Source organism: Panicum virgatum, chromosome 4K, assembly GCF_016808335.1.
Source record: "Panicum virgatum strain AP13 chromosome 4K, P.virgatum_v5, whole genome shotgun sequence".
In the NCBI taxonomy this organism is placed as follows: Eukaryota; Viridiplantae; Streptophyta; class Magnoliopsida; order Poales; family Poaceae; genus Panicum; species Panicum virgatum.
The window spans coordinates 12,042,499-12,109,237 of NC_053139.1; the positions used below are offsets into that span (position 1 = coordinate 12,042,499).

Genomic DNA, 66,739 nt, shown 5'->3' on the forward strand with positions numbered 1-66,739 from the left:
ATGCGAGTTATATTTATTTTGGATCATTGGATCGGCTCAAAACTTTGATAAAATAAACTAAGATGGTATTGTGAGTAATTAATTTAGGAGAAGAAATGAATCAGAATGACATGCTACCGTAATTATTTCGTTGATTCATAAAACATCAGTGGATACTCACTTGCATCTTAGTTGCAGAGCATCGTTGTCGGGCTAGCGCGCTGTGCGGTGAGCTGGCTCCTCCGGCTGGCCGGCCGGCCGGGGCGACGCGTCGCCGTCTCGCCGGCGTCAGCAGCAACCAACGACGATGAAGCCGCGAAATTTCTGTTTCCTTTCCCAGAAACAAAGCGAAGTAACAAGTCGACAGCTAGCTAATAATAAGGTCGCAAAGCCAAACTAATAGTACTGCGGACGGACGAGCCCATGCATGCTGGGCCGACCGACCGGGCAAAAAAAAAATTTCTTTCAAAAAAACATGAAACAGCTTGCATTGGTCGTACCTGTGCCACATCAGCAACGTATGCAAGTAAGATGGTCCCACCCGTGCGATCAGACAACGAACGGTCCAAATCACAGGGTCCAACCAACAATTTAGTCGGTTTCAGAGATGTCGGAGCGCATAACAAAATCTATATATCTAAAATAAACTAAAATAACTAGTAATTTGAGACAGGGAGAGTAGCGATAACCAATTTTCGGTACAAATTTATTAGAAAAAACTTCTTTTATTTCTATATGTCCATGAGCACCCTGTTTTTTTTCTCTTGAAGGATGAAGCAGGCACCTTTTGCTTCATGCCGAGGCTAGTGAGCGTGCATTATTGATGCCATGGCACGATCGGACGGCTGCGAAGCATGCCACCTCAGCCGCGGCGCCCCTACAGCAACCGCCGCCGGGATGCCGGTCGCTCTATAAGTACCGACACGTCGCGGCTCCCTTGGCTCGCATCGCACCCAAGAAAACCGCTGGCTCCCCCTCGAAACAACCCGCACTAGTAGTAGTGGCTGTCAAGTCCTGGTGCGGTGCGTGTCCGCGAGCGGGCGCGCCAGCTGCGGCGGCGGCGGCCATGTCGAACCAGGACGTGGTGCTCCCGGACATGGGCATTGCGGCGGCGGCGCCGGCGGCGGCCTTGCCGGGCCCCGGGCGCGCCCTCTTCGCGTGCCGCGGCGCCGCGGGCGCCCTCTCGTCGCTGCGCCGGGGCGCGTACGGCGGCCTCGGCCTCCCCGGCGGCGCCGGCGGCGAGCCGTTCCTCGGCGCCCGAACCTGCTGCACCAGCCGGGTCGTCGAGACCATCCGGGCGTCGTCCCCGACCCGCTCCCCCGCCGTCGACGAGTGCGACGCGTGGACGGTGAGTCGCCGCGCCGCGTGCGCGCGCCGCCGCGTTCCAGCGTGTCGTGATGAGTGGCTCGGGTTTGATTGGTCTTGCGCGCGTGCAGAGGAAGCATCCGTCGGCGCTGGGGAGCTTCGACGAGGTCGCGGCGGCGGCGGAGGGGAAGAGGATCGTGATGTTCATGGACTACGACGGCACGCTCTCCCCGATCGTCACCGACCCCGACATGGCGTTCATGACCGCCGAGGTGAGTAAGATCGATTCGATCGATCGACACCGAGTCATCATCAGCTAGGCGTCAGTGGCGCTCGTCCCGGCCGATCCTCTCGTGCTGACAACGTCTTGTCATCGTCGCCGGCGCGCGCGCGCAGATGAGGGAGGCGGTGCGCGGCGTCGCCGAGCACTTCCCCACGGCGATCGTGACCGGTCGGCGCGTCGAGAAGGTAACGCACGCGCATTCCAGCGTCTCAGCAGAACCTCATTGCACTCGCATCGTCCATCAGCGCACATATTCTTTCTTTGCCGTGCAGGTCTGCAGCTTTGTCGGCCTCTCGGAGCTCTACTACGCCGGCAGCCACGGCATGGACATCAAAGGCCCAAGCTCCAAGAAGGTAGCCTAGCCGGCCGGCCATCTCATCTCCCTATCTTTTTATCTCTTCCTCTCCACCGTCACGCACCCAACTAGCCATAGCCCATGCCGCCGTAGCATCTTTCTTCAATTCGCCTCACCCCATTGCTACTTCTCCTGAATTTCCAGGATGACCACCAGATGGTCCTGCTGCAACCAGCTCGCGAGTTCCTGCCGGTGATCGACAAGGTGTGTGTGTGCCTCTAGTTCACCCCGGCCTCTTTCTGTTATCACCAATCAATTACAACCACACCGTCAAGTTGCTCCTCCTCCAGTAATTAGTTGAGCCATGAGGAACTCACCGTCTGACGCGACGCGCATGGGCAGGCGTTCAGGGCGCTGGAGGAGAGCACCAGGGCCACGCCGGGGGCCAGGGTGGAGCACAACAAGTTCTGCCTGTCCGTGCACTTCAGATGCGTCGCCGAAAAGGTGAGTCCGCCGCCGCCGGGGTCTCGCCGGCCGGCACGCCGTACCTCTCGCTCGCCGGCGCTGCCCTTGTAGCGGCAGTCGTCTTACAATATCCCTACGCCTTGGATGCCGACCCGTGTTCTAGTTTAGGCGCGAGTCAAACGATGCATCCAGCAAGGTTAAAACGCCGTGCAGTGCATGTGCCTTGGGCTTGATGCTACTAAGTACTAACTAGTACTAGCTTGCATCGGTCGTCGTCTTCAACAAACTAACCGCTAGCTGCTCCGTTCCCCGGCCTTGTTGTTGCCTGCAGAGCTGGAGCCCATTGGCGGAGCAGATCAAGGCCGTGCTCCGGGACTTCCCCGAGCTGAAGCTCACCGAGGGCAGGAAGGTCCTGGAGATCCGGCCGGCCATCCTGTGGGACAAGGGCAGGGCCGTCGAGTTCTTGCTCAAGTCGCTCGGTAAGTGCCGCGCCCATGGCGGCGTGCCATCCTTGTCGCCGGCGCCGTCTCCTTCGTCGATCTCGCTGTCACCGCGGCGAGGGTAAAAATCTTTCTGGTCGCTGACGGTTTTGTCCGCTGGCTGTGTTCTCCCCTCCTCGTAGGGTTCGACGACCGGAGCGACGTACTGCCGGTGTACATCGGGGACGACCGGACCGACGAGGATGCTTTCAAGGTGGGTACACACGATCAGTTAATTAGTTACATGCAGCAGCAGCACACGGACAAAGTTTACAAGTTTTTTTCCATTGCCTACACGTCGTCGTGCTGTCGCTTTAGATGTTGCGACACTGCTGATTCAGTTCCAACTGTCCCGTTTGTTCCAACCATGGTAAAAAAATGAATTCAAAAGGTATCTTTTAACCTTTGATTTAGGTGTTGAAGAAGAGAGGTCAAGGTCTAGGGATCCTCGTCTCCAAGTGCCCCAAGGAGACAGACGCCTCATACTCTCTCCAGGACCCCACCGAGGTAAATTACAACATGACACAGTCACTGTAAACTACTCATTCCATCACTCTCTAAGCAAGTTGTCGATCCACTGATAGCTCCTCCAAATCCTTGGTTTTCCAGGTCATGGAGTTCTTGGTCCGTCTGGTCGAGTGGAAGCGGCTGCGATCGCCGTTACCGGCGGTGCGCCCAAGGGCGCAGCAGCAGAAGAAGTAGCACTCACGGCGGCGGATCACCACACGCCGCTCGTCGTCGATCGCTGCGTGTGATGCTAGCGCTGATCGCGAAGAAGCCGATCTGCGCATGTTTAATTAGTATAGCTAGTTAATTGTTAATTGTGCACTAATAACCCTCCCCTAGATATATTCATGCCATGCCATCGTGGCTGTCAATCCCCCGGCCGGCCCCAGAGGTGAACCGGCGGCATGGGTTTTGGGAGGCAGGCATCCATGTGCCAAGCTGCTGCCTGCCGCCCTTAGCTTATCCCAGGAAGGTTCATCTCCCCTGCTGTATGAATTGTGATGACTACTAGCCATGACTCTAGCCTGCACTACCCTCATGTAAAATGTAACATAAGAATTTTATTCTAATGGCAGCTATGCACTACTTCCTTTGATGAAGACTGTAACTCACTGCATGTGCTGAGTTGAATTCCTGATCGATGGCTTTGTTTATTGTCCAATTTATGCACCTATATTTGCCTGCTTGGCACAAGAGGCTAGCAAAGTGTATCTGACACAAGGACTTGCCACATTCACACCCGGCAAACACATGCTAATTAGTAATTAGTAGGCCATGGTGACAAGGCTAATATTTTTCTTGGTTGAACAGAAGGGTTAGTTAGTATGTGCCTCCGAAGAAAGAATTTCAGTACCTCTACAGGCATAATTTAATGGTGCTTCAAGGCTAAAAAATATGGATTCTTCTATGAGATGCTTGACTTGATGATTGAAGTGTCCTTGTATATTTATTCAGAGAAAAATGAGTCACGCGGCTACGGTGCTAAATTGAAAACTCAGAAGTGTGTTTGAATAATAATGGATGAATATAATGAGAGAACTTGTTTGACTCTTCGGGGGGTGGGGGTAGAGAAAACTTATCTGGGATAGGCCTTACATAAGCGCCCACTAAAAAAAAGCAATCTGATTGACTAGTTTAAACTTCCCTCTTGGGTTCAAGCATGTCTTTTACAACTCAAAACTTGAATTATATGAAGGGAACATATCAGGTGCAAACCAACATCTCCGTGCAAACTATGAAAATTTCAATCTGAGTCATTGGATCAACATCCAAGGGGTATGAGAGATTGGTTAATTTTACAATCTGGACCCGCCCTTCGATTGGTAAATCACACTTTTGCAAATCCCCCTCCCACCTCTCTGCGCCTCTCCCCTTGCATGTTGATCTGATGGCCTAGATTGAAGTTTCCATAATTTGCACGGAGAGGTTGGTTTGCACCTTATATGAAATCACGCCGCCCCACCTATGCACACAGCAAAGCAGAAAAAGGCGTTCCCTTGAGTAGCACAACTGCTTGTGTACATGCTTGTTTCTTTCAGGTAGAAGTACAAGGGGTGGCAAAGGGTCTTGAATTTTAGCCTAGATAATCTAAGGGCCAGGCTTTTATCCTATCCAATTTTGAGCTAAAAATATATAAGGGTCAAGTTGGATTACGAAGAGAACACTATGATCATGATCCGCTAGTAGTGAGCTAAGTACAACACAAATATACACTCAAATGCTCTTGACGGAGCTCTAGCTAGTCAATGAGTACTTATATTTCTGTCTATAGGATGCTTAAGCCTGAATTATGATGGGAGTTTGGGCAGAAAGCATGTGCAGACTTTTTTTCAGGTTGTGTTGAACCTCGGGAGACAGATTATTGAGATTCCAAAGTTTGTCTGCATCAGAGCAGCGCACATGGAGTACACTATAATCCGTCTCACCGATTCCATTGGATAATATGCTTGCAACTGCAAGGCCTCCCCTGATCGATCAACACATCACCTGTGACTTTTTCTCACTTTGCAGCCGTGGTCCCATCTCCCAAACACTATTATTTTGACTCAGTTAAGCTGTGTGCCATCATGTGAATGGTGATGAAGTGATGATAGTTCTTGGTTCTCTTAGTATAGTGCAGCTTTGGAACAAATTAAAGCGCGCGTTGATACGATCAGATCTTTGAAGCGAAAGCAGCATTAACCAACTGCCATGGATGCGTGGTGGGTACTTCAACACATCACACAGCTAGAATTTTATCCCTCATTTGCGTGCGCGGTAGAGTTTCCAGAAGACACGTTCACATCAGCGAAATGGTAATGAATCGGTGCACGCGTGATGGCGCCATGTAAACAATGTTGCTGCTGTTGCATAAGCGTCTTTAGCGGCCTTTAACGGTCGTCCAAACTTCTTTAGTTAGGTCGATGACGCTGCATTACAACCATTGTATATATTGTCCTCTCTCTCTCTCTCTCTCATGGGGAGAACTTTGGCCATTATTTTTGTTAAAAAAAACGGTTGTTCTTCTCAAGCGTGTATAGACTATAGAGGAGAATGAATCAACCGGCCAGTCTATGAAATTCGTGGTTTGATTGGCGACGCCCCCATGATCGTTACTGCTGAGGAAAGTCAAGAGCCAGCTTGTCATAACGGAGTAGTATTCCCCATCCTATTTTTCAACAGTCATGGTTGGTCAGGCCATGGGTTTGCCACGAGGGGACAGCTTAAACAGTTGGTTTGCAACGCAAACCTGACGGCACTGGATTAACAAAGGCATGTCTCCCCTGGGGCATGAGAAGATTCTTCAGCTCGAAATAAACCAGCGATTCCATTCAGCCTCATGTGAGTGCTTGCCCATTTGCAGGGCACCTCTCCGTGTTTAGCACTGACAAGCAGCAGTGCAGTCCTAGCCTTAAAATGTTTTGCTTGTCTTCACCCGGTGATCATGTGCCGACGGTCGACGGTTGAGGACGGCCGGTATATTCTATGAATCAGCATGCTGTTCCTGCACTTACAAAAAGAAAGATTCCTCTGACTGTGAGGTATCTTATCCTCCGAGAGGCATCAGCACCAATCATACAAAGGAAACTCTCATCTGAGCCATTTCCTCTGCAGGGGGAGATAGAGCAGGAGAAAAGATGCTGCACAATTACAGCACTGGTTTTGTTTTGCTGTGTGATGGTGATGCCAAGAACAGGGTCCGGTGCGTTTGATATCTTTTACTTTCTTGCCTGAGAGATTGGTTCAGATGTTTATAGTCAGTCAGGGTCAGGCATGCCCAAAGCAAAAGGTCCAGGCCCTGGTGTGTGAACCCTGTTTCTGATGTTTCCAGTTTCCACACAAGAGCCCAACGGGCCAGCAGAAACCAACCATACATTATTGGTCGGGGGTCGTCAGTGGCCATGCATCGAGATCCCGACGAAAGAATATGGGCCATGTTTGGTTACAATTGCATAAAAAGACAAACGTCCGCATGGAGTACTAAATGAAGTCTATTTGCAAAACTTTTTTAGAAATGGGTGTAAATTTTCGAGACGAATCTAATGAGCCAAGTTTCATCATGATTGGCTACAGCGATGCTACAGTGACCACGCTCAATCATCCTCTAATCATGCGGTCAAAGACCTCATTAGGTAGAGCAACTGCTACAGTACCACAATTGTGGAAGTAATTTTGTAATTAGACTTTATTTAATACCCCTAATTAATGGTCAAAGCATCATTTCTCTCTCATCAAAATATTTTCACACTTCAACCAAACATGGCCATGAGCTGCGGCCATTTTTGGGTGCAGAGGCTAGTGCCGACGCCGAGTTGGCAGGCCGCTTCATCATCATTCGCTCGCTAGCTTCCTATCTGACACTGACAGTGCTAATCCACAATCCAGCCCCCAACTCGGAGCTAATCGATCGATGCTAGTCAGTTTGGCGTGTAGGAGACTAGGAGTAGAGGAGGCACTGAAGCACGCGAACGCGAGCTCCCGGCCTGCAGTGCTCGGCGGGCCAAGTGCCCAAGTGATGTGAGTTTGGGATTTGACAAGTGTTGTCCCCCATCATCAGAGTTGTCTTTCTGTCGTGTCAAAGGTGAGGGAGCCAAACCACTGTACCTGCTGATTCTACCGCCGCCTGGTGCTTGATGCCTTGATCCAGCCCATGGCCTGGATTGCTCCATTATGAACTGTGTAGTGCAGCACTGCAGCTAGCCTAGCTCATAGGAGTACACGGCCGGAGACGCCCAGAGGATCAGGCGATCGGCAAGGTCGTCGATCGTTATGGCCTTGTCTGGTGACCAAGGCCTTCACATGGCCATGCACGTACGCGCCACCATGGCCTGACAGCCTGCCTACATTATCTTGATACACCCATTTTTACTTGATACCTCGATATTGGTCTAGTTCAGGCCGGTCTAAAAGGTAAAAGTTTATCCGGAGGAATAAGGGGAAGGGTGAACCTTTTAAATTCAATTATCCGATACTAGCTAGCTAGGACACTCCCAGCCCAAGTGCAAAAGGCCAGTAAATCCCATTCCTTCCCGCAACCGTTAAAAAACATAGCAATAAAGGTATGTCCTAGCTACGAGTTACTGAATTATTTGAAGCGTGTCCCCTAGGGCACGATCGAGAAAATTAAGTATGGTCGATCCCAGGCACACTTACGGGACGTATTTAGTTTGTCCATTTCTAGCAAATTTCCATGTTTAGCACTGAGATGGCGCATAAAAGTATTCATAAAAAAAATTCATGTGCCGCTGTTCGATTGTGCCGGGATCAACAAGGGCGCAGAGGGTGTTATATTATTGTATGAACCATCACGTATGCTGCTCCAGCGGAAAAAGAAAAAGAAATTAATAAGGATTCCCTCTGAGTGAATGTATGGGAGTTTGAGAACATATGACGACTTAGTAGTTACTCCCTCCTTCCCCGTTTATAAGGCATACACGTATATCAAGATTCAAACTTTCTCATCTTTGACCAATAATTTGACTATTAAATTTTTGTTTTTATAATGTAAATTTCATATGATTGGATTCATAATCAAATATAGTTTACAATGATTATAAATTTATAATAAAAAATGATATAATATATGATAAATAAATGGTCAAAGTGTTGTTTAGAAGACCGTGTCATGTTCCACCATGCCTTATAAATGGGGAAGGAGGGAGTAGACCTTATACACTGAAAGGTGCCGGCACCAATAATTAAACACGCAGAAAATGAGCGTCTGGTCCATTTCTCCATGCAGTTCATGATTGAAAGCCATGGGCCTTGTTTGATTTCCTAGAATTCTAGGAACAGTATCACTTTGACTGTTAATCACGGTGTCAAACAAATTCAGTTTACAAAACCAACTTCAGAACCCCCGCGCTAGGAACCCTGAAGAATCTAACGAGCTCTTTAACCGGGTGATTAGAGGATGGTTAATGTAGGATTACTGTAGCTAATTATCGTCATTAGATTCGTCATGAAAAGTTACACTCATCACTGAAGAGGTTTTGCAAATAGACTTCATTTAGCAGTCCATGCACACAAGATTCTTTTCTAGAAGAGATTAGATTAGAAGGAACCAAACAAGGCCGTGCTTGTTCATAAATCATGCATGCATGATCGAGGGTGCATACTGCATTATTGTTCATTTTCACGTTGCATCGGTCCAAAAGTCTATGCTGAACACACCGATAACTATAAACAATTTGCATTCTAACAAAACATCATTTAAGAGACCTACCAATACTACAACAAGAATCCAATCACAGATCCTGATAGTAGCGACTTGACTTGATATACTGTAAACCTCTAGTTTACTCTTTTACCAAGGGTTGAAACTGAAGATCGTACCTCTGGCTTCTGGTCAAGCTAAAACTTGACTTCTAATAGTTTTACTAGCTGTTGGTAAAAAATAGTGTTACTAGCTGCACCCCTCAAAAAAAAATCAGGGAGGATCTTCAGAGGACAAGTGTAGACCCTATAGGGACTTTATCATAATTGTGTCAATTTGTAAATGTATTCTCGCGGGCAGCAACCGCAAAGGAGTACGCTGATGGTTCAGGGATGTAGGTGTAGGCATGTACACTGACCAGAAGCAGTACGCGAGCACGATGCATGCCTCCGGCAGGCATGATGCTCATCTATCTATAGGTTTGCATCCGTGCATGGCTGATAGGCCGCAGTGTGATATGAGTTGAGGATGTGACAAGTGTTGTCACCTCATCAGCTCGATCCCTGGTCACCAGGTGCCTTCATTTTTTTTACCACCGTGTAAAAGGTGAGGGATCCAATAATTAACGTGTGTTTTCTAGCCGATGCGATCGATTTGGTCCTTCCCCCATGGCATGCATGTCTCGCTAGCTCCATGTGAAATGTGCAGCCATAGATATCAGCCATAGATATCGCTGGCTGATATCTAGAGACCCAGATCTATGGTGCCGACCATGGCCACGTCAGCGCCAACTCGGCACGGCTCGACATGTGGGCGTGGCATCTTGGTGCTGCATACAACGGCGCCGAGACGTGTTAGACTACGACGCCGACACCAGGGTCCATTTCTGTAATTCGTTACAAAAAGAGTCTATATGTGAAAAACTTTTGCAAAAAGGGTTAGAAAGCAAAAAAATTGCGGTCTCTAAGTGGATCACTAATTAAATATAGGAAATCAAAACGAACTGAATTATTTTATTCTGTTTACTTCACCGGTTGAACCAATATTAATATATAACACATATTACAAAGTGATTTTTTACAAGAACACTTCTATAAAACTTGTACACATATAATTTTTGTTTGTAAGTCTTGCTAAAACCTTTTAAAAAATTGAAATCAAAATTTTCAGATTGAAAGACTTCACGAAAATAACTGTGAGTTTCTTTTATTCTTAGATTGAGATTCTAAATTTCGATTAAATACAAATACAAATTAGTTTTTGAAGCTAATTTCAAGCTAATAGGAGTAATCCTTAAATCCTATTCTACCTGGATTGAAGCGCATCTAGGCCGATAGATGCTAATGGTAAGTTTCGGTGATTAATGACAACCGTATGCGACTAACGTATGTTTTGAAGGAAATATTAATGATTAGTTAAGTCTCATATGGAATGTGAAAAGAGACCCCTCAATTCGAAACAACCATGCGTGCCAAGGACTCATTTTCAAAGATTAAGGACATTTCTAGTCTCAAGTGTCACAAGGAGATGAAGGACACTTGATTTAGATAGGGTTTATAGTTTTTAGTTCTTGACCGTACTTTTAAGAGGGGTTCATGAGTTAGTAGCTTGATCAAAATTGAGTTGGCCTTAGAAATCATGCACACTCGCTCAAAAACAGCCCAAGATGGTCAATAGAAGTCAACACAACGCTGGGAAGAAGAAACAATCGAAGTTACATTCGAATCCAAGTCAATTCAGCTGAAAACAAAGAAAAACAGCAGCACCGGTTGAACCGGTGCCCTAGCGTCGGAGCATCCGATGCTTGGCGGAAGGACCGATGCCCTGTCGGTCTATCTTCTCTGGATGCAGGCAGGAATCAAGTCAAAAACTCTATAGCACCGGTTGAACCGACGGTCAAAAGATAAGCACCGGTGCATTGGATGTACCATGTTCCAGAGAGCATGTTTTGGTGGACTTCAACTTCTCTTCAGCACCGGTTGAACCGACGCTTCAGAATCAAAGCACCGGTGCATTAGACGTCCTATGTTCCAGAGAGCTTGTTTGTGTTGATCAGTGAACCTCTTCAGCACCGGTTGAACCGATGCCTCTACGGAGCATGCACCGGTGCAATGACGCAAGCCTGGATACTGTGTCAGAACCCCAACGGCTACAATTTGGACACAGAGAGACCGGTTGAACCGACGCCTCAAATCTGACACCCATCGGTTTTTCCGGTGCCCATGGTTTTTCTGCAGTGGACTTCCAACGGCTATGTAACTCTTTCCACTCTATATAAGGGCACCCTATGGCTCATTTCAGTTGCTTTTGACACCCTGAATACTTGAGGCCACCCTTGAGAAGAAGAGAAAGTGCTTTGAGCAAACAAGAGAAGATCTAGCATTTTGTTTGTGCTTCAACCTTGAAGAATCCATCCTTTGCAAGTGTAGCAAGTGTGCTTGAGCTAGGACCAACTGAGTATAGGTCAAGTGAAGGCTTAGGAGCTTGTTACTCTTGGTGTTTGACGGCACCTAGCCGGTCTTGGTGATCGGGAGGTTCTTGGTGAGCTCTTGGAGTTTGTAGGAGCCCCAAGACAAGAAGATTGTACACGGTGTGAAGCTCGCCGTTCCGGAGATGGAGAAGGAGCATTCTTAGTGATCACTTGCTTCTTGGTGGAGCAAGGGAGCTATACCCTTGTGTGGGTGCTCCAACGTGGATTAGGGGGGAGCGTCAACTCCTCGATACCACGGGAAAAAATCCGGTTGTCTCGTGTCCTTTACTTTTACTTCAAGCAATTAATTCTTTTTGTTGCTATTCTTGCTTTTATTTGCTTGTAGTTTGACTAGGACAACTTGCATGGTAGCGTGAGCTCTTGCTTAGGTTTTGTTCTTGCTAGTGTGCATCCTTCTAGGCAAAATGATCATGATAGTGTGTTTACTTACCTAAGGACCCTTTGCTAGCGTGCTCTAGTGACTAGGTTTCGAATTTGTAGATTGGGCAATACTAGTTTAGGTTAAGGACTAGATAGAAATTCGAAAAAGTCCCAATTCAACCCCCCCCCTTCTTGGGCCACGATCCTTTCAATTGGTATCAAAGCAAGGGCTCTCTTTTTAGGCTTAAAATCCTAGAGTATGGCCGGGGGAAGTAGTGGTCCACCCAAGCTCGATGGGAGAAACTATGCTTATTGGAAAGCTCGCATGGCGGGTTACCTTGAGGCTATTAATCCCATCGCTTGGGCGGTCACGGAGAAACCTATAGTCGGTCCTTGGAATGGAGACCAAGTCAAATATGGTGCTAGAGCAAAGAATGTTTTATTTGATGCTCTTAGTGAGGAGATCTTTGCTCGTGTTCATAGCAAAAAGACCTCTCATGAAATTTGGGAAGCACTTGAAGCTATCTATGTTGGTTCTAAAAAGCTTCGTGAAGAAAATATCAAGTGCTTAAGGAAAAACTTAATGAATTCAAAATGCTTCCAAATGAGTTGGTTGAACAAATATTTGCTCGATTGAATGTGCTTATTGAGGACATTAACGCTCTTGAAATTTCTCCTTTGTCTAATAGTGACATCATCCGGAAAATCCTACATTGTCTACACAAGCCCAAGTACAACATCGTCACCTCATTGCTCTATGAGAAGGATCTTGAAATGCTTGAAGTAAGTGATGTTGTTGGGAAGATTCGGTCTCATGAGATGTTCCTCTTGGGAGAAGTTGATCCACCGCAAGACAAGAAAGATCTTGCACTCAAAGCTAAGAGTGATCATAAGTCCAAGAAAAAGAACAAGTGCAAAGCTCTATACCAATCTCAAGCGAAGATGAAGCTAACGAAGATTCAAGTGATGAAGATGGTGATGTTGAGCTAGCACTTCTCATGAGGAAGACCTCCAAGATGATGTCAAGGTTGAACAAGAGAGGGTACAACTATGACCCCAAGAAAAACAAGTTTCGTACCCGGAAGAGCAAGGACAATGTCAAGAAAGTTTGTTACAATTGTGGCAAATATGGTCACCTCTCATATGATTGTCCGGAGCCTTCAAAGCTCAACAAGAAACAAGAAGATAATGACAGTCAACACAAGTCATCAAAGAAAAGTCATGATAAGAAGGACCACAAGAAGAAAGGGTCTTTTACAAGAAAAGAGAAGGTCAATGCTTTCCTTGGAGAATGGATCACGGATGGTGAATCCTCAAATGATGACTCAAGTGATGAAGAATCAAATAAAAAGATTGTGGGGATTGCCATGCATGATGATGAAGATGATGGTGATGAGGCACCTCTACCTCCACCACCCATGTGCTTCATGGCAAGAGGTAACTCCAAGGTGAGTGATGATGAAGACTCCTCTAGTGATGAAAGTGAACATTGCTTCTCCTAATGAAGTGCAAAACATCCTAGATGAGTACCAACAAGTGATCAAGAAGTACAAATCAAAATGTAAAGTTCTTGAAATTGAATATGCCAAGCTTAAGGCCTCAAATAATGAGTTGATTGTTAGGCATAATGAGGTAGTAGAAACTCATGATACAAGCATTGTTCCTAGCAAGCAACTTAAAGAGGAGCATGACAAGCTACTTGTTAAGAATGATGAATTGAATGTTAAATATGAGGAAGTAATTGTGCTTAACAAGTCTCTTACTTCATGCAACAAGAAGCTTAAGCTTGATTATGCTAATTTAAATATGAAGTATCAAGAACTTGACCTTGGTTTTGATGCTTTGGATGAAGAACTAAAAGAAACACAAAAAAAGTCATCAAAGTCAATATAGCTACTTCTTGTGATGATCTTGTGGAGTTACCTCACCCTACTACTTGTCATCATGCTTCTCCTTCTTGTTCAAAGACTAACCAGGATAGGGAGAAACAACTTGAGGAGAAACTTGAAATCATGACCAAATGCGTGTTCAATGTGACAAGAGGAGAATACTTGCTTAAGGAAATTCTCTTCCATAATGCAAGGCACTATGGGACAAATGGACTTGGATCATTTCCCAATCCTCCGGAAAATTGTCCCAAGTCGCCGGAGCTCAAGGCATGCTTCACCAAGGAAGTTGGCTCATATTGTCAACATTGTCAAATCACCGGGCATCACACAAGGGAGTGTCCAATTCCTACTCGTCCACCTCCTACCTTGCCTCCTAATTACAAGTCTCAATTCAATGAAAATCATTTCTTGTTAAGCAAGCTTAAAAGTGGCAAGGTTAAGGCAAAGTTTATTGGCACTCACATTAAAGGAAAGCTACCACGCCAACTACGGGTTCCTAAAGCTTTAGTAACTCATGTCAAAGTACCCAAACTTGCATGGGTTCCCAAACATCAAAAGTGATTCATTTGTGTGTAGGTGAACTACAAAGCCGGTGGCAAGCATTGGGTGTTTAATAGCGGATGTACACAACACATGACCGGCTATGTAAAGATGTTCACCTCACTAGATGAAGATGTGGGCGATTATGAACAAGTCACCTTTGGTGACAACTCAAAAGGAAAAGTGGTAGGTTTGGATAAGGTAGCCATTACCAAGGATCTTTCTATCTCTAATGTGTTGCTTGTTGAGTCGGTTAGCTTCAATTTGTTATCTATTGCTCAACTTTGTGATTTAGGACTAATATGCACCTTTAGTGATAGTGTGGTTGTAGTGACAAGCAAGGAGGACAAGAGCTTAATATTCAAAGGATTTCGACATGGTAACATTTATCTTGTTGACTTCTCATCTAATGATGCAAGTTTGGCGACATGTCTCTTCTCCAAGAACTCCATGGGTTGGCTTTGGCATCGCCGCATTGCTCATATTGGCATGAGCCAACTCAAGAAGGCCTTCAAACGAGATATGGTGGTTGGTGTTAAAGATGTTACATTTGACAAAAACAAGTTGTGTAGTGCTTGTCAAGCCGGGAAGCAATTTGCATCATCACATCCCATGAAAGCTTATTTGTCAACATCAAGAAGCTTGGAGCTACTACACATGGATTTCTTTGAGCCAACCACCTACAAAAGTCTTGGCGGTAATCTCTATTGTCTTGTAATTATTGATGATTATTCTAGATATACTTGGACTTTCTTTTTAGAGGACAAGAGCAAGACTATGGGGATCTTCAAGATTTTTGTCAAGCAAGCTTAAAATGAATTTGAGTCAAGTGTTGTGAAGGTCCGGAGTGACAATGGCACGGAGTTTAGGAACACTCAAGTAGAAGAGCTTTGCAACGACTTGGGGATCAAGCATGAGTTTTCATCAACATACACACCCCAACAAAATGGAGTGGTGGAGAGGAAGAACAAGACATTGATCACTCTTGCAAGAGCAATGTTGGATGACTATGGCATCTCACAAAGATTTTGGGCGGAAGCCATCAACACCGCATGCCATGCATCCAACCGAGTTTATCTTCACCGCTTCTTGGGAAAGATACCCTATGAGCTTCTTATTGGGAGGAAGTCCAACATCTCTTACTTCCGGGTGTTTGGTTGCAAATGCTACATCTTCAAGAAAAGGAAACACCTAGGCAAGTTTGAAAGTAGATGTGATGTTGGTTTTCTTGTTGGTTATTCATCAAACTCCAAAGCATATCGAGTATTCAATAGTGCTACAAGCAAGATTGAAGAAACTTAGTTTGATGAGACTAATGGCTCCCAAGGGGAAGTTTTCTCTTGTGATGATGTAGGTGATGAACCACTTCGAGAAGTCATGAAGAACATCACTATTGGGCAAGTCAAGCCAAAGGAGGAAGTAGAAGAGCTACAAGCCTCATCCACTCAAGTTGAAGTCACTTCCAAGGATGACTGAAAGGATGAAGACAAGTCTACACCATCACATCACCATGATGAGTCATCCGATGAAGAAGATGATGCCTCACCTCCTTTCCATGATGCCTAAGATGAATAAGTGGTTGAAGAACAACTTCCATTTGATGACACGCACATCACAAGTGAACAAGCTCAAGCTCAAGATCAAGATGACGAATCACTAGAAGAATCAACGTCTCAAGCACAAGAGAGGCTTACAAGAACTTCAAGAAATCATCCCATTGACTTGGTCATGGGTAACCCCTCCGGTGGAGTAAGAACTCGTAGACGTCAATATGCCTCTTTTTGTGAACATTACTCGTTTGTTTCTTGCTTGGAACCCACAAATATAGATGAAGCTCTTGAGGACCCGGATTGGGTGATAGCCATGCAAGAAGAGCTCAATAACTTCACCCGCAATAAAGTTTGGGTTCTTGAAGAATGTCCTCAAGATAAGAATATCATTGGTACCAAGTGAGTCTTCCGCAACAAACAAGATGAGCATGGTGTAGTGATTCGCAACAAGGCAAGACTTGTGGCTAAGGGCTTCGCACAAGTTGAAGGGTTGGATTTTGGTGAAACATTTGCTCTCATTGCAAGACTTGAAGCCATCCGTATCCTTTTAGCGTACGCTTCACATCATAACATGAAACTCTTTCAAATGGATGTGAAGAGTGCGTTCTTAAATGGCTTTATTAATGAGTTAGTGTTTGTTGAACAACCTCCCGGGTTTGAGGACCCTAGATATCCTAATCATGTTTATAGGTTGCACAAGGCGCTCTACGGGCTCAAGCAAGCGCCAAGGGCTTGGTATGAACGCCTTCGTGACTTCCTTCTCAACAAGGGCTTCAAGATCGGGAGGGTGGATACAACTCTATTCACAAGAATCATCAATAAAGAGCTATTCGTTTGTCAAATTTATATTGATGATATCATTTTTGGTTCAACTAACCCCACTCTTTGCAAAGAATTTGGAGAAATAATGGCTAGGGAATTCGAGATGTCCATGATCGGTGAGCTCAATTTCTTCCTTGGGTTTCAAATCAAGCAATTGAAGGAAGGGACTTTCATCCATCAAGAAAAGTATACAAAGGATATTCTCAAGAAATTCAAGATGGATGATTGCAAGCCGATCAAGACTCCAATGCCAACTAATGGACATCTTGACTTGGATGAGGGAGGTAAATCGGTTGACCAAACTCTCTTTTCGTTCCATGATTGGGTCACTTCTTTACCTAACCGCATTTAGGCCCGATATCATGTTTAGCGTATGCATGTGTGCCCGCTTTCAAGCTAATCCTAAGGAATCACACATTAGTGCCGTTAAGAGGATCCTTAGATATCTCAAGCATACGCCTAGCATAGGCTTGTGATACCCCAAAGGCGCTAGTTTTACACTTTTGGGATACTCGGATTCGGACTTTGCCGGATGCCGTGTGGATCGCAAGAGTACATCGGGTGGGTGCCACTTGCTGGGGCGTTCCTTAGTCTCTTGGTCATCAAAGAAACAAAATTCCGTGGCCTTGTCAACCGCGGAGGCGGAATATATTGCTGCCGGAGCTTGTTGTGCTCAAATCCTCTACATGAAGCAAAGCCTCTTGGACTATGGTGTAGTATCAGATAGGATCCCACTCCTTTGTGATAACGAGAGTGCCGTTAAAATTGCTAATAACCCGGTTCAACACTCTCGCACCAAGCACATAGATATTCGCCATCACTTTCTAAGAGATCCTGTGGCAAGGAATGATATACTATTTTGTGGTGTTCGTTCCGAAGATCAATTGGCGGATATCTTCACCAAACCTTTAGATGAGAGCACCTTTTGTAGGTTGCGAAGTGAGCTTAACGTTCTAGATGCTTCTAACGTCATATAAATGCCTTGTCATATAGATGCATTTCATATGTACAAATGCTAGGGGCTTGTCTAACCTTGTCAAGATAGTGATGAACATGGGTCTTGCATGAGCCGGTGATCTACGTTTCGCTCATGGCATAAAGAATGGTTCATTATGAAGAAGCTTGCCAAGGGTTCAAACTTGACAAGATAGATTTAAATTCTTGCAATGCATATGCTTGTCATATAGAATGCATCCATATTTAATTTCTAGCTTTGCATTGGCATTGCATCATGTTAGTAGCATCACAAGGGAGCAAATCACACTTCGAGAAAGATATTCATGTTAAATATGATATATCATCTCCACAAGAGTGATAAGATCAATATTGTGCTTTCATGCCTATTGAGTCACGTTCTATCGAACTTAAAGTTTCAATCTCTAAGTTCATAGGCAAAGTGGCTCATACATTTGTTTTTTTTTGTTTAAACCTCGCTTGGATCTTAATTTGCCTATGTTTATATAAAAGCTTGTGAGCACTTAGTATGAGTGTTTGAGGGGTGAGGTTGTCTCTCGAAAATTGTCCAAATTGAGTGTTTATGGCCTTGGCTTTTGTGAATTTGGATCAGAAGTAGAGTTTGTAGTTCAGCAGAATTTTTTTTTAACCACCGGTTAAACCGACGCCTGGTTTTTCACTGCATCGGTTCAACCGGTGCTTAAGTCTTCGTGGCTCGGTTTTCTGCATCGTCTCTGGAACAAACTCCGACCGTTACACCGACGCCTATGCATCGGTTCAACCGGTGCTACTGCGTGGAGTAATGGCCCTTGCAGAGTCTCTGGACTTTACTCCTGCCAATGCACCGACGACCGTCGGATGTTCCGATGCCTCGGTAGCGGTTCTTCCGGTGCCCCTGTTGACCACGTTTTCATCTCAACCAGATCTGGTCAAACTCAAACCGGTGAATACACCGATGCTCTTTTCTCTGAACCATCGGAACTTCCGATGCCTTAGGGTTTGCGCGCCCGCTTGACCTATTTCACTTATCTCGCCTGTGGGCCCCATGCATCAGTCACACCGCCTCCTCTCTCTTTCCAAATCCAAACCGCCGTTGCCGCCCGAACTCCACGCCGCCGCCCTCTCGCCGCGCCGCCACCCGAGCGCCGCTGCTGCTCCACTGCGCCGCCGCCTGCACGCGCCTCCATAGCACCGCGCCCGCGCCTCGCTAGCTTCGCGCCTGCGCCGCCCGTAAGCCGCGCGCCGCCCTGCACCCGCGTATCCTTCGCCGCGCCACCGCTCCCCACTGCCTGCGCCGCCGCTCGGTCTCCTCCACGCGCCCCTGACCTACTCCGCGCGTGAATCTTCACCTACCAGTCCTACACGCACAAGAGTTTGAGCTCTATCCCATCTTCTCCACCTTTTGCTTCAGCGCCGACCAAGTGTTCGAGGAATTGCCCCTTAGGCATTCTCTTCGTTCCTCGCTGAATCGTTAGGGTATGATCTCACGTTTCTCGGCATGTGTCATATCTTTGCTTTCATATCCTCTTTTCACATGACCACATATGTCATTTGTTTTTGCACATGCTCACATAGATATCTTTTAAACCTTTTAGCGTGTCATCGATATCAAGGCTGCTATCCACTAGACTTCTTGTTTTAGACTGATATCATTCCATGTTATGCTTCTATGTCAGATGGCTGGTGACAAGAAGGGCAAGGGTAAGATGGTTGTGCAGAAAAAGAAGAAGCGCACCCATGAGGACCGCGAGCGAGAGCAAGCAGAGGCAGTTGCAGATGCTGCAGACAGGCAGGGTTCTCTCAGGATCAGGGATCCTCATACTCAGGGGGAGCCACAACAACAGTTACATCGCTCAGGACGTACTCAGACAGCTCAGACCACACCTGAGTCCCTCTCTCGCCACGGACTCGAGGTGGTGGTACTCAGAGGGGAGCAGGTCAGGCACAACAGCAGCACACCGGCAGTGGCACTGAGATAGGAGGTCAGGACAGTGGTGAGGAGCTGCCCGAGGTTGAGTTATTTGATCTCAGGGGTATTCCAGGACCTAGGGTCAAGAGACTGAGATATGTCACCCCGGAGCAGTGGTTTCCCGAGCAGAGAGACGTTGGAGTTGATCGTCGCTTTCACACTCTGCTTCAGGAGTCTTTTTACCACACCTACTGCCAGTTGGATATCAAGATCAGTGAGCACAAGATGCTCCACTGGGTGGCTATGCGTGTGGCAGCAGGAGGGATTCCGGTGCTTCCTCTTTTCGAGAGTTATGATGGATTGCCTGCTCTACTCAATGAGAGGTCCCGGTACATTCGAGAGTGGGTTCGAGTCTTCTACGCCACTCTGTTTATTGAGGAGGATCGGCAGTTCATTGACTTCATGTTCTAGGAGAGGCACTATCATTTGACCCGAGCTCGACTGGCTACCCTGCTTGGAGTTCAGATTGCCGAGGAGCCACACTTCGTGCACTATCAGGCTTATGGCAGCACGGTGCCTCCTCGTCGTCCTCATGAGTCTCACGCCCCGTCTGACGAGGAGATCAGTGTTCTTTTTCAGCAGCCCTTCCTGCCTGGCACACCGAGGACCCCGGACAGACTGACTCCCGTAGCTCACACCGTTCACCTAGCTTTGAGAAAGAGTCTGTTGTTCCGGATTGGATACAACGAGGGGATCACAGCTCTGTAGCAGTGGCTTCTACTGTATATCATGACAAGACGATACTTTGACCTCATCGACTTCTTTATCTGCGAGCTAGAGGACGTGATTCTGGATGGGATGACAGTTCACCGTCGCCATCCTTTTGCTCATTGGATCTGCTGGATTCTGGCTCAGCTAAGTCAGAATGAGCATATGGATGAGGTGGAGCAGTCGAGGACACACTTCAGTTTTTACTCACCTGCTACTCCTCGAGACGGTCGTCGTGGCTCGAGAGGCCAGCGCCGAGCACAGCGGGTTCTGGATGAGCGTATCTTGGCTGAGGGCAGAGTTGCAGACGATCCGACAGCAGTCGAGGACGCTTCACTAGCAGCAGAGGCCCATCTCCCACACTACCTGATCACAGACTCAGAGGACTCGGAGGATGACGAGGATTTCATTCCCACTGTTACTGTTCCTCGAGGTGCTCATGACGATGAGGCAGGATCCTCCGGTGCAGCACGAGCCCCTGCTCCTCCAGTTACCACTGCACAGGTCACACAGCCAGACTCTCTTGCAGCTATACTTACTCGGCTCTCTGACCAGCAGGACCGGTTTGCTGCAGCTCAGCTGAGTATGCAAGCCGAGCAGGCTCGCCAGCAGGAGGCCCAGACATTAGTGCTTGAGGGGATTCGACAGCAGCAGGAGGCCATGAGGCTACAGCTACAGCAGCAGTCCCAGATTCAGCAGCAGATGTTCACATTCTTCTCGGGATGCTTCGGTCAGCTATACCGTCACACTGGACTGCCTGAGCCTCAGCTCCGCACACCCCAGCAGCTCCAGTTCGACCCCACAGCTCCTGCTCCACCTGTTGGCGGTTTTGTGCAGACACCCTTGGCGTCATTCCCGATGTCACCCTTTCTTCAGACCGGGTTGTTTGCCAGTCCTGCTCATACTTCCACCGCTGCTCCGGCTCATGCTCCACAGCCTAGTATCTGGACCGCCGAGCAGCGTGTAGAGTTCCTCAGAAAGCAGCAAGTTCTGCATCAGCTACAGCACCCCTCAGCTTAGTCACTCACGTTCGACTCACCTTCTCAGCCTAAGGTGCTCCGTCCGTCCGTCGTGCGCCCTACACAGCTAGACCTGACTCCCGTCACGTCTGCCCCTCCGACGGATTCCACGATCGTCGCCGAGCCAGTTACTACCGCTACTCCAGCTACTTCTGCTGCTCCGACGACTCCGGTCGAGCAGAAGTCCTCTTCGGTCGACGACGACTGGATGGACGACGACGCCGACAACTCCGCCGCTCAGTTTTCCACCGAACCCAGCCTGAAGACCCCACCTTCTCCAGCTCAGGATTAGATCGCCTTTCTTTTTGGTGCTTTGTTGCCAAAGGGGGAGATAGATAGGGGGAGTAGAGATAGGGGGAGCTTGGTGGTTTGTGGCGTGATTGGACTTCATGGATTTTGTGTATGGACATGTTTTTTGGATATTGTGTTTGCTCTGTGTTGACATGTCCCTACATGTGCTTTATTTCGAGTATTGCATGCTTGTTTATCGCTTTCATTTTCATATAGTATATATCTCTACTTTGTGTTGTCATCAATCACCAAAAAGGGAGAGATTGAAGCGCATCTAGGCCGATAGATGCTAATGGTAAGTTTCGGTGATTAATGACAACCGTATGCGACTAACGTATGTTTTGAAGGAAATATTAATGATTAGTTAAGTCTCATATGGAATGTGAAAAGAGATCCCTCAATTCGAAACAACCATGCGTGCCAAGGACTCATTTTCAAAGATTAAGGACCTTTCTAGTCTCAAGTGTCACAAGAAGATGAAGGACACTTGATTTAGATAGGGTTTATAGTTTTTAGTTCTTGACCGTACTTTTAAGAGGGGTTCGTGAGTTAGTAGCTTGATCAAAATTGAGTTGGCCTTAGAAATCATGCACACTCGCTCAAAAACAGGCCAAGATGGTCAATAGAAGTCAACACAACGCTTGGAAGAAGAAACAAACGAAGTTAAATTCGAATCCAAGTCAATTCAGCTGAAAACAAAGAAAAACAGCAGCACCAGTTGAACCGGTGCCCTAGCGACGGAGCATCCGATGCTTGGCGGAAGGACCGATGCCCTGTCGGTCTATCTTCTCTGGATGCAGGCAGGAATCAAGTCAAAAACTCTATAGCACCGGTTGAACCGACGGTCAAAAGATAAGCACCGGTGCATTGGATGTACCATGTTCCAGAGAGCATGTTTTGGTGGACTTCAACTTCTCTTCAGCACCGGTTGAACCGACGCTTCAGAATCAAAGCACCGGTGCATTAGACGTCCTATGTTCCAGAGAGCTTGTTTGTGTTGATCAGTGAACCTCTTCAGCACCGGTTGAACCGATGCCTCTACGGAGCATGCACCGGTGCAATGACGCAAGCCTGGATACTGTGTCAGAACCCCAACGGCTACAATTTGGATACAGAGAGACCGGTTGAACCGACGCCTCAAATCTGACACCCATCGGTTCTTCCGGTGCCCACGGTTTTTCTGCAGTGGACTTCCAACGGCTATGTAACTCTTTCCACTCTATATAAGGGCACCCCATGGCTCATTTCAGTTGCCTTTGACACCCTGAATACTTGAGGCCACCCTTGAGAAGAAGAGAAAGTGCTTTGAGCAAACAAGAGAAGATCTAGCATTTTGTTTGTGCTTCAACCTTGAAGAATCCATCCTTTGCAAGTGTAGCAAGTGTGCTTGAGCTAGGGCCAACTGAGTGTAGGTCAAGTGAAGGCTTAGGAGCTTGTTACTCTTGGTGTTTGACGGCACCTAACCGGTCTTGGTGATCGGGAGGTTCTTGGTGAGCTCTTGGAGTTTGTAGGAGCCCCAAGACAAGAAGATTGTACACGGTGTCCCCAAGACAAGAAGATTGTACACGGTGTAAAGCTCGCCGTTTTGGAGATGGAGAAGGAGCATTCTTAGTGATCACTTGCTTCTTGGTGGAGCAAGGGAGCTATACCCTTGTGTGGGTGCTCCAACGTGGATTGGGGGGAGCGTCAACTCCTCGATACCACGGGAAAAAATCCGGTTGTCTCGTGTCCTTTACTTTTACTTTAAGCAATTAATTCTTTTTGTTGCTATTCTTGCTTTTATTTGCTTGTAGTTTGACTAGAACAACTTGCATGGTAGCGTGAGCTCTTGCTTAGGTTTTGTTCTTCCTAGTGTGCATCCTTCTAGGCAAAATGATCATGATAGTGTGTTTACCTACCTAAGAACCCTTTGCTAGCGTGCTCTAGTGACTAGGTTTTGAATTTGTAGATTGGACAATACTAGTCTAAGTTAAGGACTAGATAGAAATTCGAAAAAGTCCCAATTCAACCCCCTTCTTGAGCCACGATCTTTTCATGGACCAAATCCTCTAGACAGCCCAGCCCAAGTTACCAACATCGGGCCTAAACTATCCAACCAAAGCCCAGACCAAGTCGCCGAGCTTCTCTTCTCTGTCACGCCAATGATGTCATCTCGCCGTCGAGGCGGCGACCGCCTCCCCTCCCCCGCCACCTATTGGTCTTCGGATTCCTACACGGAGCGCACGGCCGCGCAGGTCTGGGTAGAGGCTTCCAGTGAAGTCGAGTGACTATGGGGTCGGGATCCGGGCCCCTGGCTGGAACGCGCTGGGCGGCAAGCCGGCAACCTCCGTCGCTGGCTCGCTGCGTCGTCCTCGTCTTGAATCGTCGTTGCCGCGTTGTAGGTGAACTCCTCATCCCGTAGGCGTCTCTGTGATTACTACTCTCTACACGGGAAGTGGTTGATTTGTCTAGTTGTAGTTGTAGACTTGTAGCAGATGGAATTCGTTATGGGAAAATGAAAAAAAAAGAAACTAGAAAAGAGGATGAAAACCAGCGAGTTCTGGATTCAGGTTTTGCAACTATACATTCCCTTTTACTCGACAGAACTACAGCTTTGTGAGGGACAAGTTGGGGCCTTCTGAATGGCGAGGAGCTGCAGAAATTTTCACCCGGTAAATGCCTTGTGGGCCTGGCTGATTGTAATGTTTCAATGCTCTTGAGCCCTGCTATGCCTTGGCAATCCTTCTTGGAGGAAATCCTTCCGAAGCTTGTCTCTGATTGACTCCAACTCCTTGAGGGCATCTCCGATCCATGGACGGTCTGTTGGCATCTCTGCAGAACAGGAAGTTCCAATGCGCAGAATCGATATGATGCAAGAAATTTTGATGTCCTCATTGCTGCAAGAGGTTGTGCTTCTTGCCTCACAGTCCTCTACCTCTTGTAGTAAGTTTTGGTCTATGATGTTAGCCACCCTTTCTGGCAGTGCCATTTCAACATACTTGCGAAGTCCAAGGGCTTGTACGAATTCACTGTCCGTTGGTCTTTTTCCTGTGAACGTCTCCAACAATAGGATTCCGTAGCTATAAACATCACCTTGGATTGAGACTTCATTACCCAGTCCATACTCTGAAATTAACAAACAAAAGAGTTGCAAATAAACGATAGGCACAACCATAGGTATGTGCAATTGGTGATTGCTTTGAAACAGTCCATTTTCAGAACGTCCATGGTGTTTAGCTGGAGAATGTGATATAGTTCTTCTATATTGCAGATATAATAAATTTCATGAAAATGTGTTGTCCTAAGTAATGAAATCATTAGAATGCGACTTTAGTTGATTGAAACCATTGTGGTGGAATATGTAAAGAATAGAATAAAGATTCATAACAAAAGCCCACCTGGAGCAGCGTAACCAATTGTTCCTCTCATTGATGCCCAACTACCTGACTGCTGCAAGTCTTGATGTAGAAACCTTGCTAGGCTAAAATCACTGACATGAGCGACCATGTCAGTATCAAGGAGAACATTGCTTGGCTTAAGGTCGCAGTGAACGATTGGCAAAGGCTTGTGTTGGTGGAGATATTCAAGTGAGGATGCTACATCAATTGCAATCTGTAGTCTCGAAATGAGATCTAACACCTTGGGTTCTTCATCTTCATGGAAATTCTGGTGTAACCATTGGTCTAAATTTCCGTTTGGTAGGAACTTGTATACAAGGGCCTTGAATTCGTGACCCTGATGACCAATGCTTGAACATACTGTCAATAACTTCACTAGATTCCGATGTCGAACACTTTTCAACGTCTCACATTCTGCAATGAAACTTTGAGATGTACCATGTTGTGTGAGATTGAGGACCTTAACAGCGACTTCTTGTTGGTCAGTGCTTATCATTATACCCTTATAGACTGAGCCAAAGCTTCCTGCACCGATAATATTCTCAGAAGCAAAACCATTTGTTGCCCTTACTAATTCACCATAAGAAACCCTCATATATTGTTGGAGTGATGCTTGTAGGTTTGCTTCTGCAATCTTTTTCCTATAGTACAATGTGAACAGTGCAGACACTAGTGTTATGAATGCAAACACTGCATATGGAAGCTATTGTGATGAGCTTAGAAGATGACTTCTTGAAGATGTTTCTGGTGCAGGCTGGCAATTTCAGTTGAGGGATACCACCACACAGGCCATCATCCCCAATGATCGAGATCGCAGTTGCATTGAGAAATATCCCATCTTGTGGAACTTGTCCTTCAAATTTGTTGAATGAGAGATTCAGAGAAGAAAGACCTCTCAAAGTCCCGAGAAATTCTGGGATGGCCCCAGATAAATTATTCTGGGAAAGGTCAAGGACCAAGAGGCCCTTCAGTTTTTCGAGTGATGATGGAATTTTTCCTTGAAGAATGTTTCCAGATACATTGATATACTCTAAACTTTGACACTCACCAATGGATGATGGAATTGTTGGCACTCCCTCATACACACACAACACCCTCTTGCTTGCAGATGGAGGAAGAAGATGAGAGGAAGAAGGACTCAGGAAGAGCACACGAAGTGGAGCTGCCTAAGACTCTGAGCTGCAGCTGCTCTCCTCTTTATAGACACACCGGTCAAAGTGAGAATTTACAAGGCATGACTCTACAGTACAATGCAGCCATGACTATTATATGTACAGCCATCTACTGCTACTATGCTGCAACTTGCAGCGGCTACTATGCACAACAGTCCTTTGCCGCCCAAGAGTAAATGACAGGCTTGACTGAGTACAAGCTAGTGCTGCTACTACTACTAGGCATGGAAAAAGTAAGCATGAGCATGGGTAATTATCTATCAATTCTTCCCCTAATTGCATTGCTCTTGCTTGATATTCTCAACTCCAATCTTGGTCCTCAACTCTATGAGTCGAATGCGCCCAAGTGGTTTGGTGAGGATGTCCCCGAGCTGTCGAGCTATCTTGACATACTCGAGCCTGATCTGTCCACCATCGACGCAATCACGGATGAAGTGATACTTGGTGTCGATGTGCTTGCTCCGGTCGTGGTGGACGGGGTTCTTTGCTAAGGCGATGGCGGACTGGTTGTCCACCATCAGGATGGGTGCCCGAGCTTCTTCTCCGGTGAGCTCTGCCAGCAGCCGCCCCAGCCAAACTCCCTGGCAACATGCCATCGCCGCCGCAATGTACTCTGCCTCGCAAGTGCTCAGCGCAACGACCTTCTATTTCATCGATTGCCAGGAGATCGGGCACGCTCCAAGGAAGAAGAGCACACCAGTCGTGCTCCTTCGTCCATCAACGTCGCCCGCCATGTCGCTGTCGCTGAACCCAATCAGTTCCAGCTCTCCTCTGCTCCTCCTTGGGTAGACGAGCCCGTAGTCGCGCGTCCCTGCCACATAGCGGAGCAGATGCTTGACCGCGGTGAGGTGATCCTCCCGCGGCTCTGCCATGAACCGGCTCACGTACCCCACGGCGAACCCAATGTCCGGCCGCATGTGCGTGAGGTAACGTAATGCGCCGACGATGCTCCGGTAGCTCGTGGCGTCCACCAAGGGGGCCGTGCTGTCCTTTGACAGCTTCACCTTCTCCTCCATGGGCGTCTAGCACACCCTGCACTCGCCCAATCCGCTTCTCGCGTAGGCGCTATGGCGGAGCGTGATGGTATTCTCGGTCTGCTCCACCTCAATGCCGAGGTAGTAGGTGAGTAGACCGAGGTCTGACATGTGGAACATCGACTTCATCCTCTCCTTGAACGCGTCGATGTCCCGCTGTTCAGCTCCGGTGACGATGAGGTCGTCGACGTACACGCCGACGATCACCAGGCCTCCATTCGACCGCCGTGTGTAGAGGGCGTGCTCGGTGGCGCACTTGGTGAAGTCGAGCGATGCGAGGCTGGCGTCGAGCTTGATGTTCCACGCGCGCGGTGCCTGACGCAGCCCATACAGGGCCTTGCGCAGGCGGAGCACCCTGTGCTCCTCGCCGGCGATGACAAATCCCGGCGGCTGCTGCACGTACACCTCCTCGGCAAGCTCTCCGTTAAGAAATGCCGATTTAACGTCCAGGTGATGGACCTTCCAGCACCTCACCGCCGCCAGCGCCAACAGCAAGCGCACGGACTCCATGCGCGCCACCGGCGCAAAGACTTCCTCGAAGTCGATGCCCTCGCGCTGCACGAATCCCTTGGCGACGTGCCGTGCCTTGTGCCGCACCACCTCGCCGCGCTCGTTCCGCTTCACCTTGAACACCCACTTGAGCCCAATTGGCCGGCAACCGGCCGACGGATCCACCAGCTCCCACGTGCGGTTCTTCTCCACCGCCGCCATTTCCTCCAGCATCGCCGCCCGCCAGCGTGCCTCCTGTTCTGCTGCGGCGAAGTTTGGTGGCTCCTCTGCACTGCCCAGATGCAGCTCGAGGTCGTCCAGCACATGGGCCGCCTGCCCGGACGGACTCCCCATGCCAACGATGTCATCCACTAGACGGAATCGGAGTGGCTCGCCGGAGTAATCGGCGTCGATGTTCGGGGAGGCGCTCGGCGGAGGCGTGACGAAGTGAATCGACGAAACGGTGCTCGTTGCGGCAGAGATCGGAGTCCCTTGCCCCGCTCACGAGGATGTCACCTGCGCCTCGCTCGAGGGTGTCACCTGTGCCGCTGTCGAGGGTACCCCCTGCGCCTCGCTCGAGGGTGCCCCCTGTGTCGCACTCGAGGGTGTCCCCTGTGTCTCGCTCGAGGGTGCCCCCTGTGCCGCTCTCGAGGGTGTCCCCTGCGACTCGCTCGAGGGTGCCCCCTGTGTCGCACTCGAGGGTGTCCCCTGCGACTCGCTCGAGGGTGCCCCCTGTGTCGCACTCGAGGGTGTCCCCTAAGACTCGCTCGAGGGTGTTGCTTCCCCTTTGTCGTGAGCCAGCTCCCCCGCACCGGAGTACACCATGTACTCGACGGTGAAAGAGTTGCTCAGGCCGCCTGGCGTCGTTTCCCCATCGCCGGACTCCCGGCCCCAGCACGCCGCCTCGTCGAAGACGACGTCGTGGGACACGACCACCTTGCTGCTGGCCGGGTCGTAGAGCCGATAAGCCTTGCTCCCGCGCTCGTACCCTAGGAACACCATGGGAGTGCTCCTGTCTTCCAGCTTGGCGAGGTTGGGCTTCGTCTTCTTCACGTGCCCGACACAGACGAATGTCCTGAGGAAGGACACGTCCGGCTTCCTCCCGTGCCAAGCCTCGAATGGCATCGTGCCCTTCAGGCTCTTGGTGGGCGCGCGGTTCAGGATGAACACCGCCATGCTCCCCGCCTCGCCCCAGAACGCCGCCAGCATCTTCTTGGCCTTCAGCATGCTCCTAGCCATGCCGACCACCGTTTGATTCCTCCTCTCCACGACACCATTCTGCTGCGGCGAGTACGGCGCCGTGAGGTGGCGTTCAACGCCCTGTCCCGCGCAGTAGAGGCCGAACTTAACCGAGGTGAACTCGCCACCGCGATCTGTCCACAGCACGCGTAGCTTCTTCCCCGTCTCCGTCTCCACCTGCACCTGGAACTCCTTGATCACCGTTGGCGCCTCGTCCTTGCTCGACAGCAGGTGCAGCCACATGTAGCGGCTGCAGTCGTCCACCAAGAGCAGGAAATAGCGCCGTCCGCCGTGCGTTGCCGGCGTGATAGGCCCGCAGAGGTCGCCGTGGACGAGCTCGAGGGTGTCGCCAGTGCAGTAGCTCACCTTCTTGGGGAACAGCAGCCTCCTCTGCTTCCCCAGCAAGGCAGTTGTCGCACAGCTCGCTGGCATGCTCGATCAGTGGCAGCCCTCGCACCATGCCTTGCCGCGCCATCCTGGCCAGAGCATCGAAGCTCAAATGGCCAGAGCATCCACGCCGCATCGTCGCACCTTGGCGCCAAGCACACCGAGCGCGCAATGCGCAGCACCAAGGTGTAGAGGCGATTCCTGTCGCGCTCGACCTTGGCGAGCAGCTTCCGCTCGCGGTCCTTGTTCCGGAGCACGCCACCGTCGATCAGCACCAGGCAGCCTCGCTCGTCGAGCTGGCCAATGCTGACGATGTTGCTCCGGAGCTTGGGGATGTAGTACACATCCGTCAACGCCTTGTGCTCGCCATTCTTGCACTGGAACACGACCGTGCCGCGCCCTTGGATGTCGACGCCGGAGTTGTCCCCGAACTTCACGGTGCCGACGACTCCGGTGTCGAGCTCGGAGAAGGCCGCACGGTTCCCGGTCATGTGGTTGCTCGTGCCGGCGTCGAGGTACCACAGCTCCTCTGCCTCCTCTGCTCGCCCGAGGTTGACCCACGCGCGCGGCTCGTCGAGCTTGACGCGCCCGCCGCGGTCCTCTGCCTCGGTGTTGATGGCACAGACTGCGCCATGAGCAGCGCAGGCTCTTCCTCGTCATCCTGGGCGAGGTGCGCCCGCTCCTGGCGTCGCGGCTCCTTGCCGGCGCCCTCCGCCTTTCACCGTGGCTTGCCGCGCCGCCTGCCGCGCGCCGCCTCCGCCGCCGCTGCACGAAACAGAGGAGCCCTCCCCCTGCTTCCTCTCGCGCAGGCGCGCTGCCCACTGCTCCTCTGTGAGCAGTAGCTGGCCGCCGGCAGTCGTGCGGGCGGGGGCCTCCGCGCGGTCCTCGACCGCCTTGAGCCGCCCGGCGACGTCCTCGATCGAGAGCGTGCTCATGTCGAGCAGCGTCTCGATTGAGAGCGCAATCTGCGTGAACCGGGGCGGCACGACCCGCAGGTACTTGGCCACCGCTTCCTCCTCTCCGATGTCGACGCCAACCTGCGCTAGCTGGCTTACCAGTGAGGTGAGCCGCAGCGCGAAGTCCTCGATGGCCTCTCCATCGCGGAACGCGATCGCCTCGTACTCCCGCCTGAGCTGCTGCGCCTTCGCCTTGCGCACGCGGTCGCCGCCCAGCCACATCGTCTCCAGGCTTTCCCACGCCTCCTTGGCGGAGTCCTTGGCGCCGAGCGGGACGACGTACTCTGCCGGCACGGACTTGAGGATGGCCTCCTTGGCCGACTGGTCGTCTTCTTCGTCAGCGGTGCCCACGGTCACCGCCGCCCATAGGCGCCTCGCCTTAAGTATCACCTTCATCAGTACCACCCACTCGGCATAGTTCGTGGGAGTGAGCATGGGGTACTGCGCGCCACCGACGTCCCGCACCGTCTTCTTCACGACCCCTGTTCCGCTAGGCGCTCGCCTAGGCGCGATTCCGCGCGACTAGTCGGTAGTCGACGCCCGTCGCCTGGCCTAGGGGGCTAGTTGGGGTCCTAGGCGGGCGCAGCGCCTAGGAAGCGCTCGGCGGCGAGTCGGCGCCGATTCGGCGGGGCGCAGACGCTGTAGGCGGCGTGTAGGCGGGCGGCCCAGCTGTGCGGGCGTTTTTTCGGCCGCTGCGGAAGCGCGCGCATGGCGTCGAGCGCGGGAAGCCGGGAACAATTGAGGCTGCGCGCTGGAAGGATAAGAGCCGCCCAGACGTTTCCTGCTCCCAGACGCCGCTCCTGCCTGAAGGTCCACCCGCCGGCTCTGCTCCTCCCTGCCTGAAGGTCCACTCGCCGGCTCTGCTCCTCCCCGCTTGAAGGTCCACCCGCCGGCTCTGCTCCTCCCCGCCTGAAGGTCCACCCGCCGGCGCTACTCCTCCTCGCCTGGGAAGTTCCACCCGCCGGCGCTGCTCCTCCAAGCCTGGGAAGCTCCGCCGGCCGCACTGCTCCTCGAACCTCCTCCCCGCTGCACTGCTCCAGCCTCCAAGTCTGCAAGGTCCTCACCGCCGACGACCTCATCTTGCTCCAAGGTCAGTCCCCTCCCCTGCTCCTAGGCTGACCAGTATTATGTTGTTGGTGGCATGTGTTGCTCCTAGGCTGAGAGCATTATGTTGTTTGTACAGAAATGCATGTTTATGTCCTTTTTTAGCACTGCTTATTTACAGCAAACAGAGAGCACTCATGTTTATGTCAGATCTGAGAGCACTCATGTTCATGTTTATGTCATGTTTATGTCCTTGTTCTGAGAGCACTCATGTGTACAGAGGCTTAATTGTGGTGTTTTTGTGATTTGAAACTGCTCTGAATGATGAATGAATCACTTATTTGAGTTATTTCAATGCATGCCCATTGCCTAACTGTAGGATGCCGACATCAGAGAATGCACAAGTTGATGGAGCCAGCACTGAGGCAGTGAATCTCCTGAAAAGGAACTCAGATGATGTTGGATGGGAGTATGGTGTTCTTGTTGATGCTAACAACAAGGACAAGGTCAGGTGCAACCTTTGTAATAAGGAGATGAGGGGAGGGATTTATAGGCTGAAGCAGCATTTGGCTCATGAAGGAAAGAATGTGACTAAATGTCCAGTTAGAACACAACAGTCTTCAGAGGCTAAAGCAAAGTGCAAGAAAGCACTAGAAGATGCAAAAAGGAAGAGGGAGGAGAAGACTGTCCGTGAGCTAGAACTTAGAGCGGAAGTGGATGTGTCTAGGGTTGGAGAGTCAGAGGAAGTCACTTGTGTTGTTAGTTCACAGCCTCACAAATTAGGAGCTATTGACAAATGGACACGTGCTATTGATCCTACAGCTACCAAGACTGAGTCTTTAAAGCAACAGCAGCTGAACAAAGAACTTTGGAAAGAAAGATCAAATGAGGTGTACAAGTATATTGCAAGATGGGTCTATAATCATGGTAAATTACTACTATACTAATCTGTATTTGCATTTTAAAATTCATTAACTGTTGTTATTCCTGTACTGAACACAAATTTGGCTTCTTTTTTTATACATTTGCAGCAATACCTTTCAATGCATGTGACAATGATGACTTCAAGCAAATGTGTGAAGCAATTGAACAGTTTAGACCTGGATTTCAGCCTCCAAGTGATGATTTACTACGAGAGAAATTGCTGGAACAAGAATATGCAAGAACCAAGAGTTTGATGCAGGAACGTCAAGCTGAGAAGTTGAAAAATGGGTGCTCTGTTATGCCCGATGTTTGGTCAGATAGGAAGAGGAGAAGCATAATGAATCTATGCACTAATTGTGCTGAAGGAACTGAATTCATCAGCTCAAAAGAGATGTCAGATGTGTCACACACAAGTGAAGTCATCTTTGAACTAGTGGACAAAGCAATTGAAGACTTGGGTCTAGAAAATGTGGTGCAAGTAGTGACCGACAATGCCTCCAACAACATGGTAGCAAAGAAGCTATTGCTTGAGAAGAGACCACAGATATTTTGGACATCTTGTGCAGCTCACACAATAAACTTGATGCTCCAAGGAATTGGCAACTTGCCTCGGTTCAAGAAAGTGATTGACCAAGCAAAGGCATTTACCATATTTGTCTATGGCCACACAAGAACATTGGACTGCTTGAGATACTTCATGGAGGGGAAAGAGGTAGTGAGGGCAGGAGTGACTAGGTTTGCTTCAAACTTTCTCACTTTGAACAGCATGCTAGAGAAGAAGGACCAGCTAAGAAAAATGGTGGTTCATACTAGGTGGGACTTATTGAAGGATGTGAAATCAAAGAAAGGAAAATATGCCACAGCAACTATATTGAGTCCAACCTTTTGGAAGGAAGTGAAGCTAATATTGGCTGTTTTTGAGCCATTGTTCAAAGTCCTCCGTTTGGCTGATGGGGATGTGAAGGCATCCATGGGTTTCATTTATGGAGAACTACTAAAGGCAAAGAGAGAGATCAAAGAGGTCTTTGGCAATAATGAGACTCGATTCAAGGATGTACTAGTTGTTATTGAGAAGAAGATGAATGAAAGATTTAATTCTCCATTGCATTTGACAGCTTATTTCCCTGTTATTAAAACGACGTTTTCACGAGAAAACGTCCTTGTGAAACGTCCGTTTAAACGTTAAAACATTCGTTTAAACATTAAAACGTCCATCGTTTCGTTAAAATCTACCCTCTATTCGTTTCGTCGTTTTATCATTTTAATAAGCTTGGCTTATTTGCTCAATCCACACTATAGCTTTACTAACCCATCAATCTTTGATGAGCCCAAAATGAATGAAGCATTTATAGCTTGTGTTGAGCAATTTTATTATCATGACGAGGACAAGTACGATCAAGCTGCCAACATTGAATTGAAAAGTTTCAAAATAGAGAAGGAGCATTTAGCAAGAAGCTAGCAAGGACTTTTGAAAACTTTGATTACAATCCAGGTAGAGGTGTTAAGTAACAAATACATGGCTGTTTGCTATTTTCTAACATGGATGTTTGCTGTTTTCTAACTAATAGGGGTATTTTATTTCAGCCTCATGGTGGAGGTTGTATGGAAGCCACACACCAGCTTTACAGAAGATGGCTACAAGGATCTTATCTTTGACATCAAGTGCTTCTGGTTGTGAAAGAAATTGGAGTGGATTTGAAGGGGTTAGTACCTATCTATTATGAACATTTCAGCAGCATTATAATTAAATTGCACAACTAAAAATGCTTTTATTTTTAATTTATAGATACACACTAAGAAGAGGAATAGACTTATTACAGCCCGCCTCGAAAAGTTGGTCTATATTCAATTCAACAACAGGCTGCTAGTAAGAGAGAAAAGATCAAGACAAAGATCACTGATGTTCTCTTGTCTAGTGATACAACTGAAGTTCAAGGTTTTCTCCAAGAGGGTGGAGATGATTGCGCATTAGTTGTCTTTAGAGATGAGGAAGATGAGGATGAGATGGAAGGTACAGGGATACCTTGGGCTGTTATTGGAGAGGCAGTGGGAGCAGAAGAGCAGCTTGAGCGGTGTAGAAGTGGTAGAGTGAGGGAGGCAAGGGAGCTCTATGAAGGAGAAGAGTTTTCGTCCGAAGAAGAAGAGTATGAATCTGATGAGGATGAGGATGAGTGAGGGAGGCAAGGGAGCTCTTATGAACTGCTGTTGTGTGCTATGTGACTGTGTGAACCCTTGAGGGGTATGAACTATTTGCTTGTGTTTGTGTTGTATGAACTGCTGCTGTAGTGCTGTGATGTCCTTTATTTATAAATTGTGTTGTGCACTTGTACTGCTGGCTGCTGCTATGTGCTTGTGTTTATGCTTTAAAATTTCTAATTATTAACTGCTGATATAGTATGCTCATGTATTGGAGGTGGCTGAAATGATTGAGATAAGTGACAACTTGTTTTCTATTTTTTTCATGAACTGCTGTCTATTGACTATTTAGTATTTACAAGATGTCAAAATGTGATGTAGGAGGAAGGAACATGCAAGATTAAGCCACCAAGGTATCAGGTATGTCTACTGACCCTATCTTTTATTTACTGTAGCCTATATATATTCAGCATTTTTTTGCTATATATACATAATATTATATATATACCAGCACAAGGGGAACGGGGCGGAACTAGCAAAAAAATTCGAAAATTTAAATTTCAAATTCAAAATCACGAGTTACTATTCACGACACTATTCAAATTCAGCAGTTACTATTCAAATTCGTGGCACTATTCAAAATATCAGGTACTATTCAAATTCGGAATATGAATAGCGCACGAGCACTTCAACTGAGTGGCTCAGGCACCCAAATTCACTTACTATTCTTTGCACTATGCAGAGCACTTCTTGTGATTATGCAAAATATGTGGCACTTGATTACAATGAGTGGATGCAGTATGGGTGTGTGATGCTATTCAACGATAGCGACCTTCGTGGGTGGTGGACGAATGCGTAATTATTATGCGGGTGATTAGCAGGGTAGTATTTCACAGCTAAAATTCAAGTAGCAACTATTGGATGATAGCGACCTCTTGTGAGTGCGTGATTATTTGAGCGTGATTAATGAATATGCAGGGTATGGGTAATGCGTGATTCTCAGGATCTTGGCAGGTTGGCGAAACCAAAATTTCAGCCGGTGGAGTGTCTAATGCTTGTGTAAGTCCTACTCGGTACTCACCGCATGCATCGCTAGCTTGCTTCAGAACCAGGCCTACCCGGTCTTCTCCCGAACTAACCCCGGCCACGCGTACACAAGACTCAGGCTCTACCGTCTCCCCAGGCAGTTCCACCCGAAGGGAACACTTCTCTGCGGACACAGGCTCTCTCAGACGCCTCTCCATGGGCTAAACGAGAGCAACTCAACGCAGAGGTTTCTCCTCTAGGGTCCCTAGCGTAAAGACATCACCCCGTGTGCACGAGCTCAAAGGAAAGCAGGGAAATTCACAGGAAAGCTTAATCCATTTCCACAAAGCAAACTTACATACGGCTTTCCCTTTCGGGAAACCCCAAGCACTTACACAACCTTGGATTACCTTACAGGCGGAGGGCGATTACAGCTTCTCCCTTATTTCTATATTACAATGGGAGTGAGATGGCTACTAATTAGGTGGAGTGGTGTGGCGGATGCGCTCTGAGTATTAGGCTCGGTGTCTTCTCTCCTCTTCTTCGTCCGGCGATGAATGCGTGCGTCTGGCTTCTCCTTTTATAGACGGGAGGAGCCTTCAGGCTTAAGGAAGCGCTGGACACCCGGCGTCTTCAATTATCCTTCTTTACTGTTGCCTGGACAGCTGGACGATAACGCTGCCTTCAATAATTGTACTGGCTACAGTAGAACTCACTGTTGATTTTACTGTTTATTCCTTTTGCCTTGTCCACTTCCTTCACGTGATATTCTCTGGATATATTCGAGAATATATTCGGTGTGTATAGTCTTCCACGCCCGAATGATTGATGTCGCAGACATCAAGCAAACACTCTGGCATGCTTATCCTTATCCCACGGCGAAATTGTTGATAACACCTTATCAACATTCTAGAAATATTAATATTAATCTTGCTGATATTCTTCTTGTAATATTTCTTCCACTTCAATATCAGCATCTTCTGGCTGCCATATTTCATACCATGCCAACAATTCTCGATATTCTTTTCTTAGTTCACATTCTGCACCATAATTAGGCTTTATCAGTCTTCCCACTTCTCTCTGTATGATACTATTTTTGCCATAATATTCTCATAGGAATATTTTTATTATCTTATTTTGATACATCATATAGTATTCAGGATCAAATTTTGTATTTCCTTCTATTTCTCTTGCTTCAGTAAATATCCTCCACTTATCATGATTTGCATTATTGGCGAATAACTTTTCATAATTCTGCCATATATCAGAAGACCAAGTAGTAGGAAATTTATATGATCCTTTTGTAATATAAATATCATGGCTTGCTGGTCTTATAGGTTGTGTAAATTTTGGTGGATTAGAGCAGAATCTTATTCTATATCTTCCTTGGACACAAGCTAATTTTTTAGCTGCTTCTTTAATAGCAATTCCAAGGTCTGATTGACATATTTCTCCAAATGTTCCATATATATCATGAGCTAAACCATGGTCTATAATAGTCTGTAAAGAGATATCATTACCAGTATTTCTTTGTATACTTCTGAAATATTTTAGATTTATGTCAGTCTTGAATATTATAAATTTATGTCGAGGCTTGACAATTAATTTATCATCAATATGGAGTAAAGGAAAGATATTTGCTTTGGCAATTATTCTCAATTGCCTTTCTTTTCCTTGATATAATTTTATAAAATAATTTTGTATATCAAGAAAGGTTTTGTATTGTCTTTCAGCATATTTGCTCCATATTAGATCTATGATATCCTGCGTGAAACATGACAGGACTTGCTCAGTCTTAAAACTTATTCTAGGTACTAAAAACTCTTGTGGAGTATTGCCTAAATATTTATTCTCCTTCTTATCTTTCTCTAAACTAACTTCTACTAATTCTAACTTGTTTTCCACTTCCTCATTATTTTTCTGTTCTAGACATGCCATACAGGCTTGTCTTAAACAAAGACTACATGTTGCTCTTTCTCCTGGGTCTTGATAATATATGCAATATACACATTTTATGCTAGACTTACCTTCTTTATAATCACATTCATGATTGCAAATTACTTGATCCATCATTTCTATTTTTAAACCAGCTAATTCATCAATTAAATCTAATTCTTCCTCACTTGTTTCATTTTCTTCATCATATTCTACTTCATCTGTCTCTATTATAGAATATATTGACTCATCGTCCATTATATCATCATCACAAACTAAAATATTCTCATTCACACTATCTATTATTAATACCTTTTCTTGTTCTTCTTGCTTACTAGAATACCTTTTCTTATCTTTATTAGGGCAAGTTTTACTTAAATGGTCTGGTAAATTACATATAAAACACCTACATGTGCTATCATAATTCTTTCTAGGATTATATCTTCGTACATTTCTTTTATGAAGGAAAGGAGCTCTATTATCTGATCTCCTCAGAAAATATCTCTTCTTTGTTTTTACATTTCCCTTCTTGTAATTCTTTGGATACCTTTTATTTCTAGATCTCTCTTCTCCATATGTCAATGGTATTTGAACTATCTTGTTACAAAAATTATAATCTGATTGTTTCATTGACCTTTGGGCTTGTATATTTGTACATATCTTTCTAAGCTGCTTAAAAACAAATGTTATAGCTTGAGAAATATTATATTCTTTGCATTCCTTTTTATATTCTTCGAATATCATGGACCCTAAAGGGTCTGGCAACTTATTAAAGTATCTCTCTACTATTCCTTTATTATATCCTTGCTTAGCAGTTGTAGCATTATACAAATAATGCTGAGAGAACTCTTTTATTCCTTTCCAGTTTGTTAAGGTTAGCTTTTCTATTTCTTTTAATCTTTCATTCTGCAGGGTAGTATATCCTAATTCAGGATCTTCTCCTATAACAATGCTTGAAATAATATTTGCAAAATTATATGGATTACTACCAGCTCTTTTTAACTCTTCATAATAATTAGGAAATGCTTCTATCCATTGTTCCCATAAAACCTTAGCTGATTCTCCTAAAAATGTTTCTAAATATGTAAGCATATCTTCTACTCTATTTCCAATATTATGCTGATTTTGTATGTATTTTTGCACTATCAATCCTTTCCATATACTGATTATATTCGGCCAATCTATAGGGTCATGTGCTGCTAAATTTAATATAGCACCATCACTTCTATAATTTTGAAATTGAACTGTCTTTTCAAATTGTCTTCTTTTTGAACCCATATATTTATATTGTCCAGGTATATAGCTATATGCAGGTTCTTCCTTTTCTGGTGGCCAAGTTCCTGACATTCTGGAAGATCTTTCTTTTTCCTCTTCAGTTTTTATTTCTGGACCTCGTCTTCTTTTAGATGAACTAGCATCAAGATCCATTGCTTCTATAGCATTATCTTTGTCTTGTAAAGACATATGTATTTCTAAATCTTTGCTATATGACTCATTTATATCTTCATCCTGTTCCTCATAACTTTCTAATAAATACTTATTATTAATTTCCCATTGTTCATCTTCACTAATAACATCTTCTTCTGTATTCTCTATCTTTACTTCATTTTCCTTTTGCAACTTTAGTTCTTTATTATCTATCATAACATTACCTTTATGAGTGTCTGGTTCCCTTTTGGCTTTATGATTCTGCACATCTTTTGGGTGTGACTCATCTTTCCACTTCTTTATAACAACTGACGCTTTATATTTCTTATCATTTAGCTCTCTTTCTTTTTTAATTTTGTTAAGCCTATAAATTTCTCGTCTAAAGTAAATTTCCTTTTCTCTTATAGCAGTCCACTCACATAACATAGAAGTATTATATTCATCAGGAATTTTACTTAGCTTTTGCTCATAATGTTTTATTTCATTATCAATGTCTAATTTTTCCATAAATTCACATACACTATGTCTTCTATTTTCTTCTATATTTGATTCAGAACTAGATGCTTCTAAATCATCCAAACTTTTTTCTTTATAATCTACAAACCTAATACAAGTTTGCCCTTTTCTATTTTCATAGCTTATGTAATCTTCAGGCTGTTTTAAAGTCTTTGGTTCTATTAAAGCAGCAATATTCCATTCTTCTCCTGCTCTTTCTTCAGAGCTGATTTTAAGAGGACTCCTAAAATTTATTCCTTTGGATTGCATACTTTCTATTACATTATTCACATTTACTTTATATCGAGTTCCACTTCTATTGGTTAGTCTTCCAATGAATTCTATGCTTACTAATAAATTGGTACCTTTAAAGTCTTCATAACCTTTGGTCTGAAAAGCAAATACCATTTTGTCTATAAATTCTTTTATTGGCATTATTAAATCTGGAGCTATATATGTTATTAGCATATTTTCATTCATGTCTCCTTCTAAGAATCCTAATGATGCCTTGTGTACTGATTCCCATCTTTTATCTAATAGAGTGATTAAAACTTTTGTTCCTAATTTCTTCCTTGTCATTCCTTTAATTCCTATAATATACATCCCTTGATGTATGTATTTATATCCAGTATATTTCAATCTTTTCTCAATTTGCTTACTGACAATTCTTAACTGAACAGGTTCTGTTAAAACACTTAATTCAACTTCTCTAGATATTCTGTATAATCCACTTTTATACTCAAACCAACCCATTTGATATAATTGCTGAGGTCTTATTTTCCTTAAAGTGTCCTTCTGGTATCTTTCAAGATCACTTTCTACGTCTATCATATCTTCTAAAGTTTCAACTTCATCACTTCCTCCTTTTAATTTATCCATTAGGCTTAAAGGCCTAGTATCTTTTTGCACTATTTGGAGACACTGGTCTCCTCTAGTGAGGCTGTCAGATACTTCCATTTATCCGAATTTAATGATCTAGTAACCTCTAGTATTCCAGATGATGACAACACAATTTCTTTACTATGCTCAGCAATATTAGTACTTTCTAGTTTATTGAATAAATAAGATATATCCCTTTTAATATAATCACTATTTTGACTAATCTTTCCCAGAAATATTTTACTTTCTTCCAAAACTTGCAAAGCTAATTCTAATTTTTTATTTGCTACCAAATATTGCTCTTCTAGATGCTTATGTTCTTTCTGTAATTTTTCAAATTTTAATTCTAAATCGTCTTGTCTTTTACCCCAAGTTATGTAAAAGTTATGAATTAAATCAACTATTAAATTTATCTGACCGTGAGAGGTATGCCAAGTATGCTCTTCAGAACTATTTATTCTGCACCTAATATTTATATTTTCTTTAGTACTAACAGACTTTCCGGTATTGACTTCTAAATTCAAATAATGTAGCTTTTCAATTTTGACAAAGTATTGAAATTCCCTTAAATTCAAATTTTAATAACCTCGGCTCTGATACCAGCACAAGGGGAACGACGCGGAACTAGCAAAAAAAATTCGAAAATTTAAATTTCAAATTCAAAATCACGAGTTACTATTCACGACACTATTCAAATTCAGCAGTTACTATTCAAATTCGTGGCACTATTCAAAATATCAGGTACTATTCAAATTCGGAATATGAATAGCGCACGAGCACTTCAACTGAGTGGCTCAGGCACCCAAATTCACTTACTATTCTTTGCACTATGCAGAGCACTTCTTGCGATTATGCAAAATATGTGGCACTTGATTACAATGAGTGGATGCAGTATGGGTGTGTGATGCTATTCAACGATAGCGACCTTCGTGGGTGGTGGACGAGTGCGTAATTATTATGCGGGTGATTAGCAGGGTAATATTTCACAGCTAAAATTCAAGTAGCAATTATTGGATGATAGCGACCTCTTGTGAGTGCGTGATTATTTGAGCGTGATTAATGAATATGCAGGGTATGGGTAATGCGTGATTCTCAGGATCTTGGCAGGTTGGCGAAACCAAAATTTCAGCCGGTGGAGTGTCTAATGCTTGTGTAAGTCCTACTCGGTACTCACCGCATGCATCGCTAGCTTGCTTCAGAACCAGGCCTACCCGGTCTTCTCCCGAACTAACCCCGGCCACGCGTACACAAGACTCAGGCTCTACCGTCTCCCCAGGCAGTTCCACCCGAAGGGAACACTTCTCTGCGGACACAGGCTCTCTCAGACGCCTCTCCATGGGCTAAACGAGAGCAACTCAACGCAGAGGTTTCTCCTCTAGGGTCCCTAGCGTAAAGACATCACCCCGTGTGAACGAGCTCAAAGGAAAGCAGGGAAATTCATAGGAAAGCTTAATCCATTTCCACAAAGCAAACTTACAAACGGCTTTCCCTTTCGGGAAACCCCAAGCACTTACACAACCTTGGATTACCTTACAGGCGGAGGGCGATTACAGCTTTTCCCTTATTTCTATATTACAATGGGAGTGAGATGGCTACTAATTAGGCGGAGTGGAGTGGTGGTGGATGCGCTCTGAGTATTAGGCTCGGTGTCTTCTCTCCTCTTCTTTTTCCGGCGATGAATGCGTGCGTCTGGCTTCTCCTTTTATAGACGGGAGGAGCCTTCAGGCTTAAGGAGGCGCTGGACACCCGGCGTCTTCAATTATCCTTCTTTACTGTTGCCTGGACAGCTGGACGATAACGCTGCCTTCAATAATTGTACTGGCTACAGTAGAACTCACTGTTGATTTTACTGTTTATTCCTTTTGCCTTGTCCACTTCCTTCACGTGATATTCTCTGGATATATTCGAGAATGAAGCAGCACAAGGGGAACGACGCGGAACTAGCAAAAAAATTCGAAAATTTAAATTTCAAATTCAAAATCACGAGTTACTATTCACGACACTATTCAAATTCAGCAGTTACTATTCAAATTCGTGGCACTATTCAAAATATCAGGTACTATTCAAATTCGGAATATGAATAGCGCACGAGCACTTCAACTGAGTGGCTCAGGCACCCAAATTCACTTACTATTCTTTGCACTATGCAGAGCACTTCTTGCGATTATGCAAAATATGTGGCACTTGATTACAATGAGTGGATGCAGTATGGGTGTGTGATGCTATTCAACGATAGCGACCTTCGTGGATGGTGGACGAGTGCGTAATTATTATGCGGGTGATTAGCAGGGTAGTATTTCACAGCTAAAATTCAAGTAGCAACTATTGGATGATAGCGACCTCTTGTGAGTGCGTGATTATTTGAGCGTGATTAATGAATATGCAGGGTATGGGTAATGCGTGATTCTCAGGATCTTGGCAGGTTGGCGAAACCAAAATTTCAGCCGGTGGAGTGTCTAATGCTTGTGTAAGTCCTACTCGGTACTCACCGCATGCATCGCTAGCTTGCTTCAGAACCAGGCCTACCCGGTCTTCTCCCGAACTAACCCCGGCCACGCGTACACAAGACTCAGGCTCTACCGTCTCCCCAGGCAGTTCCACCCGAAGGGAACACTTCTCTGCGGACACAGGCTCTCTCAGACGCCTCTCCATGGGCTAAACGAGAGCAACTCAACGCAGAGGTTTCTCCTCTAGGGTCCCTAGCGTAAAGACATCACCCCGTGTGCACGAGCTCAAAGGAAAGCAGGGAAATTCACAGGAAAGCTTAATCCATTTCCACAAAGCAAACTTACATACGGCTTTCCCTTTCGGGAAACCCCAAGCACTTACACAACCGTGGATTACCTTACAGGCGGAGGGCGATTACAGCTTCTCCCTTATTTCTATATTACAATGGGAGTGAGATGGCTACTAATTAGGCGGAGTGGTGTGGCGGATGCGCTCTGAGTATTAGGCTCGGTGTCTTCTCTCCTCTTCTTCGTCCGGCGATGAATGCGTGCGTCTGGCTTCTCCTTTTATAGACGGGAGGAGCCTTCAGGCTTAAGGAGGCGCTGGACACCCGGCGTCTTCAATTATCCTTCTTTACTGTTGCCTGGACAGCTGGACGATAACCCAGGCAGTTCCACCCGAAGGGAACACTTCTCTGCGGACACAGGCTCTCTCAGACGCCTCTCCATGGGCTAAACGAGAGCAACTCAACGCAGAGGTTTCTCCTCTAGGGTCCCTAGCGTAAAGACATCAACCCGTGTGCACGAGCTCAAAGGAAAGCAGGGAAATTCACAGGAAAGCTTAATCCATTTCCACAAAGCAAACTTACATACGGCTTTCCCTTTCGGGAAACCCCAAGCACTTACACAATCGTGGATTACCTTACAGGCGGAGGGCGATTACAGCTTCTCCCTTATTTCTATATTACAATGGGAGTGAGATGGCTACTAATTAGGTGGAGTGGTGCGGAACTAGCAAAAAAATTCGAAAATTTAAATTTCAAATTCAAAATCATGAGTTACTATTCACGACACTATTCAAATTCAGCAGTTACTATTCAAATTCGTGGCACTATTCAAAATATCAGGTACTATTCAAATTCGGAATATGAATAGCGCACGAGCACTTCAACTGAGTGGCTCAGGCACCCAAATTCACTTACTATTCTTTGCACTATTCAGAGCACTTCTTGTGATTATGCAAAATATGTGGCACTTGATTACAATGAGTGGATGCAGTATGGGTGTGTGATGCTATTCAACGATAGCGACCATCGTGGGTGGTGGACGAGTGCGTAATTATTATGCGGGTGATTAGCAGGGTAATATTTCACAGCTAAAATTCAAGTAGCAACTTTTGGATGATAGCGACCTCTTGTGAGTGCGTGATTATTTGAGCGTGATTAATGAATATGCAGGGTATGGGTAATGCGTGATTCTCAGGATCTTGGCAGGTTGGCGAAACCAAAATTTCAGCCGGTGGAGTGTCTAATGCTTGTGTAAGTCCTACTCGGTACTCACCGCATGCATCGCTAGCTTGCTTCAGAACCAGGCCTACCCGGTCTTCTCCCGAACTAACCCCGGCCACGCGTACACAAGACTCAGGCTCTACCGTCTCCCCAGGCAGTTCCACCCGAAGGGAACACTTCTCTGCGGACACAGGCTCTCTCAGACGCCTCTCCATGGGCTAAACGAGAGCAACTCAACGCAGAGGTTTCTCCTCTAGGGTCCCTAGCGTAAAGACATCACCCCGTGTGCACGAGCTCAAAGGAAAGCAGGGAAATTCACAGGAAAGCTTAATCCATTTCCACAAAGCAAACTTACAAACGGCTTTCCCTTTCGGGAAACCCCAAGCACTTACACAACCTTGGATTACCTTACAGGCGGAGGGCGATTACAGCTTCTCCCTTATTTCTATATTACAATGGGAGTGAGATGGCTACTAATTAGGCGGAGTGGAGTGGTGGTGGATGCGCTCTGAGTATTAGGCTCGGTGTCTTCTCTCCTCTTCTTTTTCCGGCGATGAATGCGTGCGTCTGGCTTCTCCTTTTATAGACGGGAGGAGCCTTCAGGCTTAAGGAGGCGCTGGACACCCGGCGTCTTCAATTATCCTTCTTTACTGTTGCCTGGACAGCTGGACGATAACGCTGCCTTCAATAATTGTACTGGCTACAGTAGAACTCACTGTTGATTTTACTGTTTATTCCTTTTGCCTTGTCCACTTCCTTCACGTGATATTCTCTGGATATATTCGAGAATGAAGCAGCACAAGGGGAACGACGCGGAACTAGCAAAAAAATTCGAAAATTTAAATTTCAAATTCAAAATCACGAGTTACTATTCACGACACTATTCAAATTCAGCAGTTACTATTCAAATTCGTGGCACTATTCAAAATATCAGGTACTATTCAAATTCGGAATATGAATAGCGCACGAGCACTTCAACTGAGTGGCTCAGGCACCCAAATTCACTTACTATTCTTTGCACTATGCAGAGCACTTCTTGCGATTATGCAAAATATGTGGCACTTGATTACAATGAGTGGATGCAGTATGGGTGTGTGATGCTATTCAACGATAGCGACCTTCGTGGATGGTGGACGAGTGCGTAATTATTATGCGGGTGATTAGCAGGGTAGTATTTCACAGCTAAAATTCAAGTAGCAACTATTGGATGATAGCGACCTCTTGTGAGTGCGTGATTATTTGAGCGTGATTAATGAATATGCAGGGTATGGGTAATGCGTGATTCTCAGGATCTTGGCAGGTTGGCGAAACCAAAATTTCAGCCGGTGGAGTGTCTAATGCTTGTGTAAGTCCTACTCGGTACTCACCGCATGCATCGCTAGCTTGCTTCAGAACCAGGCCTACCCGGTCTTCTCCCGAACTAACCCCGGCCACGCGTACACAAGACTCAGGCTCTACCGTCTCCCCAGGCAGTTCCACCCGAAGGGAACACTTCTCTGCGGACACAGGCTCTCTCAGACGCCTCTCCATGGGCTAAACGAGAGCAACTCAACGCAGAGGTTTCTCCTCTAGGGTCCCTAGCGTAAAGACATCACCCCGTGTGCACGAGCTCAAAGGAAAGCAGGGAAATTCACAGGAAAGCTTAATCCATTTCCACAAAGCAAACTTACATACGGCTTTCCCTTTCGGGAAACCCCAAGCACTTACACAACCGTGGATTACCTTACAGGCGGAGGGCGATTACAGCTTCTCCCTTATTTCTATATTACAATGGGAGTGAGATGGCTACTAATTAGGCGGAGTGGTGTGGCGGATGCGCTCTGAGTATTAGGCTCGGTGTCTTCTCTCCTCTTCTTCGTCCGGCGATGAATGCGTGCGTCTGGCTTCTCCTTTTATAGACGGGAGGAGCCTTCAGGCTTAAGGAGGCGCTGGACACCCGGCGTCTTCAATTATCCTTCTTTACTGTTGCCTGGACAGCTGGACGATAACCCAGGCAGTTCCACCCGAAGGGAACACTTCTCTGCGGACACAGGCTCTCTCAGACGCCTCTCCATGGGCTAAACGAGAGCAACTCAACGCAGAGGTTTCTCCTCTAGGGTCCCTAGCGTAAAGACATCAACCCGTGTGCACGAGCTCAAAGGAAAGCAGGGAAATTCACAGGAAAGCTTAATCCATTTCCACAAAGCAAACTTACATACGGCTTTCCCTTTCGGGAAACCCCAAGCACTTACACAACCGTGGATTACCTTACAGGCGGAGGGCGATTACAGCTTCTCCCTTATTTCTATATTACAATGGGAGTGAGATGGCTACTAATTAGGTGGAGTGGTGCGGAACTAGCAAAAAAATTCGAAAATTTAAATTTCAAATTCAAAATCACGAGTTACTATTCACGACACTATTCAAATTCAGCAGTTACTATTCAAATTCGTGGCACTATTCAAAATATCAGGTACTATTCAAATTCGGAATATGAATAGCGCACGAGCACTTCAACTGAGTGGCTCAGGCACCCAAATTCACTTACTATTCTTTGCACTATTCAGAGCACTTCTTGTGATTATGCAAAATATGTGGCACTTGATTACAATGAGTGGATGCAGTATGGGTGTGTGATGCTATTCAACGATAGCGACCATCGTGGGTGGTGGACGAGTGCGTAATTATTATGCGGGTGATTAGCAGGGTAATATTTCACAGCTAAAATTCAAGTAGCAACTTTTGGATGATAGCGACCTCTTGTGAGTGCGTGATTATTTGAGCGTGATTAATGAATATGCAGGGTATGGGTAATGCGTGATTCTCAGGATCTTGGCAGGTTGGCGAAACCAAAATTTCAGCCGGTGGAGTGTCTAATGCTTGTGTAAGTCCTACTCGGTACTCACCGCATGCATCGCTAGCTTGCTTCAGAACCAGGCCTACCCGGTCTTCTCCCGAACTAACCCCGGCCACGCGTACACAAGACTCAGGCTCTACCGTCTCCCCAGGCAGTTCCACCAGAAGGGAACACTTCTCTGCGGACACAGGCTCTCTCAGACGCCTCTCCATGGGCTAAACGAGAGCAACTCAACGCAGAGGTTTCTCCTCTAGGGTCCCTAGCGTAAAGACATCACCCCGTGTGCACGAGCTCAAAGGAAAGCAGGGAAATTCACAGGAAAGCTTAATCCATTTCCACAAAGCAAACTTACATACGGCTTTCCCTTTCGGGAAACCCCAAGCACTTGCACAACCTTGGATTACCTTACAGGCGGAGGGCGATTACAGCTTCTCCCTTATTTCTATATTACAATGGGAGTGAGATGGCTACTAATTAGGTGGAGTGGTGTGGCGGATGCGCTCTGAGTATTAGGCTCGGTGTCTTCTCTCCTCTTCTTCGTCCGGCGATGAATGCGTGCGTCTGGCTTCTCCTTTTATAGACGGGAGGAGCCTTCAGGCTTAAGGAGGCGCTGGACACCCGGCGTCTTCAATTATCCTTCTTTACTGTTGCCTGGACAGCTGGACGATAACGCTGCCTTCAATAATTGTACTGGCTACAGTAGAACTCACTGTTGATTTTACTGTTTATTCCTTTTGCCTTGTCCACTTCCTTCACGTGATATTCTCTGGATATATTCGAGAATATATTCGGTGTGTATAGTCTTCCACGCCCGAATGATTGATGTCGCAGACATCAAGCAAACACTCTGGCATGCTTATCCTTATCCCACGGCGAAATTGTTGATAACACCTTATCAACATTCTAGAAACATTAATATTAATCTTGCTGATATTCTTCTTGTAATATTTCTTCCACTTCAATATCAGCATCTTCTGGCTGCCATATTTCATACCATGCCAACAATTCTCGATATTCTTTTCTTAGTTCACATTCTGCACCATAATTAGGCTTTATCAGTCTTCCCACTTCTCTCTGTATGATACTATTTTTGCCATAATATTCTCGTAGGAATATTTTTATTATCTTATTTTGATACATCATATAGTATTCAGGATCAAATTTTGTATTTCCTTCTATTTCTCTTGCTTCAGTAAATATCCTCCACTTATCATGATTTGCATTATTGGCGAATAACTTTTCATAATTCTGCCATATATCAGAAGACCAAGTAGTAGGAAATTTATATGATCCTTTTGTAATATAAATATCATGGCTTGCTGGTCTTATAGGTTGTGTAAATTTTGGTGGATTAGAGCAGAATCTTATTCTATATCTTCCTTGGACACAAGCTAATTTTTTAGCTGCTTCTTTAATAGCAATTCCAAGGTCTGATTGACATATTTCTCCAAATGTTCCATATATATCATGAGCTAAACCATGGTCTATAATAGTCTGTAAAGAGATATCATTACCAGTATTTCTTTGTATACTTATGAAATATTTTAGATTTATGTCAGCCTTGAATATTATAAATTTATGTCGAGGCTTGACAATTAATTTATCATCAATATGGAGTAAAGGAAAGATATTTGCTTTGGCAATTATTCCCAATTGCCTTTCTTTTCCTTGATATAATTTTATAAAATAATTTTGTATATCAAGAAAGGTTTTGTATTGTCTTTCAGCATATTTGCTCCATATTAGATCTATGATATCCTGCGTGAAACATGACAGGACTTGCTCAGTCTTAAAACTTATTCTAGGTACTAAAAACTCTTGTGGAGTATTGCCTAAATATTTATTCTCCTTCTTATCTTTCTCTAGACTAACTTCTACTAATTCTAACTTGTTTTCCACTTCCTCATTATTTTTCTGTTCTAGACATGCCATACAGGCTTGTCTTAAACAAAGACTACATGTTGCTCTTTCTCCTGGGTCTTGATAATATATGCAATATACACATTTTATGCTAGACTTACCTTCTTTATAATCACATTCATGATTGCAAATTACTTGATCCATCATTTCTATTTTTAAACCAGCTAATTCATCAATTAAATCTAATTCTTCCTCACTTGTTTCATTTTCTTCATCATATTCTACTTCATCTGTCTCTATTATAGAATATATTGACTCATCGTCCATTATATCATCATCACAAACTAAAATATTCTCATTCACACTATCTATTATTAATACCTTTTCTTGTTCTTCTTGCTTACTAGAATACCTTTTCTTATCTTTATTAGGGCAAGTTTTACTTAAATGGTCTGGTGAATTACATATAAAACACCTACATGTGCTATCATAATTCTTTCTAGGATTATATCTTCGTACATTTCTTTTATGAAGGAAAGGAGCTCTATTATCTGATCTCCTCAGAAAATATCTCTTCTTTGTTTTTACATTTCCCTTCTTGTAATTCTTTGGATACCTTTTATTTCTAGATCTCTCTTCTCCATATGTCAATGGTATTTGAACTATCTTGTTACAAAAATTATAATCTGATTGTTTCATTGACCTTTGGGCTTGTATATTTGTACATATCTTTCTAAGCTGCTTAAAAACAAATGTTATAGCTTGAGAAATATTATATTCTTTGCATTCCTTTTTATATTCTTCGAATATCATGGACCCTAAAGGGTCTGGCAACTTATTAAAGTATCTCTCTACTATTCCTTTATTATATCCTTGCTTAGCAGTTGTAGCATTATACAAATAATGCTGAGAGAACTCTTTTATTCCTTTCCAGTTTGTTAAGGTTAGCTTTTCTATTTCTTTTAATCTTTCATTCTGCAGGGTAGTATATCCTAATTCAGGATCTTCTCCTATAACAATGCTTGAAATAATATTTGCAAAATTATATGGATTACTACCAGCTCTTTTTAACTCTTCATAATAATTAGGAAATGCTTCTATCCATTGTTCCCATAAAACCTTAGCTGATTCTCCTAAAAATGTTTCTAAATATGTAAGCATATCTTCTACTCTATTTCCAATATTATGCTGATTTTGTATGTATTTTTGCACTATCAATCCTTTCCATATACTGATTATATTCGGCCAATCTATAGGGTCATGTGCTGCTAAATTTAATATAGCACCATCACTTCTATAATTTTGAAATTGAACTGTCTTTTCAAATTGTCTTCTTTTTGAACCCATATATTTATATTGTCCAGGTATATAGCTATATGCAGGTTCTTCCTTTTCTGGTGGCCAAGTTCCTGACATTCTGGAAGATCTTTCTTTTTCCTCTTCAGTTTTTATTTCTGGACCTCGTCTTCTTTTAGATGAACTAGCATCAAGATCCATTGCTTCTATAGCATTATCTTTGTCTTGTAAAGACATATGTATTTCTAAATCTTTGCTATATGACTCATTTATATCTTCATCCTGTTCCTCATAACTTTCTAATAAATACTTATTATTAATTTCCCATTGTTCATCTTCACTAATAACATCTTCTTCTGTATTCTCTATCTTTACTTCATTTTCCTTTTGCAACTTTAGTTCTTTATTATCTATCATAACATTACCTTTATGAGTGTCTGGTTCCCTTTTGGCTTTATGATTCTGCACATCTTTTGGGTGTGACTCATCTTTCCACTTCTTTATAACAACTGACGCTTTATATTTCTTATCATTTAGCTCTCTTTCTTTTTTAATTTTGTTAAGCCTATAAATTTCTCGTCTAAAGTAAATTTCCTTTTCTCTTATAGCAGTCCACTCACATAACATAGAAGTATTATATTCATCAGGAATTTTACTTAGCTTTTGCTCATAATGTTTTATTTCATTATCAATGTCTAATTTTTCCATAAATTCACATACACTATGTCTTCTATTTTCTTCTATATTTGATTCAGAACTAGATGCTTCTAAATCATCCAAACTTTTTTCTTTATAATCTACAAACCTAATACAAGTTTGCCCTTTTCTATTTTCATAGCTTATGTAATCTTCAGGCTGTTTTAAAGTCTTTGGTTCTATTAAAGCAGCAATATTCCATTCTTCTCCTGCTCTTTCTTCAGAGCTGATTTTAAGAGGACTCCTAAAATTTATTCCTTTGGATTGCATACTTTCTATTACATTATTCACATTTACTTTATATCGAGTTCCACTTCTATTGGTTAGTCTTCCAATGAATTCTATGCTTACTAATAAATTGGTACCTTTAAAGTCTTCATAACCTTTGGTCTGAAAAGCAAATACCATTTTGTCTATAAATTCTTTTATTGGCATTATTAAATCTGGAGCTATATATGTTATTAGCATATTTTCATTCATGTCTCCTTCTAAGAATCCTAATGATGCCTTGTGTACTGATTCCCATCTTTTATCTAATAGAGTGATTAAAACTTTTGTTCCTAATTTCTTCCTTGTCATTCCTTTAATTCCTATAATATACATCCCTTGATGTATGTATTTATATCCAGTATATTTCAATCTTTTCTCAATTTGCTTACTGACAATTCTTAACTGAACAGGTTCTGTTAAAACACTTAATTCAACTTCTCTAGATATTCTGTATAATCCACTTTTATACTCAAACCAACCCATTTGATATAATTGCTGAGGTCTTATTTTCCTTAAAGTGTCCTTCTGGTATCTTTCAAGATCACTTTCTACGTCTATCATATCTTCTAAAGTTTCAACTTCATCACTTCCTCCTTTTAATTTATCCATTAGGCTTAAAGGCCTAGTATCTTTTTGCACTATTTGGAGACACTGGTCTCCTCTAGTGAGGCTGTCAGATACTTCCATTTATCCGAATTTAATGATCTAGTAACCTCTAGTATTCCAGATGATGACAACACAATTTCTTTACTATGCTCAGCAATATTAGTACTTTCTAGTTTATTGAATAAATAAGATATATCCCTTTTAATATAATCACTATTTTGACTAATCTTTCCCAGAAATATTTTACTTTCTTCCAAAACTTGCAAAGCTAATTCTAATTTTTTATTTGCTACCAAATATTGCTCTTCTAGATGCTTATGTTCTTTCTGTAATTTTTCAAATTTTAATTCTAAATCGTCTTGTCTTTTACCCCAAGTTATGTAAAAGTTATGAATTAAATCAACTATTAAATTTATCTGACCGTGAGAGGTATGCCAAGTATGCTCTTCAGAACTATTTATTCTGCACCTAATATTTATATTTTCTTTAGTACTAACAGACTTTCCGGTATTGACTTCTAAATTCAAATAATGTAGCTTTTCAATTTTGACAAAGTATTGAAATTCCCTTAAATTCAAATTTTAATAACCTCGGCTCTGATACCAGCACAAGGGGAACGGGGCGGAACTAGCAAAAAAATTCGAAAATTTAAATTTCAAATTCAAAATCACGAGTTACTATTCACGACACTATTCAAATTCAGCAGTTACTATTCAAATTCGTGGCACTATTCAAAATATCAGGTACTATTCAAATTCGGAATATGAATAGCGCACGAGCACTTCAACTGAGTGGCTCAGGCACCCAAATTCACTTACTATTCTTTGCACTATGCAGAGCACTTCTTGCGATTATGCAAAATATGTGGCACTTGATTACAATGAGTGGATGCAGTATGGGTGTGTGATGCTATTCAACGATAGCGACCTTCGTGGATGGTGGACGAGTGCGTAATTATTATGCGGGTGATTAGCAGGGTAGTATTTCACAGCTAAAATTCAAGTAGCAACTATTGGATGATAGCGACCTCTTGTGAGTGCGTGATTATTTGAGCGTGATTAATGAATATGCAGGGTATGGGTAATGCGTGATTCTCAGGATCTTGGCAGGTTGGCGAAACCAAAATTTCAGCCGGTGGAGTGTCTAATGCTTGTGTAAGTCCTACTCGGTACTCACCGCATGCATCGCTAGCTTGCTTCAGAACCAGGCCTACCCGGTCTTCTCCCGAACTAACCCCGGCCACGCGTACACAAGACTCAGGCTCTACCGTCTCCCCAGGCAGTTCCACCCGAAGGGAACACTTCTCTGCGGACACAGGCTCTCTCAGACGCCTCTCCATGGGCTAAACGAGAGCAACTCAACGCAGAGGTTTCTCCTCTAGGGTCCCTAGCGTAAAGACATCACCCCGTGTGCACGAGCTCAAAGGAAAGCAGGGAAATTCACAGGAAAGCTTAATCCATTTCCACAAAGCAAACTTACATACGGCTTTCCCTTTCGGGAAACCCCAAGCACTTACACAACCTTGGATTACCTTACAGGCGGAGGGCGATTACAGCTTCTCCCTTATTTCTATATTACAATGGGAGTGAGATGGCTACTAATTAGGTGGAGTGGTGTGGCGGATGCGCTCTGAGTATTAGGCTCGGTGTCTTCTCTCCTCTTCTTCGTCCGGCGATGAATGCGTGCGTCTGGCTTCTCCTTTTATAGACGGGAGGAGCCTTCAGGCTTAAGGAGGCGCTGGACACCCGGCGTCTTCAATTATCCTTCTTTACTGTTGCCTGGACAGCTGGACGATAACGCTGCCTTCAATAATTGTACTGGCTACAGTAGAACTCACTGTTGATTTTACTGTTTATTCCTTTTGCCTTGTCCACTTCCTTCACGTGATATTCTCTGGATATATTCGAGAATATATTCGGTGTGTATAGTCTTCCACGCCCGAATGATTGATATATATATATATATATATATATATATATATATATATATATATATATATATATATATATATATATATATATATATATATATATATATATAAGTTGTATGGCAAAACGCCAAAACGCCTAGAAAAACGCCTAGCAGCGCCTAGGCGCGATTACTCCCTGACTAGTCTCTAGGCTGAGGGTCATCGCCTAGATTACGCCTAGCGCCTAGTGGAACAGGGTTCACGACGTACGTCGTCTGGCGCCCACGGCCACGCTCCTGAGAACGCACGCGCCCATGCTCACGATCCAGGGAAGCCATGGCCACCAAGCTCGAACACTCAAGCTCTGATACCACTTGTTGGCACTCCCTCACACACAACACCCTCTTGCTTGCAGGTAGAGGAAGAAGATGAGAGGAAGAAAAAGGACTCAGGAAGAGCACACGAAGTGGAGCTGCTTAAGACTCTGAGCTGCAGCTGCTCTCCTCTTTATAGACACACCGGTCAAAGTGAGAATTTACAAGGCATGTCCCTACAGTACAATGCAGCCATGACTATTATATGTATAGCCATCTACTGCTATCATGCTGCAACTTGCAACGGCTACTATGCACAACAGTCCTTTGCCGCCCAAGAGTAAATGACAGGCTTGACTGAGTACAAGCTAGTGCTGCTACTACTACTAGACATGGAAAAAGCAAGCATGAGCATGAGTAATTATCTATCAGGAATCTCCCCTGAAATCCTGTTATCAGACAAATCAAGTGCCCACTTAATAAGTTATGACTGATGCGCAAGTAGATAGACAAGGTTGGGGATAGAAAAAGCTCTTTAGGTATGCTACCTCTAAGAGAATTATATGAAAGATCCAACTGTTCTAGAGGACAGCTTCTGAGAGTGGAAGGTATGACACCACCAAATGCATTGCCTTGCAGAGCAAGTAGTTCTAAATTTGTAAGATTTCCTAGAGATGGTGGGATGAATCCTGAAAATTTGTTATTTTGCAGGTTCAGTCTAGCCAAGTTACTCATTTTACTAATGGAGTTGGGAATACTGCCCTCAAGCAGATTTTCTTCCATTGATAGATAGGCCAAATTAACCAAGTCTCCTATTCCTTCAGGTATTGTTCCAGTTATTTTGTTATTTTGTACATCTAAATAATTTAAATGTTTGGAGAGGTTACCGACTGAATGTGGTAGATTACCTTGAAGATTGTTGTAACTGATGTCCAGAATAATCAAATAAGTGCTGTTGGTCAGCCCAGACAAAAAGCCCCAGTCAGCATCTTTTGTCGCTTCAAGTTGATTTACATTCAAGTTGACCTCAATCAGATTCTTTTGGTGAGCTCCCAGACATTGAGGAATCTTTCCTGATAGAAAATTGGAGAATGCATTGAGTTCTACAAGAATAGAGTTGTTGCACAGAGATGATGGGATCATTCCATAGAATTCATTGGACTCTATACTAAAGTTTTTTAGTTTTGGAAAGTTGCTGGTCATGTCAGAAGGTAAAGACCCGTTGAGGATATTGGTACCCACAACAAGGATTCAAGGCTGGAGAGATTAAATATTGTCGGAGGTAATTCACCTTCTAGTTCATTAAATGATAGGTACAATCCTTTGAGGCTGCGGAGGTTTCCTAGTGCATGTGGTATGGGACCGAAAAGGTTGTTTACATCAAGGCCAAGATATGTAAATGTAAGTAGCTCAAGGTTTCCTAAAGATTCTGAGATTTGACCAACTAGCCTATTTTGGTAAAGATCTATTGCAGTTAATGAAGATATGTTTCCCATTGAGGGAGGGATGCGTCCTGTGAGGTTGTTTTCCCCTAGATGAAGGACACTAAGAGAAGAGAGGCCTTGCAATTGAGGGATGCTACCAATCAGATTATTTGAGATATGTCAATGCTGAGAGGTTCCCAATTGAAGTAGGGATTGTTCCTGAGAATTGGTTATAACTTAGACCTAGTGTGACAAGGTTAATTAATTTGCCTATCTCGCCTGGAATTTCTCCTGAGAGGTTGTTATGTGCTACATTGAGAACTGTCAGGCTCTCAAGGCTTCCTAATTCAGGAGGGAAAGTTCCCATAAGCCTGTTGTGGTGAAGTTCAAGTACCTTGAGATTATGCAGTGACCTGAATTTGTTTGGTATTATGCCCTGCAAATTATTATCATGGAGTGAGATGTTCACTGTTCACAAGACGGCTGCAGTTTGAGAGTGACAGTGGAACCTCGCCCCCAATGGAGTTGAAGCTGAGGTTCAGGTGTGTCAACTCCCGAAGATTACCGAGCTGCGATGGCAGGATGCCATGAAACTGGTTCCATGGAAGGTGGAGTCTTCTTAGGTGCGTGAGGTTTCCCAACGCAGGGGTGATGGTTCCAAGAAGACTGAGATCAGCAAGGTCCAACCCCACCACACGGCCACGCCGGATCCCACTCAAGCCACACGCCACACCACGCCACTGACACATAGGAACAGAGAAGTTACCCCATGATGCCAGGGCTCGCAGCGGGTCGCTCCTTATGTATGATGTGAATGACATGAGTGCGTGGTGGTCAGGGACATCCGGGATGGATGCTCCATGAACTGTGAGTGAGGCCTGTGCCACACTTGTCATGTGGCATGCAAGGGAGACGAAAGCGAGCAAAAGATACTCAAGGAGGAGCACCATCATTTGTGCTAAATGGCGCTTGCTTGGGACTTGGGAGCCTTGCTAATTGTTTGGGGTTGTGTTGAATGCAAAGCAACTGCCGTAGGCCATGCTGCTTATATGGTTGGAGGAGCACTTGCTAGTTGCTTCTGAGTACATTTGAAGTCACTGCTGACCTGGCGGCCTCCTGGACTTTGCTGACCAAGTGACCATCCTCCAGGACCTGGCACCCACGTTTTGGAAGTGTACTGGGTATGCAGAGTTAGTCAAATACTCCCTCCATTCCAAATTATAAATCATTCCAACTTTCTTAGAGAGGCAAAGCATATCAAGTTTGACCAAAACTATAGTGAGAATTACAAAGATTCATGACATCAAATAGGTATACTATAAAAATATAACTAATGAAGAATCTAATGATACTTATTTAATATTATAAATTTATTATATAAATTTGGTCAAACTTGTGATGTTTTGACTCTCCAAAAAATTAGAATAACTTACAATTTGGTACGGAGGGAGTACTATTCATACAGAAGACCAAGCTCTTGTCTTGTGTAACCTCTTGTAAACATTTTGCTTTGATATATATACATGTCCGTCACACGGTCAACAAAATCGTTTTCTTGACTGTCAGGCGTGTCTACATAATATGAAATATCGTGTCACTATCATGCTGAGAGAAAAGATATACTCTCATTTTCCAGTCAAATTTCTACCGTCAGTTGTATTTTAACCATAAGTTTGCCATAGTAGCGCATGAACAATGCATCGCACCTTCCAAAAACTAATCGATCATTCGTGTAACTGAAACCTTTCGTCGCCCGTTTATTGTCACTAGTGAGAACACAATCGTTCTGAAGATGGTGTGACTATGACGTTTGATGTTTGGACGCAACATTTTTCCAACCTAAAAAGAATGGTACTGCCTCCGTTCCAAATTGTAGGCTGTTTGACTTTTTTGTCCTCAAATTTGACCACTTGTCTTATTCAAAAATTTATGCAAAATATCATTTTTTTTATTGTGGCTTGCTTTATCAATACAAGTTATTCAAAACTAACTTAAATTTAACTATATTTGCACAAATTTTTTGAATAAGACGAGTGGTCAAACTTGATGTCAAAAAAGTCAAACAAACTATAATTTGGAAAGGGGGAGTAGAATTGAAACGATGCAGTACCCCGTGGTGTAGTCAAATTATTGCCATTATAAGAATTCGTCGGACGTTAGGTTTGGGTCTGATTCTCGCCCATGATAGCACTGCTGTTGGCACTTGATCCACTGTCTGTTTATTTTTTATATACTAAATCAATCAGATGAATGGCTTCCTCTCATATTTTCCAAGCTCGGACGCAAAGATCCTTGACCAATTTGCCACCCCTGTTATGATCTCTCGACACTTTTGTGGACGTAAGAGCAACTCCAGTAGGAAGAATAAATGGGCTGTCATATAAAAATTTAATTGGTGTACATCAAAAATCAATTTCCAGCAGGGGGAGCAAATGTGCTGCTATTTTGGTAGGCCTTCCAAATTCCCTCCCCCCAATTTGGTGGCCCTCTATTTGGGCTGCCAACTGTTGGAAGCCCAATTTACTCAGCCTGCTGGAGTGGAGGCCCATATTTGGGTGAGTAAAATTTAGAAGTGGACTTCTAAATGGGCACTTGCTCACCCAAATTTAACAGCCTACTGGAGTTGCTCTAAGGAACAGCAGGGCCGTCTATTTCTTAGTCTGTTTCTCTAATGTCTCTCTCCCTTTGACTTCCACTTCCCCGAACTAAAGGCCTGTTTGGATACCAGAGCTAATTGCGAATTTGCGAGCTAGCTAAAAAATTAGTTCAAATTAGTTTTATTATTGCATACAAACAGGAAAGCTAATATGTGGGTTAATTTCTTAGATAAGTCTTCAACTAGTTGTTAGCCAACGAGCTAGCCAACTATAAGTAATTTGGGCTAATTTTTAGCTCCAACTAGTAATTAGCTATGTGTCTCCAAACAAACACTAATGCTCTAATTGAAAGTCACCAACACGAGAAGAACGGGAATACTCTCCATTTCAAACTATAGTTCATTTTAACTTTGATTTATGTCAAACTTCTCTACCATCAGTTAAATTTTTAGACAAATATATTAACATCTATGAGTTGAAATAAATGCACTATCAAAACATGCTTCATTGAGAATCTAATGAATCTAATGATTTGATGTATTTATTTTTCTATAAACTTTGTTAAAATAAGATAAATTTGATTTAGGACAAAACTAAAATAAGACTATAATTCAAAACGAAGGAAGTAACCCATATCTAGGCTGAGATATGTATGTACGGCAAAGTATGTAGTGCAAACCAGTAGGTAGGTGCAAAGATCTTCTTTGAATTATATGATCCACTTCATGTCACCATGTGTCCTTATTGGTTCATCGATCATAACTTCGCTTGTTCTTTACTATTGCCTCGGTCCATTGGCGCCAAGTCCTTGTAAAACCTTCTCTGCCACATGCGGTACGGTCCGTCACTCCAAAGCCTTTCACTTGACCTTCACACTTGCAACTAGTCCATCATAGCCAAGCCATGTCTCTTGATCTTATCCACCTAGTCACATGACACCATGTCATGTCTTATATGCAATGAGCTCCTTCATCACAACTAGTTGAGCTTTGCACAAATCCAATCCACTTCACCACCATGGCTCAAGTTGCTCACACTAGTGTACTTGTGGACTAAACACCTGCGTATCTCATATCAAACACATGTTAGTCCACCTAAGTTGTCACTCAAATACCAAAACCAGAATAGGGCCTTTTAAACTCCCATTTTTTGGTAATTGATGACAATTCTACAAAGATATGGAAATTAAGCGCATTCCAATCTAGCACTTCAAACAAGTGTAAATTGCTAACTTGGTTTGGATTTTATGTTACTTATCTAAATTTTAAGATCAATTACTTGTTAAGATTTGGGTAAGCACCATAAAACCTCGGCTTAGTAGCGGTAACTCCCTCTACATGTGTGCTCAAATGGTTTGGCTTCAAGTTTGCACACATGCACAGATATGAAATTTGTGGGAGTATTACCACAACTAAGTGATGCTAAGGTATACTAGATAGAGAGTACCTTTGTAGCATGTATACCATATTGAAATCATCCTTAGCATCAACCTTTGCTAGAAACAAGTGAAACTAGATACCACATGAGATCAACATTATAAACAAGGTTCTAGTTACCACTTGCTATACTAAGACTAGACTCTTGATACCAATACATCAATTCATCACTCAAGTCTCACTACTACAAAAATGTATTAACTGCAACTTTTAAAATGGCCTCGGAGGCGGGCAGAAAGAATAACATCCTCGGTTAATGGCTTTATTAACCGAGGCGGTTACGAAAAACTGCCTCACAAAATCTATTAACGGAGGCGGTTATTATAAACGAGACCGCCTCCAGAATACACCTAATTTCGGAGGCGGACAACCTATTGGAACTGCCTCGGTTAATTCTGCCAATCCCTAAAAGCCCAACGCAGCCCGACCCCTTTCTCTCTCATACCTCTCCCCATCAGACACTTCTCCCTCATGCCTCTCACCTCACCCTCTCCCTCTCCCTCCCACTTGTCTCCTTTCGGTGCCCTCGGATCCGGACTCCGGCACTGCGACCTCCGCGGTGGCGCAGGGCGGTGCCCCTGGATCCGGCCACGCCGACCTCCGACACTCGACCTCGCGCCCGTCCTCGCCCAGATTCGGCGGCGGCGCCCCTACGCTGCGCCTCCTCCTCCTCGCTGCTCCATGCGGCGGCCACGGCTAGGGCAGGATGGATCTGAGCGCGCTAGCCCTCCCTCCCCCGAGCACCGCCAGCCCCTCCCTCTCCCAGTCCTTCTATGGCACCGGATCCAGCGAAGATGCGGCGGGACGCGGCCGGATCCGGCGAGGACGCAGCCGGACGCAGCGGCGCACACGACAGTTGCGCGCGGCGACGGATCTGCCGCTCGGCGGCTGGGGGACGGCGGCACACGGCGCAGGGGCGCAGGGAGGCCGCCGGCGTCCCGATGGGCTTGGCGGGCCTCGTCGATGGGCTCAGCGGGCCCCATTGACGGGCTTGCTGGATTTTTTTTATTTTTTTATTTCATTAACCGAGGCGGGCATTCGGTCCGCCTCGGTAAATCATTTGATTTACCGTGACGAAGAGCACGAGGCAGACGGGCTTGCTGGCCTCGGAAAATTGTTTTTGTCTGCTTCTGAAAAGAATATTGTAGTAGTGTGTTATTAGCTTCTAACAAACACTTGTGCACAATCATGTAGGAATTTAAAATAAGTGCAATGCAAGGAAGCAAATGTAATGCACAAATCAAATTCATCAATCAAATATTCATGAGCTTGCTCCCCCTACTTGTGTGCTTCTTTTGTTCAAGAATTTTGATCCCCTTCTATTCGGGTCCATTGACTCGGGCAAGAACAAAACAACTACAACATGAGGTGAATCTATCCCTTGATGATTATTGTGCACATGTCTCTCCTAAGAATTATTTACTACCCAATGAGAGTGTCTTGCTTGTCCTTAGGTTCCAAGAGGACACCGCAGGAAGTTTCTCCAAGTGCTAAGTGAACAAATTGAGGTTCCTGTGATGGCATCATATTATGTACCTGAAGTTCAAGATGCAAATTGTGCCAATCTAAGAATATTCAGCATGCTTATCCTAAATGAATTGAAGCATCCTCAAGTCTAGTTTCCGATGCAACAAACTGATCATCATTTCAAGTTATGTGGAAGGACTTATTGTAACATCTCGTAATTTTTACGGAATGTTATATATTCCAAAAATATGAGCTTTCAAAAACTTTTTGTGTAATTGTGCAACTAGCTAGAATAACCTAAGCAATAATGCTATGTCTCTCAAATTCCTAGGAAATAAAAGCTAATGAAATATAAGGACTCTAATGCTAGTGTGATTTATTTGGATTTATCAGGATCTTATTGCTCTACCTTGTTTCAAACCTATTTGATGGATTTTTGTTTGAATTGAGTGGAGTTCAAATTAATTCGAGCCAATTGATTTGAACTCAAATGCTAATAGGTCTAACGTCCTAACCCGGCCTGCCAACCCAGTCCAAACCGGCCCAGTCTGAACCCCAGCCTGCAAACCTCCATCGGCCCAAACTCCTTCCCTGGTCCTTTACCCCGCGCCGGCCTGCTTCGCCACCCCGCCGGCCCGATCCGCCCCGTCCTCGGCCTACCTCCATTTTGCCTGCTGCCCCGGCCAGTTAGCACCGCTGCCAGCCCAGCTACCGCGGCCCGAACCACCTTCCCTTCCCCGCGCGGATGGCCTGCTTAACCAGCCCAGCACCGCACAACCGCCGCGGCCTCACCCCTCCCCATCCTGACCCGCTGACAAGCCGGCCCCACCAGGCAGCATTCCCCCTCCCCTGTTCTTCTCCTCCCTCTTGCGGGTGACGCCGCCCCTGCGCTGATCTCACTTGCCCGCGCGCATGCCTCCGCTCCGCGCCAAGGAGGGCCAACGGCCTCGCCTGCCACGCCAGCAGGCGCCCGCGACGCCCGCCACGAACCGCGCTGCCTTGTTCCCCTTTTTCTTGCACGCCAAGCCCTGTCTCGGACCGCCTGGATGCGCTCCACGTCGCCCACACCGAGCCCGTCCCATCTGCGCCGCTCCCTCGATGTCTGGGCCCACCGAGAGCTCCAAACCTAGCCACGCGCCTATAAAGCTCCCTTCGGCCATTGCGAAACCCTAGCCTCAGGGGAATTTTCCCCATCCACCGCTGCCGCCAGAGAAATAGAGCAAAGGAGAGGAAGAAGGAGGAGGAGAGGAGCGTCGGGAGGAGAAGGACGCCCGCAGCTGGAGCTTCACCGAGCTGGCGACCCTGATCGTCTACATCAACGTAGCTGCACAGCCTGCACTGCTCTGACTCGACGCTACGCCGCCCCTGTCTTCCTCAAACCACCTGGTAGGCCGCCGCTCCGCCGTCCTCTCCTGCTGCCGGCCGTGCGCCGATGAGCCGTAGCAGCCCTAGGACTGCCCTGTCCTACTGTCTTTGCGCAGGGAACCTTGCGACGCCGCAGACCGCCACCGCCAGCCCACGCCGTCATGCCACTGTGCAAGCCCGGAGAGCCGGTGTCCCCCGCGCGCCACGACCACGTTGCGGCCCTAGATTACCAGGTGTCTGCGCATGCATGCTCACCCAGTTCCACACCCGCTGAGCCTGTTGTCCGCCGCTGTCCAAACCCCCACCGCGCCGCGGCCTCAGCCGAGATGAGCGCGCGCGTGTGTGGACACAGACCGCGTCACCCTCGACTTCGCCGTCGCAACCCTCATCGTCGCGAGCCTGGGCTGCCAGTGCCTCGCGCGTGAAGACCATGTCCACGCATCGCCCTGCCCTGACCCCGTCTTGCCTCGCCATGTCACCCTTGGCTCTGCTCCGCCCTTGCCACGGCCCTGCACACCGCGACGTCGCGGCGTGGCGCACGCGAGCGCCTCTACGGCATTTTGCCAAGCGCACCGCGTGCGTTCACCCACGCACACCTTGGAAACGAGCCGAGCACGGCTGCTGCCTTGCTACCTGAACCCCGCGCACGCCAGACCGCCTCACCTCGCCTAGCGCCGCCGCCGCCGTTGGCGCCACCACCGTGCCGGCCTTGTCCCACACACGCGCTGCCCGCGCCTTGCTCGTACCTAGCCCCGCCTTCGCCCTACCTTGACCACCGCCGAGTTTGCCTCACGGAGATGCTCGCCGTCGCCGCCCGAGCTGCCTTCGCCCTGACCTGGGTTCACCGCCGTGAGCCGTACCCGGCCTCGCCTCGCCGTGCAACCACCAAGCCCGCCGCGTCGCGCCTTGCCTCGCCGCCACTGCGGATCTGGTTCGCCGGCGACCCGTGGCCTCGTCCTCGTGCAATCCCTATTCCCGTCGCCGCCTTGCCTCGCAGCCCCTTGCCCTTCCTTGCCGTCGCCGTTCGCTCGCCACCATCCCGACCGTCTTCGCCGAGCCACGCCGCCGGACCTCGTCAACACCACCCGGAGGATGCGCTGCCATTCCTCCTTGTTGCCGCTCCACCTTGACCCGACCTCGTCTCCGCCTAGCTCTGCCCTGGACCCGCGCCGCCATCGCCGCCTGGAGGCTTTGCCACCGCCGCAGCCCCATTCTGTTCCGCGAGCTCGGCATGCGCGCGCGCACACACACAAGGACCAGCCGCACCAGATCGCCAAGCCGCAGTGGATCCAGCCACCGCCGACAAGTGGGACCGAGCCGTCAGTGGAAGATGAAGGCGCCGCCATGTGGACCCTGAGCATCAGCGAGAGAAGAAGAGAAGAAAGGAGGAGGAGAAAAATAAAAGAAGAAGAGGAGGAGTGGGCCGCCGTCGCCCCGTCGGCCTACGAGCCGAGTTCTCGAGCCGAGCCCAGTTACCCGAGCCGGACCTTTGAGCCGACGAGCACAGCCGCACCTCCCTTTTTCTTTTCTGGTTTAACTTGACGTGTGGGCCCCGCCTGTCAGCCTCACTGTTTCACTGACACATGGGCCCAACTGACCCCGCTGACATGTGGACCCGTTGACCCATTGACTTGGTCAATGTTGACCACGTCAACGATGACGTCAGCAGAGCCTGACCCCGTGCTGACGCCATGCTGACGTCAGTAGGACACGTGGCACTCTCTGGTGCTGCCATGTGTCACGCGGTGTGTTTTTCTTTTTCCGAAAACCTTTTATTAATTCTAGAAATTATTTTAAGATTTAGAAAATCATAATAAATCAACCGGAGCTCCGAAAATTATGGAACCAGTTTCATAATTCTTCTAAAATCATGATCTACGCGTTAGAGTAGGTTTTGATGTGAGTTGGATCTTATTTGGGTAGTTTTTGTGTGTTTTTGCACTTTGGCCCCTATAGTAATTCGTAATTATGAATAGGTCCTGCTGCTGAAGAGAAGACCGACGACCAGGACTACCAGGAGGCCCAAGAGTTCTACGAGGAGCACTTAGGTTCACGCCCATCTATGACTGAATACCTATTAGGCATTACTTGCTAGAATTGCTATTGCATTACTTGTGTGTATGTGAGATAAGCCTGCATGGCCTACTTATACCGTATTCCTTGCATCCCTATACCTTGATTTATTCTTGGATGCTTTGGCTACTATGAGAGTGTTTGGGTATGAGATTTCATGATATGATAGTCTTGGCATGCTGGAGACCCACTTTGTGAGAAGACAGAGATAGGGCTTTTAGCGGGGGAGCTACTGGCCGGGAATGTGTATTGGGCACATTCTGGGGAGCACCTGTGGCGTGTGCGGGAAGAGAAGGAGGGGCAATACTTGTTATGGGTGCCCAAGGAGAGGCAATACCTGTTATGGGTGCCTTTGGCGGACCATTGCGGAGGACTGCGTGAGGAGTGCTTGCTCCGGCTCTTATGGACATATGCGGTAACTATGATTTGTGGGACTTTGCGAATGTGCACACCACTTATCCACTATGAGGGTGGATCCGGTCTGAGCTAGCTATGCGCGTCACCAGACTTGTTAGGGGTAGGGTTGTGCGGAGGAGGCCCGATGCGGGAGGACCATGGGCCTTACACAAACTCCGGAGGGCAAAGGGAGAGCCACACAACTCCAGGGCGACCCCTTGCGAGGGGATGCATCCCAACCTGGAGGGACAGGATGGTGCCGTAGCAGTTAGTCTCGCTCTTCGGAGTGCTTCGGTAGGCCGGTGTCTCGGAGACAGTTGGAGTAGCTTGCCAACTGGATTTGGGGCGAGTGGGTATAGGTGTACAACCCCTGCAGGGTAAAAACTATACGTATAGCCGCGTACTCGGTCATGTACATTCCAACTCTTCTGTTACTTCATCTAGAGTAGTAAACCTAGATTTCTACCTCCCTCTAGTCCACTTCCCCCTATGGAGTCAGCTGAGGTGCAGGGAGCGGGAGTTCCTGCACCGACCTAGGGTTTGTAGTTGACCGGTGCCGGTATGGCCCGTGTTGGAGAGTGACAGATGATTTGTGTGTGTGTGTGTGTGTGTGTGTGTGTGTGTGTGTGTACTTGTGCTTGCATAGGAAACCTCAGCCTATCCTTGGCTATTTTTTATACCTTTGCATCCACTTAAAGCTTGCATACGGATGGTGACGTGAACCTATCCCATCCTTGAGGATAGTTTGGTAAGATGCAGGATCCGATCAGGAGTTCGACACCAACAACGACGGATGGTACAATTGAAGCTTAGAAGCCTGTGCTACGCTCAAGTGCTGGCTGTGGAGTTGAAGTTCGAGATGAAGGGTGGCCTGAAGACCAGCTACCGCTATCATTTTCTGTTTGTTCCAGTCTTGCCCAATGGGCTTGTAATAAAATATTTGTACTGCAGATCCTCTGGATTTTGTAATAATTAAATCCATGTTTGAACCTCTTTTAAGTGAGTATGAACTAATTTACTGCCTGAAATGAGTTCTGTATGTAATAGCTACTGGTCCAGAGATTATCACGACGATACAGGGATTCGGGTTCTTTGTTCGAAAACCCAGGTCGTTTCACTTATGACCATTTTGGTGGGCAGTAGCATGTAGAGCTCACTACTACAAAAAAGTTATTTACCGCGACCTTGTTTAAATAGCTCTTAGGTGGGAAGCAATTCCAACCACCTCTGTTAATGGCAGACATTAACCGAGGTATTCATTTCTTATTAATCGAGATGGTTAAAGAAACCGCCTCGTAAAATCAATTAACCGAGGTGGTTACCATTAAAATGCCTACCATGGTTAATACTACTATTTTTGGAGGTGGGCACATTATAAAGGCCTGCCTCGGTTAATGGACCGGTCCAATAAAAGTCCAAATAAGCTCAGTAGCTGAGAGGAGTACATAAACCAATCAAAACCCTAACCCACCGAACCCCCTCCTCTCCGCCGCACACCTCCTTCAACTCTCTCTCTCTCTCTCTCTCTCCTTTCCCTCCCGCACTTCTCCCTCCCTCCACTCTCTCTCTCCCTCCCTCCCTCCGCTCTCGCGGCTCAGTGCGGCGGCGGCACGGATGCAGTGCGGGCGGCCACTGTGGCGGCATCGATGACTGCTCGGGGACGAGGCGGGCGAGCGGCGCACGCGCGGCTGCACGAGCGTGCGGCCGCGACAGAGGGAGCGGCGCGCGGCCGCGGCGGGCGAGTGGGCGGTGCTTTGCGTGGAGCGACATGGCGGCTATGGCAAATCACGGCGGTGACGAGGCACTCCTCCTCCTCCACGGTTTGGATCCAGTGCCGGGACACCGGATCCGGTGAGCAAGGCCGGATCCAGCCTCCCCCGGCGACGGCGCGAGCGGAGGCGGCCTCCCCCGTGGATGGGCTTGGCGGGCTTGTCCACGGGCTTTCTATATTTTTGTTTTTTTTCTTTTCGACTAACCGAGGCAGGCAAACAGCGGTCTCGAAAAATAGGTCATTTACCGTGACCTTAGATACGAGGCGGTTGCCAAAATATCTCGGTTAATAGATTTTGCCCACATCGATTAATAGTTATTGTAGTGGCTTCGCCGTGGACAAAGCATTCGATTTGGATGGAGATGGAGGCACCAGCGCCGGCGATGAGGCGACGGGTTAACCTTCG

The 66,739-nt window shown here is 45.9% G+C and overlaps 4 protein-coding genes and 2 long non-coding RNA genes across 6 annotated transcripts; 4 read left to right on the forward strand and 2 right to left on the reverse strand.

Annotated features, from left to right (window-relative positions):
- Positions 1–949: 949 nt before the first annotated feature.
- LOC120705064 (probable trehalose-phosphate phosphatase 8) lies at positions 950–3,920 on the forward strand. Its single transcript, XM_039989597.1, has 10 exons — positions 950–1,327; positions 1,416–1,556; positions 1,681–1,752; positions 1,840–1,920; positions 2,067–2,126; positions 2,265–2,366; positions 2,659–2,806; positions 2,950–3,020; positions 3,221–3,313; positions 3,416–3,920. The coding sequence occupies exons 1-10, from the start codon at positions 1,046–1,048 to the stop codon at positions 3,506–3,508; spliced, it is 1,143 nt and encodes a 380-aa protein (XP_039845531.1). The 5' UTR covers positions 950–1,045; the 3' UTR covers positions 3,509–3,920.
- A 20,278-nt stretch (positions 3,921–24,198) lies between these two features.
- LOC120701891 (receptor kinase-like protein Xa21) lies at positions 24,199–26,686 on the reverse strand. Its single transcript, XM_039985699.1, has 3 exons — positions 26,484–26,686; positions 24,919–25,559; positions 24,199–24,646 (listed from the first exon to the last, which is right to left on the reverse strand). Exons 1-3 carry the CDS (start codon positions 26,684–26,686, stop codon positions 24,228–24,230), a joined length of 1,263 nt encoding a protein of 420 aa, XP_039841633.1. The 3' UTR covers positions 24,199–24,227.
- A 48-nt stretch (positions 26,687–26,734) lies between these two features.
- LOC120701892 (secreted RxLR effector protein 161-like) lies at positions 26,735–27,106 on the reverse strand. Its single transcript, XM_039985700.1, has one exon. The coding sequence runs from the start codon at positions 27,104–27,106 to the stop codon at positions 26,735–26,737; it is 372 nt and encodes a 123-aa protein (XP_039841634.1).
- A 3,553-nt stretch (positions 27,107–30,659) lies between these two features.
- LOC120701894 lies at positions 30,660–33,349 on the forward strand. Its single transcript, XM_039985701.1, has 4 exons — positions 30,660–31,005; positions 31,076–31,285; positions 31,619–32,166; positions 32,271–33,349. Exons 3-4 carry the CDS (start codon positions 31,620–31,622, stop codon positions 33,347–33,349), a joined length of 1,626 nt encoding a protein of 541 aa, XP_039841635.1. The 5' UTR covers positions 30,660–31,005; positions 31,076–31,285; position 31,619.
- An 87-nt stretch (positions 33,350–33,436) lies between these two features.
- LOC120703138 lies at positions 33,437–33,968 on the forward strand. Its single transcript, XR_005686811.1, has 3 exons — positions 33,437–33,655; positions 33,748–33,866; positions 33,950–33,968. It is a non-coding gene; the product is annotated as an uncharacterized LOC120703138 (long non-coding RNA).
- Positions 33,969–46,014: 12,046 nt separating this feature from the next.
- On the forward strand, positions 46,015–47,581 carry LOC120703139. The gene is made up of 2 exons (XR_005686812.1): positions 46,015–46,337; positions 47,332–47,581. It is a non-coding gene; the product is annotated as an uncharacterized LOC120703139 (long non-coding RNA).
- Positions 47,582–66,739: the final 19,158 nt, after the last annotated feature.

Excerpts from the sequence above, each read along its gene's own strand:
- LOC120701891 (XM_039985699.1), bottom strand. The coding sequence starts at position 26,686 with ATGGCATGTTGCCAGGGAGTTTGGCTGGGGCGGCTGCTGGCAGAGCTC. Across the intron at positions 25,560-26,483 it reads GGTGGACAGATCAGGCTCGA|GAAAAAGATTGCAGAAGCAA; the intron begins GTATGTCAAGAT and ends ATTGTACTATAG. Across the intron at positions 24,647-24,918 it reads AATTGGTTACGCTGCTCCAG|AGTATGGACTGGGTAATGAA; the intron begins GTGGGCTTTTGT and ends TGTTAATTTCAG.
- LOC120701894 (XM_039985701.1), top strand. The coding sequence starts at position 31,620 with ATGCCGACATCAGAGAATGCACAAGTTGATGGAGCCAGCACTGAGGCA. Across the intron at positions 32,167-32,270 it reads AAGATGGGTCTATAATCATG|CAATACCTTTCAATGCATGT; the intron begins GTAAATTACTAC and ends ATACATTTGCAG.
- LOC120701892 (XM_039985700.1), bottom strand. The coding sequence starts at position 27,106 with ATGGAGGAGAAGGTGAAGCTGTCAAAGGACAGCACGGCCCCCTTGGTG.
- LOC120705064 (XM_039989597.1), top strand. The coding sequence starts at position 1,046 with ATGTCGAACCAGGACGTGGTGCTCCCGGACATGGGCATTGCGGCGGCG. Across the intron at positions 2,127-2,264 it reads TCCTGCCGGTGATCGACAAG|GCGTTCAGGGCGCTGGAGGA; the intron begins GTGTGTGTGTGC and ends GCGCATGGGCAG. Across the intron at positions 2,807-2,949 it reads GTTCTTGCTCAAGTCGCTCG|GGTTCGACGACCGGAGCGAC; the intron begins GTAAGTGCCGCG and ends CCCTCCTCGTAG.